The sequence below is a fragment of the Bos taurus genome, chromosome 14, assembly GCF_002263795.3.
Source record: "Bos taurus isolate L1 Dominette 01449 registration number 42190680 breed Hereford chromosome 14, ARS-UCD2.0, whole genome shotgun sequence".
NCBI classification, from domain to species: domain Eukaryota; kingdom Metazoa; phylum Chordata; class Mammalia; order Artiodactyla; family Bovidae; genus Bos; species Bos taurus.
Window position 1 is genome coordinate 1,617,376 of NC_037341.1, and position 63,592 is coordinate 1,680,967.

Genomic DNA, 63,592 nt, shown 5'->3' on the forward strand with positions numbered 1-63,592 from the left:
GGTTTTATTGCCCAGCACCCAGCTCTCCCTGCCATGGCCCTGCCTTCCTGGGGATGGTGGGGCTGGAGGCCAAGCCTGAACCAGCCATCTTCAAGCCGCCTGGGGCTGTCTCTGAAAATGGAGAGCTGCTGGAGTGTGACCAGCTTCTTCCCTAGGAACAAGTCCTCCCCTGACACAGACCCCATGGTGGGCCACCTCGGCTCCTGGGTCAGGCAGGACACAGGGTCTCAGGCCAAGGAGTGTGGAGCCAGGCACTGGAGGCAGTGGGGTCAGCCAGGAAGGTGGGTGGACAGGGTGCATGGGTGCAGACTCCACAGCCATGGGGCTTCTTTCTCTAGAGCAGCTAATGTGAGGCGCCAGTGAGGTGTGGTGATGTGGGCATGTCCTGAGTGGGGGTTGGGGGAGGCAGGGACTCGGCTGTTTCCATATGACAGTGCATGTCTCCGGGCTGAGGCTCTGCGCTCGCCTGTGTTCATGCTATGGGTGTGGTGTGGGTCTGTGAGACACATCCAGTGGGCACACGAGAGAAGCCCAGAGAGGAGAGGAGGAGCTTGCAGGATAGGGGAGGCTGTGAGGCGCCAGAAAGATGGATGGACCCAGGGCTCTGTCCTCACTCAGAGGAAGGAGAGGATGGCAGGTGTTGCTCTGATGGGATCTGAGAGCTGCCACATTCCGCTTTCTTTTTATTCCTCCTTTCAGATGCTGTCCTGAGGTGTCACGTTTGTGAGAAGGAGAACAGTTTTGAATGCCAAGGGCCAGAAAACTGTGACAATGGCTCTACATACTGTATCTCTGCCGCCGTGAGTAAGTGTCCTGGGTCCCAGTGGGGCTCCACACATAGGTCAGTAGAATGCTTTCAGGACTTAGGGCCTGTCGAGTTTTCCTCAATAAAGAATAACTAACATAAAAATGATCCTTTTTTAAAATTTGAAGAGCAAAGTCCTGTGAAGCCAGGAGTGCCAGCAGGCCATTGAGGAGACTCAGCTTACATAAGTAACCCCAGAGCCGATGCAGGGTGGCACGCAGCAACCGCTGGCCAGACTGAAATACTGAGGTGCAGGGAGAAAGTAAAGGAGAGTTGTTTTCATTCACTTCTAGGTGAGCAGTTGAGCCTTAATGACTTCAATGTCTGACCAAGAATAGCTTTTACAAAAGATGTACATAATCAGGGCTTAAAATATGTCCTGAAAAGAGGATGCATGCTTTAAAACATTTGGAGACTGCTGCTCTGCCATCTGTAACTCCCCCAAGCACTTCTGGCCTCATGAAGAACTCTCTCCTGAGGGTGACTTTGAAGGCCCTGGCATGACCCAACAGTGGCCTTGTCTGGCCTGGAGAATTCACTTTCCATTCATCAGCCACTTCTGGGGCTTCCATGTTCCAAGAAGCGTGTGGGCTACTGAGTCAGTCGAGGCATAAGCCCCACTGCAGCCTCACCTGGACTTGATAACTTAGTGTGGAAAGATGACTGTGCAGTGAAATATGGGAGGAGGTGAAGTCAGAAGACAGGTCATGCCCCCAGTGCTGGCCGTGCCGGCAGTAGGCTCACAGTCACAGCAGTTACACCCAGGCCGCAGGAGTGGCTCCTTGAGAGGCCAGCTCCAAGCCCTGGGCAGTGGCCAGGATGGCCAGGTGCCCCTTGCTCCCGTGTGTCTCGTCTGTGGTCACAAAGGCTTGAGCAACCATGTTTGAGAAGTTGAGGCCCAGGGAACCTATGCGTTCCCAAATGGAGACTGCCAGGCTCAAGTGCAGACAGGTATGTGCAGACAGGTCAGAGATGGTGGCATCTGATGCCACGCCACCCCCAAAAGCAGCTCTGAACAGAAAGGCCTGACCCTCTTCCTTTGCAGTGACGGCTCCCAAATCCCTTTCAGGTGCCCTCTTTGAGTGGGGCTCTGGTAAGGGGCAATAGAAGGGTCAGGGTTGGGCAGACTTCAGGCAGAAATGGTGTTGGCGTTGCTGCTTTCAATTCATGAGACCCCCATCTCTCTGTCCTATTTCCCACTAGGAGTATTTCCACGGTTCTTCCTTATTTCCAAGCAGTGTGCACTGAACTGTGGGATGAATGAGGCATTTTCACAGATGGCCAGGTCATTCGTGCTCGTAAAGCCCACACCCTTTCTGTACCTGGCGTGCTGTACATCCAGCCTGTGCAACATCCAGAAACCAATCATCAGAGAAAACACAGAAGATGCTTACTTGAAGTTCATCAAGGGGCAGGGCTGGGGCAGCAGCTCCGGGCTGATGCCTTTCCTGACACTGGCTTCTGCGCTCCTGGGCCTCAGGCTGCCGTGACGAGGTCAACTGGCTGCAGGTGGTTGGGACTTGCTGTATTAAATTTGTTTTCCATCGATTAGCTCAATGGTGGTCTGACTTTGCAGGGACCTTGACGTGGGGTGGGGAGAATGAGTCCATTTGGCCCTACCTCACAGGCTGAATTACCGCAAGGCCAAACCTTCCCCACAGCCATTTTGTCTACACGTTGTTTCTCCTTGAAATCAAACCTTGTAACTGTTTATTGCTGACAATCACTCTTGACTCCTCTTCACCTTGGGGGGCCTTGGTATTGATGGAGGGCAGGGCCTGAGGCCCACCCATGAAGAGTAGACCTCAGACACTTCTGACCTTTGGGGGGGCCCAGGGTCAGTGGGAGAGACAGAATGATTTGGGCATAAGGTGTCTCTGGAGTGAAAGAAATACTGCTCAGTGTGGGGTAGTAGGACCCCCTCCTGATTACAGCCCTCTTCTGACAGGGGAGGCCCCTTGGCTTCTCTCCTTCAGCTCTTGCTTCCAAACTCCAAGAGACAGAAGAGGAGAAATTCTGTTGAGTAAGCATGGATTTCCCCCACCAACCGGCATAGGTGTGTGGACTCACAGATTCTTGCACGTGCGTTTGTCCAGCATCTGAAGCTTGGGCAGGCACACAGCAGCGCTGCTGCTGGTGCTCCAGCCTTTGTCCAGTCTCTGTTTGAGATGTAGCCGTGCACAGACAGCCAGAGAGTTGAGCCACAGTTCTGCACAAAACAAATGCTCTCTCCCCTGTGGCCCCGACTGGGTGCTAGGGTGGGTGCAGCCCCATCTGCAGCTCTCCTGCTTCCCCCTCCCTCCCATACTCTGGCCCGCCTCACCTAGTCTGACTCAGGGAATGCTGTTTGGGGCATCCTGGAAACCTTCCAGAGAGTCTCAATGGCCCCAGAAGGGGGTACTGTGGGGCAGGCAGGGAGCAGGGCTGTCTCTGTCACATCTAGAGCCTCTGAACCAGAAGGGCCCCCGAGTGTTGGCCAGTGACTCCACAGCTGACAGTTTCCAGTTTCTGTTCGGCTCCTGCTCTGTGCATGTCCCTTTAGCGTAGGCATTGCACTCCCGCCTTCCTGCTCATGCCCTGTCCAGAAGCGGCATTCCTAGGACTCCCCACTCTCAGCCTAGGACAAGACTTTAAGTAGGATCCCTTTTGTTAAGGCAGGCAAGAGATGCAAGAGGTCAACTATTCAAAAGTTTCCATGGCAGCTGGACACTGGCATCTCTTCACAGGAGGATGGTTAGCGCAGTGTAAGATGACTGGGACATCAAGACCCATGGACAGGGAGAATTCCCTAGGTTTGGATCTGGTGGGTCTTTGGTGATCTGATGAAGAGTACTTTCAATGATTAAATGATGAGAGATATCAGATTATTGCAGGATGAGGAGTTCAAGTGAATTGGGGAAAATGCTGTCACCAGATAGATACACTTTCTAGAAGTCACTATGGAAGGAAGAAGTTTTAAGAGGACAGTGTTTAGAAAAAACAGATCACGGATCAACATCGATGCCACACCAAGAATGTAAAGACTTGGGAATCTTTATCTGTGAAGAGCAGGGAGCCAGTTGAGTGAAGGACAGGCAACGGGGGCCCAGCTGGTGCAGACAGAATGGAACAGGATCCAAAGCAGAGGCTGCAACCCCGGCAGGAGAGCAAACACTTCTGTGAGCGAGTAGAGGGACAAGTAGGAGTGCACAGAAAGCTCACATGTTGGAAGGAGCCAGGAAATGAAAGAATTCATTCCCAAACAGTCACATATTCTCTGTGAAGCTGAAGACAGGGGTGTCTGCTAAAGAGTGAGCGCACAGACGAGGTGGGCATGATGTCAGCTTGGAATAGGCCCTGAAGGCAAGAGAGAGAGAAGGTCATGGCTGAGACCATGCAGAGACCCAGAAAAGCTTGCTGGCAAGAGGACCCAGGAGCAGTCCCAGAATAGGAGCTGAAATGGCAGGGCCTCTAGTGGCTCAGTTGGGAGACCCGGGTTCAATCCCTGGGTCCAGAAGATGCCCTGGAGAAGGAAATGGCAACACACTCCACTATTCTTGCCTAGAAAATTTCAAGGACAGAGGAGACTGGTGGGCTACCCTCCATGGGGTCACAAGGAGTCAGGTACAACTGGGTGATGAACATTTTCTATGAGGTCTAGGTGTTCACCAATCCAAGGTCACAAGGGCAAGAGGGAACTACACTTGGGTTCAAGAGAGCAACTGAGGAACAAACGATCTGTCAAAACTTAGCTGGAGAGAGGCGGGCAAACCAAGGTGAGCAGGGCCAGGCCAGGCCTGGACGGCTACATGGAGGTAGACAGCAGAATGTTGGCCAGAGCTGACAGAAGGGCCTGAGAGGAAGAGGCTTACAGTGCCCTGGAGACGTCAAAGCTTCATTCAGAGAGAGGGAGAGCTCACGTGAGGGGGAGGAAACGTGTTACTCTAAGTGGCATTGCTAAGGTGGCCACTGTGCTCTTTAAGAGCAAGTGTGATGCAAGTGACAGAAAACTGCAAACAAGGGGGTCTCAGCAAGAGTAGCAAGTGTTTCTTTCTTGTTCGTGTAAACAAAGCGCAGTGCTCAGCAGCCCAGAGCTGTGTTGAGGGGGAGCAAGCTCCACCTGGTGAGCGCTGCAGCAGCGCAGAGCACATGCTCTAGCGGGGACGAGACTGGGGCAGCATTTTTTGTTCAAAGTGACAAGATACACATGCATGCCCAAACTATCACCTATATGTAGGCTTTAAAAACAAACAAAATGGAGAATTTGAGGGTCCACTTTAATTGAAAGCAGCTTTCTAGGGAGAAGGCAGCTTTCTAGCCTTTCAGAAGCTTTATGAGCTGCCAGTTCTTTGGACTACTGGACTTGATGGGCCCCAAGAAGACACGTGGAGGCGCTGGGGAGTACAGCCTTCAAACCTTGCCCCTCAAACCCAGCCAAGGACCTGTCTCCTGAGACACACGGAGCGACTCCCAAGTTCCACTCCAAAGCCTCCGTCTCTGAACGAGCACACCCACCTGTTGTCTGTCTCAAGCACATGGAGCACTCCTTCCAACTCTCCTTTTAGAGGCCAAGCACATAACTGAAACTACAGCAAAACAAAAACAGTACAAGAAAGGAACATTAGAGGCCAACATACTTGTGAACAAAACCCAAAAACTGCCTAACTGGCTGTATTAAAATAATAACAGGTTATGACCAAGTACAGTTTGCTCCAGAAATGTAAGAATGACTCAGTCTTAGAAAATGATGTCCAACAAGAAGGATGATAACCACAGCATCATTAACATTCACTAATTGATCTTTTAAAAATGCTGTGACCCCTAGGAACAGAAAAAGTCAATAATTTAATACAAGTTACCCACCAGAAAGCTCAAACACCATACTTTGTGGCGAAGCATTCAAATGCTCTCACATAATCCAAGGATGTGACGAGCCCACGCACCGTCCCAGCTAGTCAGACATGGTCAGCCTCGACAGTGGGGCCTCAGGCACATCATGAAGGAAGGACTGCAAAAACGCTTCTTCTCAGCAACAACCCTGTCAGCTAAAATCCCTCCTATTACAGACCAGTTAAAAATGTCGCATGAAAAAAAAAATCTGAATACTTTTTAACTGTACACCAACCTAATGTGAACATTTCAGAAGAGGAAGAAAGGAAAGAAGGGGGGAAGGAAAGGAAATAAAATAATCTTTACCATATACAGTGAGCAAGGAGTGAAGCTGGCAGCTGCTTCAGCATATTTGCTCTTTTTCTATCACCGTGAGCCTCAGGTTGGGCAGCGGACAAGGCACTGGGTTTCCATGAGAGAGGAAGTGAAAGCAAAAGACATAAATGAGGCACTTCAGAGGGGATGTGCTCTAAATTAAATACTAAACTAGGGGAAAAGACTCTCTCTGCACAAGGAAACTTGTCTATGTCAGCACTGGCTCCACATGGAGAAAAACGTATGAAGAGAAGTTTTTCCTCAGAATTAGATACGGTCATTATCACTTGGGGCTTGTATTTCCACTACTGGTTTATTCCAATAAACCTAAGCCACAAGATAAATGTTAAGTGGTAATGGATGAGTTTCACCCTGTGATACCTACAAAAGCAAAGGAAAATCCTTTCTGAAGGAATACTCACTCAGCTCAGAAGTCATAGAGTCCCAGAGGTATTATCTCAATAAATATCTGCTAAAAATCAAAATTCACAAAAGACACAAGAACACAAGAAACAACAAGTAAGCAGAAGTGGATCACCAAAAGTTTCAAACGTTGGAAATCACAGGTCTGTAATACAAAATAAATTTGCTTTTAGAAATAAAAGAGCATAGAAAAGATGAGGAAAAGAACGACAGACTGTCAAAAATATTAGGCAAAAAATCAGGAAACTGCTGGGAGTGAGTGATGTAACCTCTGTAACCTTATACAAACTCAAGGGAGAAATTAAACAGTAGATCGCACACAGATGACGAGATGACAACACACTGGAATTTGAGCTGAACAAACGATTCCACTGCAACCAAGAGGTTAAAAGAGATGGGAAATACAGAGACGAAACTAGAAGACATGAAGAATAAGAGAGAAGCTAATACAGAAAACAAGCAGGATTCCAGAAGAGGACAGAGAAAGCAGAGCACAGGCAGTGTTCAAACAAAGAGCAATGGGCGATTTTCCAAAAGCGATGCAACAGCATTCAGGTCAAGCAATCACAACAGGCCCGCTGCTCCGAGACACACTCAGAGCAAAACGTCCAGACTGCAAACCAAGAGAAAATTACAAAAGCCTCCAGAGAGAAAACACGCATCTGGAAGCGAACAGCAGTTATATCCTGCGCAGGCCACAGCTCTGGGAGGCAGAGGGCAAGGCAGTGGCAACTTCAAAGCGCTGAAAGAAAACAGCCAAAAAGTAACTTGGCCTTGAATACTAAAAGGCTGTTTATAATAAGTAAAAAATAAAATGGTTTACCACTGACTAGTAATTACTAAAGGAACTCCCCCAAAAGCATTAAGAGGAGTGAAAATAATCCCAGACAGCAAGACGGAATGCAAGAAAGAACCAATTTTTAAAAAACATGTTAATATGTGGTGCCATGGACTGTACTGTATCCCCACAAATTCCTGTGTTGAAGCCCTAATTCCTGGTGTGACTGTATGTGGAGGAAGGAAGTAAATAAGGCTAAGAGGTCATAATGGTTGGGCCTTGATACAAAAGAATGAATATCCTTAGAAGATGAGACTCCAGAGAGCTCTCTCTCTCTCTCTGCCACGTGAGGACATGGCAAGAAGGCCACCATCTGCAAGCCAGGACGAGGGCTCTTGCCAGAAAATGAATCATCTGGTACCTCGATCTTGAACGTGCAGCCTACACAACTCTGAGAAACAAGTGTCTGCTCTTTAATCCCCCTAGTTCACGATGTTTTGTTGTAGCAGCTGGAGCAGACTAAGACATGTAAAGTGAAAGTCGCTCAGTCCTGTCTGACTCTTTGCAACCCCAGGGACTATACAGTCCATGGAATTCTCCAGGCCAGAATACTGGGGTGGGTAGCCTTTCCCTTCTCCAGGGGATCTTCCCATCCCAGGGATTGAACCCAGGTCTCCAACCCAGGTCTCCTGCATTGCAGGCAGATTCTTTACCAGCTGAGCCACCAGGGAAGCCCAATTGTGGATAAAGCCAAATAACACTAACAAGATAGCCCCAAAATAATATTTTCTCATTTGGAAGGTTAAAGAAAATAAGGCCATACTGGATACAAATGGTGTGAAAAGGCATGATTAACAATGAAATGTTCTCTGGTTTCTATGTGGTTCACAGAGAAATCAGAGATGGCCATAGGCATAAAGGGTCAATGCCAAAGTGTCACAGAAATGGAGTTTGCTACCTTCTACCTAGCAATAGAAAAAAGAAACCAATACTTGAGAGAAAATGGATAGAAGAAATTTAAAGGTACTAAATAATAGGTGATAGAAATGCATCTGTATGCCTTAACAATCACAATAAATCAAATCACCAGCTCAGAGACAGACTATCAGATTGAAGTTTTTGTTTTAATCCAGAAAAATACTCAAAACAAAAGACCACAGAAAAATTCATCATAAAAGACAGAAGAAGATACAGTAGGCTTAAACTATCCATGTTAAACAAACAGACTTTAAGGCAAAAATCACTAACAGACATAAATAACAAAATGTTCAACTTACCAGAAAAAGGTTTTTAACAAATTAAAATTTATGTGTATCTAATGTAAGTGCTCCAAAATACATAAAGTAAAAAGTGTTAGAACAAGGAGAAACGGACAAAACCAGCAACAAAGTGGAATATTTAGACACACTTCTCCCAACAAGAGACAGACCTGAGGGCAGAAGTTGAGTAAAAACACTGAACAACGCAATTAACATGCCTTGAGCTCTGCACCCAGCAGTCAGTGCAGGCGCTCTGCTGAAAAACAAGACCCCGAATGAAAAATGTCAAGTCCTGCGAACTGGACAGTTAAAGTCTCCACAAAAAACAAAACGATACACAACAGAACACCGGGATAAAGCTATAGCATCTTCCAGGGGGAAAACTGACAAGCATTTTAAAACCTCAATTTTTATAATAGAAGAACATCAGAAAATCAAGGAATTACACATTCCATTTTGAAAGTTAAAAAATAGTAATGAGACAATAATGAAGTGGCAAAAATTAATGAAATAAGAATCTAGAGTATGACAGAAAGGACCAAGAGCTGAATTAGCAGCATTTGAAATAAAAGCAAAGATAGGGATTTCAGTAATGGAGAAGAGCAGTAGGTAGAAAACATCAGACTGAACACTGTACCACTTTTAAAGAATGGAAAGAGCTTGATAACTGGGCCATGGTGAAGGGTCCAACATGCTTGAATGCAGATGTAAATGTGGACTCCATTTTTTAACCAATACTTTGCCATGTAACTTTGCAGCCCCATCAACCAAAGGCTGGATTTATTTCCTTTGACTTGACTTGGGGCTCAAACTTCTAATTTGTTAAGGTCTGCTTTCTTATTTATGCCTCTATCACCATCATGAGTGGGGCTTCCCAGGTGGCACGGGTGGTAAAGAACCCGCCTGCCAGTGCAGAAGACACAAGAGATGCGGGTTCAATCCCTGGGTTGGGAAGATTCCTTGGAGGAGGGCATGGCAACCCCACTCCAGTATTCTTGCCTGGAGAATCCCATGGACAGAGGAGCCTGGCCAGCTACAGTCCATGGGGTCACAAAAAGTCGGACACGACTGAGCAACTTAGCATGTATGCACAAATGTACCATCATGAGGAGAAACTGCTCATTATAACCCTCGTAGTGGAAGGATGAGAGACACATATGGCTGAATCATCTCAGCTGAGCCCAGTTCTGAATGAGAAGCACAGCTACCCTCTGGGCCCAGCCTACCCTAAGATGCACAGATGAGACTGTCAGTGCTTTAACTCTGAGAACTTTGGAGCCTCTGGTGACACAGCAGCAGCTGAGACAATGTGGATCCATTAAGTGGAAAAGAAAGAGAACGGGTCAGACACAACATTTCAAGATTCAGGAGCTAAAACTTTCCCAAAACTGATTACATATCACCCCATAGATTTAAGAAACTCTTTACAAAATTGAAGTAGGATCAAGAAAAATCATATCTATGCACATCGTAGTGAAACTAATGAACACCAAGAATAAAAGGAAAATCTGAAGAGCAGCCAGACAAAATAGCTACAAAATAAGAGTTCCAAAACAGAAAGTAAGCAATGAAAGGGGACAATGCAATGACACCGTCAAAACACTGGCAAAAAATAGCTACCAATCTAGAAGCAAAAATACTGCTCAAAATTCAAAGGTGAGAAATGAAATATTTCCTGCCATATCAGTAACCAATGACGCCCCAGCCACCAGGGACTGCAGCCATCGTGCATGGTGAGCTGGTGAGCTCTGAGGAAGCTCAAGGTGTGGACACAGGGCACTGGCCTCAGGCAGCTGAGATGCATATGAAAGTAATGATTCCGGTGAGCCCAGGCTCCTGCATCTTCCCATACATAATAAAACACTAAACTCCTTAATTTGGGATATTTAAAAAATTATTTTAATTAATAATAATCTTTTGATGTTCAGACTAACTGCCCTTTGCTGCAAAACTTCTAATAACCTGACTCCTCCCTGCATCCCCTCGCAGCGGTCTCTCAGGGTTACTTGAGATGCTCTCTCCTGCAAAGTCCTAAAACTTCCCACAGAATAAAATATAACTCTCAACTTTTAGGTTGTGAATATTTTTTGGTAAGTCCGCAAAGGTTAACAGCAAATTCAATGAAACAAAAATCTCAAAGAACTTATCCCCAGCGGACCACACTAAATACACACACACACACACACACACACACACACACACACACACACACACACACACACACACACACACACACACACACACACACACGAAAGAGCTAGAAAAATGATCTCAAACGTAAGCCCAGAAATGCAGAGAAAAAAGAAAAGCAGCAAATGTGAGTCAATCTAAATGAATATTGAAACAGTAATAATGAGGTCTTGGGGTGTCACTACATATAAAGAACTACATACATCGTTAACCCAATGATATCAATAGTGTAGAGAGTTGCCTATGGCAGGAGCGGCACAGGGGTCAGCGAGAAACCAATACACGGGGCCAGTGCTCCGAGAGGCGGTAAACACAACAGACGAGCCTCGCTGCGTTCCAAAGACACCTTTACTTTTGGTCAATGAAATCTGCATTTTATAGATTTCCACAAAAGATGCCCCGCCTCCCCGACCCCCGCGCCCCCACCGTTTACGTGTAGGAAAGACATTCTCAGCTCCCAGGTGCTGTAACACCAAGCGGCCGGCCCGGCCTCAGGAAACCGCTAACATGCAGAAGCGCCAAGGAACGGGCCAGCTCACGGAGCTGACGAGACCCCCCTCCACGGGGAGAGTGGAGCCCGAGGCTTCCGGGCCAGCACAACCGCGGCCTCGTTAAGCAACTGCGGACGGAAACGCTCAAACCTGCGCAAAGGCCTCAGGCCCCGAACTCGGCAGACCCCGGAACAGGCCAAACACAACCGGAATTACCGCGGAAGGAGTGTGTGCTCCCCCGGCACCAGCCCCACCGCTCCCTCTGGCGCCCCTAGCGGCCCAGCCCCGCTTGGCTGCACCAGGACGCTCCAGTGTAATCTCCAGACTTGGCGGTTGGGGGTAGGGGTGGAGGGTGGGCAGCGTCCTGGGCTGGTGCAGATGTTGGATCAGAAGCTAGTCACGGGCATACGCTGCAAACAGTAAACAAAGGAAGGGTGGTAGAGCATCTAATGTCAGACAAAGGTGATTCCAACACAACATGCATTACTATAGTGGAGAGCTTTTCGTAATTACCAAAGGGTAAATCCGAGAGGCTGAAATGATTCTAAATGGATAAGCATCTATTAACATAGCCACAAAATTTAAAGCAAACATCAACAGAAGCAAAAGACAAGTTGGTAGATTTCAGTACATTTTTCTCTGTGTAAGATAGAACAATTTCAGTTCAGTTCATTCATTCAGTCGTGCCCGACTCTGTGATCCCATGGACTGCAGCACGCCAGGCATCCCTGTCCTTCACTATCTCCCGGAGCTTGTCAAACTCATGTCCACGGAGTCCGTGATTCCATCCAACCATCTCATCCTCTGTCATCCCCTTCTCCTCCTGCCGTCAATTTTCCCAGCATCAGAGTCTTTTCCAGTGAGTCAGTTCTTCGCATCAGGAGGCCAAAGTATTGGAGCTTCAGCTTCAGCATCAGTCCTTCCAATGAATATTCAGGGTTGACTTCCTTTCGGGTTGACTGGTTTGCTCTCCTTGTTGTCCAAAGGACTCTCAAGAGTCTCCTCCAACATCACAGTTCAAAAGCATCAATAGAACAAGGCAGGACATTAATAAAGCTATAGAATATTTGCACATCATGACTAACAGTCTTGACCTAGTAACTGTCAACTTCAATAATATAACAGCCAGATAGTTTACTGGCAAAAGCAAGTTTACTCAGGAACAGCAACAGAAATTTCGACTTCAGACAAGCAATCTGGTGCCGACTGTAAGCAAACCCACAGGACAAGGACGGAGAACTTGCTTTTATAGGAAAAAGGAGGAGATGGGCGGGGCCGCGATGATCACGGAAGAGTCCATTGGAGGAACTAAGGGTATGGTTGATGGAGGCTTCCCATTGGTTCCGCTGTTGCAGACTGGCTGAGTTGCATGCTGCGGAGAGGTGTCTTTTCTGCTGGAGAGTAAGCAGAGGTTAGTTCCTGTGGGGATGTAGGCCCCTTGTCTGTTCCCCTTGAAGTAAGTGATTATGCATGTAGGGGGAGAGCTCCCCACTTCAGGTCTGTCCCAGCAACAACTTTAGCTGCTGCTGCTGCTGCTGCTGCTAAGTCGCTTCAGTTGTGTCCGACTCTGTGCGACCCCATAGACGGCAGCCCACCAGGTCCCCTGTCCCTGGGATTCTCCAGGCAAGAACACTGGAGTGTGTTGCCATTTCCTTCTCCAATGCATGAAAGTGAAAAGTGAAAGTCAAGTCGCTCAGACATGTCCGACTCTTAGCGACCCCATGGACTGCAGCCCACCAGCCTCCTCCATGCATGGGATTTTCCAGGCAAGAGTACTGGAGTGGGTTGCCATTGCCTTCTCCTGAGATTTCTTTAATTCCACATAGCATATGTGAATTATTACATCCAACAAATAAACAATGTTGTCAAGGGACACGGAATAGTCACCAAACATTTGTCCATATGCTTGGGTGTAAAGCAATTCTCAACAATTTCAATGGATTGAAATCTGGAGTATGTATGTGTTTTACCATAGTGACATTAAATAAGAAACTAAGAACAAAAATTAAAATACTCCCAAATATTTGGAAATTGAGCAATACATTCTTGAATAGCCTAAGACTAAAAAAAAATAATAGAAATTAGAAAATATTTATATTAAATTGCAATGTGTCTGACACATTATTATCTGTGGTATAGTGCTAAAGCCATGCTTATAAAGAGAAATTTGTGATCTGAAATCATATATTAATGGGGAAAATCTGAAAGTCAGAGATCTGGGTATATATTTCAAGAATTAGAAAAAGAATAGCAATCCCCAAAGAAGTAGAAACAGACTAGTAAAATAGAAATGCACAAAAGAATAAAAATCAAAAGTTATTTCTTTGAAAAAATAATAAAACTGATAAACCCCTAGAAAGAATGATTATGACTAAGAGAAGACACAAATTATCAATGTAGGGAATAAAAATGATGACATTTCTACAGGTCCTATAAACATTAAAAAGATATGGAAAAAGGTACCATCTAGGACTAGGCAATGGAGAAGGCAATGGCACCCCACTCCAGTACTCTTGCCTGGAAAATCCCATGGATGGAGGAGCCTGGTAGGCTGCAGTCCATGGGGTCGCTAAGAGTTGGATATGACTGAGTGACGTCACTTTCACTTTTCAGTCTCATGCATTGGAGAGGGAAATGGCAACCCACTCCAGTGTTGTTGCCTGGAGAATCCCAGGGACGGGGGAGCTTGGTGGGCTGCCGTCTATGGGGTCGCACAGAGTCGGACATGACTGAAGTGACTTAGCAGTAGCAGGACTAGGCAAAGAGTTCTTAGAGTTGATACCAAAAGCAGTCCATAAAAGAAATGATTGATAAGGTGGGCTTCATTAAAATTAAAAACATGTTCTGCTAAAGTCTGTGTTAAGAAGATGAAAAGAGAAACTACAGATGGAGAAAATATTTGCAAGCCATATATCCAACAAAATATCATCCAAAATTCTAAGGAACTCTCAAAACTCAACAATTAAAAAAATATCCAATTTGAAAATGGGCTAGAACACATGAACTGACATGTCACCAATAAGCAGATGTAGGTGGGAAATAAGCACATGAAAAGATGTTCAACATCACTATCCTTTATGAAAATGCAAGTTAAAGTCACAATGCCATAGCACCATACACATTTCAAAGGGGCTAAGGTAAAAAATAGTGACCGCACCAAATGCTGATAAGGATGCATAGAAACAGGATCATCCATACACTGCTGGCGAGAAGGTAACATGGCATCGCCATAGCGGGAAATGGGGAGACAGTCTGACAGCTTTTTCTAGGACTCAACACGCAACCACAAGACGACCTACACTGTACTCTAGAGCACTGAAGACATGTTCACAAGAAGACCCTGTGGATACATGTTTATTGCAGCTCCATTCAAAACAGCCCCAGACTGGGAACAACCCAGATGTCCTTCGAGGGGCAAGTGGTTAAACCGACTGTGGCCCATCCATGTCACGGAATACCTCTCAGCAATAAAAAGGAGCAGACCAGTGATACGGGCAACAGCATGCATGAACCTGAAGGGAACGATGCTGGGTGAAAAAGCAACCCATCTCCCCCTCAGCCAATCTCATTATGGAGATTCGTCTGCATAATGATACAGACTTTCTCAAACCATCCAGAAGCCCAGGACTTCTTATAGGGAAATCTCACAGTAGAGTCCCCATGATCAGAAGGCAGCTGAGTCTTTGCAGCTGGTGATCAATGAATGAGTGAGTTGTATGTGGCGGGCTCTTGTCCTGAGCTCACCACTCACAGATCCACCAGTGAGAAGGGCACTCCCACCTTCTCCAGCCTACACATATTGAACACATATTGCAAGCTTGCCACAAGGGTAAAGCCCCAGAGCAAGCCAAGTCAGAAACCTTATTCCTCTCCAGGACACTTTACAGGAAAAAGAAGTGGTTAGACCAGCACTGATCCTCGGGCTCTGGTGGCTCGCTCTGGGCTCTGCTTACCTTGTCAGATCTTTGAGAAACATACTCAGGGCTTCAGAAGGTGTGACAGAAAGCCCAAGGGCTGGGCTGGAAAGTTCTATGGCAGGGCTGCCTCCTCATGCACTGCCAGCTCGTCTGGACAGCTCTTTGTCCCCTTATGGCAAACGGAGGAAGACAGGATCATGGTCACCCCCCACAGGACCACTGGGACAGGTGGAACTTAAGAGACAAGGTTGGTTTGCAAGCAGAAGAACTGTGCACCTAACGGGAGTGCTGGTTTGTGTGTGGCTGGGGGGTGGGGGCAGGAGGAGAGCGGGGGTGAGCAGGGCTGGGGCTCTCCGACGGTCAGCACCGCGCTGAACCTGGGCCACTTCCACTCCACCCGCCCGCAGGTGCCTAGGGCAGGAAGGGTTGCTGCTGTGATGGAGGAACTGATTTTACGTTATTTAATTTGCATTAATTTGAGTTTAAATACCAGGAGATGTCAGGACTTGATCCTAACAGATCTTAAGTGTCTGTGTCTTGCTGTTTGTTGCAGATTTTAAACTGAAACAAGCAAATACATTCATTGTGTCCTAATAGTTTAAACAGCAAGTTAAGTGCACAGCTTTCCCTGCTCATGGGGTCTCAGCAGCTCAGGAACGGTCTGAGGGACGTGCTCGGCTCAGCTCCCGCTCGGGGAGGCTCTGCGAACTCAGCAGCCCAGGGCAGATCCAGCCACGGTTTCCTGAGTCCTCGGCTGCGGGCAGTCAAACAGACCTCTGGTCTGCTGTCCGGGTCCCCGGGGCCTCCCTGGTGGCTCCGTAATTCCTGGAATAATGATGAGCCTCAGGGCTGTGGTTGCAGGCTGCCGGTCAGCTCTGGGCCAGGTGCCGAAGGCCCCCCAGAAGCAGACCAGAGAGGAGGGCTGAGGGCTGATGGTTTCTTCTGGAGGGGATGGCACGTCTCCAGGGCAGGCAGGGAGGGAGGGCGCCATCCAGCTGTGCTGCCGCCCACACAGGCAGGCCACACACTCTGTCCCGGGAGCCCGAGATCCTCAGAATCGTCCCAGCTGGGCAAGGGGGTGGGGATGCAGGCTCCCAACCCCAGGGGCCGTAGTTGGGGCCTCAGAGACTGAGGAGGGGAGATGCGGTCCAGGCCAGGAAGTGCCGACCAGGCCTGGGAACCTCAGGCACAGCTGTGGGTGCTGCTGTGGGTGCAGCTCTTCCAGGGCTGGCCAGGTGGGACTCCTTGGTGAGAACGAGAGCGAAGCAGGAAGCCTGCTTAAGGCCCCACTGCTGAGGGCCCGCAGCTGCAGTCAGGCCTCTGGGCTGCTGCCCCTGCCACATGCAGACCCCTCTCTAGATCTTCTCCGCTCCCTGGGATTGTGCGGAGTGTGTTCAGAGACACAGGGGCCAAGGCTGGGCACAGTGCCCAGCGTGTAGGAGGCACATAAACAGATATTTGTGGGATGAGTGAATAAATGCATGACTACAGTGTGCAGCGGCCCTCACTGTCTCCAGCTTACCTGTCCTCCCTGACCTGTCTCCCAGCTGTAGACTGAGAAGAGCTGCCAGGGTCCTGGTGGCCGGGGGGTGCCAAGGCCCTGCGTGCCCAGCATCTAGACCTCTGCAGCAGAACCAGCAAGGTGGTGCCACCCTTGGGGGGGCCAGCGGGCTTCTCCAGGCCCAGGTGCGGTCCTGCAGGAGCCGCCTGCCCCACAGTGACGTGGGCCATCCAGGTAGCAGGCCCCAAGATGGGCACAGCAGGCAGAGGAAGGCAGAGGGGGTCCAGTGGTGGTGTGAACTGCATGGGGTGGAGCTAGGAGCAGGACCCTCGCCAGCCGAGAGGGCATCTGAACGCTGGGGAGGAAGAACCTCAGGGCAGCGTTAAAGACACAAGGTTCTCCTCCTGGCATCCTCCAAGCTGGGGACAGACAGGTGGCAACCCTGTGCCCACTCTGCCATGTCGGTGCCCATTCAAGACCCTCCCCCACCTGGGAAGGGGCACGAGCTGAAGGTCTGGACCTGGCAGAGACAGCCCACTCCCTGGACAAGCGTGGCCTCAGCTATCCCCTGCATCCTCATGTGGATGGGGAGTGTGGCCCTGGAGCCATCCTGCTCCTGCCCCTAGGTGGCCTCACCCTCTGGAGTCCCAGAAGCCTGACAAGAAGTATGCTCCAGGCCAGCCCCAAGACGCCCTCAGAGGGGTCTTCTGAGACGGGAGAGAGATCAAAGGCCCCAATGAAAGTAACAACCTTTTGCTTTCTCTTCCCTTATCTTGTTTTAAACAGCTGCTGCTCATCAATCACCACTTTCGCTTCTGTGATCTTGCTTGCTTGTTGCAGGGGAGGGATCTGAGCTTTTTGAGCTAGAAGTTTCTGGTGTATAAAAGACACCCAGAACAAAGCCAGGACACTCAGCCTTTGGAAGTAACTCTGCCGAGCGGGCACCGGTACTGAATAAACCCTGCTGTTCTGTGCCGGGGTCCAGCCCCGGCTGATCCAGGGTATTCAAAGCGGGGACGGCGTCGACAACCTATTTATTTAAATATTTTATCAAAGATATAAAGAGTAATAGGATGAGGATAGCTCAGTGAGGAAATTTAGTGGAGAAAAGAGGCTGAATAAAATTCCAAAGCAGGGAATTTACGTCACCTACGAAGGCCGCAGGCGTCCTCCCGTTCTCCCAAAGGAGAGGAGACACTAAGGCCTCCCCGGTCGGATCTTAGAAGCCCAGGCAAAATTAGTAGGCTTGACGAGCTTCCCCGCCTCAGAGGAAAAATTCAGCTAGAAGGTGAAAGAAAGAACGACATGGGGAGACCAAGTTTCGGTGAACAAGGCCCGCACTTTATTTTCCAAAATAGTTTTTTATACCTTAAGTTGTGCATAGAGGATAATGGGGGAAGGGGTGGAGTCATGCAAGGACAGCAGTTCCTGGTCCTAATCAAAGCCAGGCTTTCAAACTTATCATATGCAAAAGTTCAGGTGATTTACATCATCTTCTGGCCAGGAGGCCTGTTAACATTTTAAGGAACTTATTTTTCTCTAAAGGTGATTATTCCAAAGTCAGGCACCAGCCTCCAAAAAAGCATTGGACAAAGCTGCATTCCTATAGGGCAAAGGTGAGGTGGGCTCAATCAAGAAAAGAATTAACTCAAGGGTCCAAGGTTACAAACATTGAGGCTACTACTTACATTTCCATACACCCATTATATCAATCAATACACCGCCAAGGACACAGTAGGTAAGGGGTATGGAGACTTAGCAGCAAACATTGGCTCAATAAGTGAAAAACCCCTCACCAATACAATTTCTAATCAATCTTTTAACTACTCAAAGGAATCTGTTTTTAGACAGTTTAGAACATCTCATGCCTCTCACAGTTGGGAGGCTCTGAACAATCACATGTGGCCGGAAAAACCTATTCAGGCAGGCTAGAGGATTTCCAAAGGAGTTTGTAGGTTGAAACACTGTCAGACCCAGGAATTATTAACTGGAGCTGTAAGCTAACTCTTTTTTCAGAGAGAGGTAGTCGGGGACAGCCCCCCGTAAAGTCAGAGGTGTAGGTGAAAGCACAAAGCAGAAAGTAGGCAGACTCTGGTTTTGGGGGTAGATGCTCGAGAATTTTCAGGGGGACTCCTGAGGCTCGATCCCACCTTTGCGTATGCCGAGCCTCCTTCCTCATGACCTTTGCCATGGGCGGAGCTCGCTCCCCACAGTTCTGCATCTTTGAGTGCCGCTTGTCTCTTTCCGACGCCACGGTTTCTATAACACTCCCAGTCCTGAACTGGAGCGTCAGTCCACTCCACTCCCCGAGGTTTGATGGAACCCTGAGGGCCGTGTGGTCTCTGCCAGGGGAAGGGGTTGCTAACAATAAAGCAGCCATTATTTACCAGCCAAATGGGTTTATTCGGGAACAGCAAAGGATCGCAATTTGGGATTGGCAAAGAACGCAGCTCTGGTGAGCTATACGCACTGCACGTCTAGAAAACCAAAGACGAACCGCTTTTGCAGAGGAGAAGGGGAGAGGGGAGGGGCCGTTATGAACCAAACGTCCACTGGAGGAAACTGGGAGTTCACACCGAGGTGGCTTTTCATTGGCTGTGCTGCTGCCGGGCGGGGAGAAAATCTTCCTTCCTCCTGCTGGTCTGAGTCACCGCCCGCCAGAGAGGCGAGGTAGATGTCTTCCTGTCAGGACCTGCACTGACCTTGAAGACGACGTGCCGGGCGCAAGTGCTCCTACAGGAGCTGCCTGCCCCACCGCGACCCAGGCCGTCCAATTCAGTGACTTTCCCTTTGCTACTCTCACTGCTGGTGGTGAACCAGGCTCAGCTCCACACCCCACTGGTGCACAGCTTCTGGCAGCGACACTGCCTGCCACACTCCCACTTTGCCAGCAGGGGGTGCTGGAAGGAGCTGGACGCTGGAAGGTAGGAGCTTGCCTCTGACTTGGCTGTTCCTTCGCATTACATTTAACAGGATAACGGAGAGTGAAATTCCCCGGCCAGGCTCTGCCCAGGGTGTGCCAAAGTTTCCATGACGTGCTGCTGCAACAGAACCCAAGGGCACAGTCTCAGACAGGGAGCCTCTCTCATGCACCACTTCCTGGAGGCCTTGGCCCCTGCTCTGGTTGATGAGCTTCCTGGCCCACCTCCAGGGCCCCCATTCCGTGACTCAGCCCCAACCTGCAGGGAGGGAGTGCCAGGCTGTCCTGGGTGTGCCGCACAGGATGCTAGCTGCTGGGACACCCCTGTTTATCCAGTTTATCACCCTCCCGCTCCTGGAAAATACCAGCTGCCCACGCTCAGGGGCCCAGGCGTCCTAGCACCCTGGCTCCTTGCTGCCCAGACCAGCTGGAACTGGAGCACCTGCCCACCCAGAATGGGGGGACCCAGAGGGAATGATCTCATCCTGCAGCTCGCTCTGTCTCACCTTGGAAGGAGGCATCTGGGACAGTCCTGTCCACGTGGACACTCAGAGAACCCCGCCCCAAGACAGGGGTCCTTAGGGATAGGTATGGAGAAGCTGAAATTGTCCTTGCTGCGGGAAAACAGAAGGCTGCAGTGCTGGGAGCAGGGGCCAGGCTCTGTGAGAAGGAAGGGAGGGAGGAGGCGAGACTGGTCAGGGCGGGTGCCAGAGTCACTCAGGACACATGGCTTTCTGCTCAGGACACTCCAGGACCCACCAGCCTGAACTCTCCACTGACTGCTTAAGCCCTTTGTGAGGTACCTGGTGCCCCTGAGCAAGCCAGCCTTCCTCTCCTTTCCCAGCACTCTGCTCATGAGCCCTAAGACGAGAAGAGTTTCCATTCTTTGTGGCCAGGACTAAGGCTCAGCGTGTGACCAGGGTCAGGGCTCAGACTGGGACCAGGGTCAGGGCCCAGAGTGGGACCAGGGTCAGGGCTCAGAGTGGGACCAGGGTCAGGGCTCAGAGCGTGTGACCAGGGTCAGGGCTCAGAGCGTGTGACCAGGGTCAGGGCTCAGACTGGGACCAGGGTCAGGGCCCAGAGTGGGACCAGGGTCAGGGCTCAGGAGACTCCTTGCTGGAATAGACATAGGAACACCCTCTTCCCAACCTCTGAACTCTGGGGGGTCCGAATCCCACCTGGGACCTCACTGCCCCTTGCCCAGCACGGGGTGGGAGGTTGGGTAGGAAGCAGGGAAGGGGCAGGAGCAGGCCTCAGCCCCCTGTTTATGGGGAGGCCCTGGGCTTTGTCCCTGGGCCAAGGTCTTTTCCCAGATGTGGGATCAAGCTCCTCTGGGCAGTGTCCAGCCTCGGGCCTCACTGTCACCTTAGCCTCCTCGCCTGCCCCACAGGTGTGCGGGGCAGGATGCTCCAAGGCTCCTCTCAGCCGCTCTGGGGAGAGGAGGGCAGTGCCAGCCTGAGGAGGCCTTATGTTAACTGGCCTGTGCTGAGAGTCTAAGCCTTAACGGGAGAGCACCCAGCTTGTAGAAGAGTGAGTTTTAGATGCCTTCTGGGTAGACTCTCCCCCTACCCCAGCCCCTGGGTGAACAGGTGCTTGGACACACTTCTCTGCCCACACCCGGGCCAGGCAGCCTCTGCCCTCCTGCTCTCTTTGTGGGGAGGAGAGGACCCCCTCCCTGGAAGAGGTCTCTACAGGTAGCTGACCCTCTCAGACCCCCACCCCACAGGACTGCAGAGGCTTTGCTGCAGAAGAGAGCCTGTGCTTTTCCATGCCGACCTACTAGGGGAAAGGAGCTCTCACAGGTCCCCAGGAATATCAACCTCAGCTTGAGGAGCGCTGTGCCCGCTGGCTGAGACCCCTCTGACCTTGCCTGTCGGAGGGTTTTGGGAGTCCGCCTCCCTTGCCTATTGCTCTGCCCTGGCTCCTCCTCCTCAGAGCACCCCCTCCCCACCCTACTTCAAAATGCAGCCCACCCTGGAATCTGTTCCAGGCTATGCACACGGCTGCCCTGTGTGTGCCCCGAATGACTGATCTCTGATTGTGGCTCTCCCAGTTCCCCACCCCCAGCCCCTCGTCCTTGCACCCCCGGACCCAAGCCTGGCACTGAGCAGTAGTCAGCAACACCTGAACAAGTGGCTGTTAGCCACCTGCAGCAGTGGGGCTGGGGCTCCAGGTGCTGTCTGCCTCCCACAGCTTCTCTGCTGCGTGCACAGACCCAAGGCCGTGTCTGGCCTCCGCCTTCTGGACCCTAAGCTGGGTCTTTGGCTGGCTCACTGCTCCAAATAGAACTCTCCAGTCTGGGCCCCATCTTGCACTTCCCAACCACATGCTCCTCCAAGAAGATCAAAGAACTTGCTCAGGCTTGGGCTGAGTGCTCAGGCAGAATCTGGAAAGGCACCCAGGCTTCAGAGTCCAGTCTGTCTGTCAGGACAGCTCCAGGCAAGACTGGGCTTCAGGTCAGGGAAGCCATGGGCTGCAGCGCAAGGCCTGGCCATTGCCATGGCTCATGGCCACAGGAGGTCACCAAGCTAGGAGGGAAAATGGAGTGGGAGGAGTGGATGGAGTGGACGCCAGGATTGCTCAGCCAGTGTCTCCCACAGTCTTAGGGGAAGTGAGGAGAGCTCTGGTTCCTTACCCACCCTCATCTTTTGGGGCCTGGGACAAATGGGAGCCCACACACCATAGAGCCAAAAACATGAATGTTTTAAAAGAAGCATTAGAAAAGCTAAAATATCATTGACAAATGTACCATCAAAACAAACTGGACAGGGACTTCCCCGGTGGTCCAGTGGTTAAGACTCTGCGCTTCCAACACAGTGGGCACAGGTTCGATCCTTGGTCAGGGTACTAAGATCCCATGGGTTACGTGTGCAAAGAAAGAAAAGAAACAACAGTCTAGTGTGAATTTAGGTTCCAGGTTCCTTGGCTGCACAGAGAGAGCTTGGCCCCAGCTGGAGACCTGACCCATCCTGCCCTGCAGGGGCCCAACATGCATGCGTGTGGCCCCCAGCCCAGACATCTCCACCTCCCACCCCACCGACAGCTGCCCTGTGCTCAGCAGCTCAGCCCATTCTCTGCAGGAGGATGGAGACTGGGAAAGGCCACAGGCTCCAGGTGGGCACCTTGAGGGCACAGGCAGGGCAGCGGGGTCTGAGGGCGCTCTAGACAACACACTTCTCCCGGGGAGGGGAAGCTGGGGAGAGGGCCATGGGCACTGGCAGGTCTGGGTGAGGGAGGGCCAGGAGGTGAGTGGGGGTCCACCCTGGGGGCTGACGCGGGGGCAGAGTTACTCAAAGCAGACGGCGCTGACTGGGCAGACAGACCCAGTCGGAGCTGCATCCAGAAGGGTGGCTGTGGTCACTGGGGAGGGGACTGCAGGGGAGAGAGGCTGGTGGCCCCCGGAGCGGGTGGAGTGAGACATCAGGAGATGTGAGCGCCCTCCACCAGATACCAAGCGCGGGCCGCCCACTGTGAGCAGGCTGCACCCCCCAGGGCACCCTGGTCACCCACTTTCCCACAAGCCTGGCCTGGAAGCCTGATGGGCAGTGTCACACCTCCCAACAGGGTGTCAGGTGCCCCCTGGCTCTGCTCGCCTCTGGTTAGTTGGCCCCCAGACCAGCAGCACTAGCTCCTCAAGGATCTTGCTAGGAATGCGGGCTCGGGTTCCGCCCAGGTCTCCTAATCACAGCAGCATTTAGCAGAGCTCCAGGTGGTCCAAAGCCAGCTTGAAGCCTGTGATGCCTCAGTTTCTCCATTAAAATGAGTCTGGAGCCTCCCTGCTTGCCCTGGCTCAGGGGAGAAGCATGGGAGAGATGGCTATGCCTACTTGGAAGAGCTCTGGGGGACTGTGTCCCCCAAACCCCAGAAAGGACCCTGTCCCTAAGACTCCCAGAGCAGGTTGTCACCACAGACACCAGCCTGCACCTCCTGCTTTCTTCCCAGCTCAACCTGGGCCTTGTGATGATGGCAGAGACAGGGAGATGGATGGTTCCGAACAGAAAGAGGGGAACGGAGGCACAGGGGACCTTCTGAGAGCCCCTGGGGACCGTGGGGGCAGGGCAAAGAGAAGCCCAGGCGGCGTGAGTCAGGCTGGCCTGGCTGGCCCAAGCTCATCTCCAGCTAAATTACTAGGTCTGCTCTGGCCGGGAAGCCAGCCATATAAAGGCGCCCGCTGCTGGCTCTTCCTCAGTCCCAGCTGGCAGATACCCCACAATGAGGCCACTCCTGGTGCTTCTGCTTCTGGCCACGCTGTGCACTGACCTGGGTAAGGGATGCTGACCTGGGTGGGCGGCGCCGGGCAGGGCTGGCTCCAGTCTGAGGGTCTGTGGCGTCAGCCTGGTGTGAGGCTTTAGAGAGTGGGGGGAGAGGCCATTGAGGCTGCTCCCTGACCAGCCAGACACAGAGACCTTGGTACCCTTTGGGGCATGGTTTCTGGAACATCTGCCTCCTGTGGATACAAAAGACTGCAGCGAGCAGTCTGAGGCTGCAGAGCTCTGGGCCAGGCAAGGGGACCCGGGTTCCAGCCAGGGGGACCAAGTGTTCTGTTTCCCTGGGATTTCTGGGAGGTGGGACTCCAGTGCTAAACCAGGAAAAGAAACTGGTCACCCCTCTTCAGCCCCGGCTCTGCCCCTACCTGATGACCTGGCTTTATGACACTGAACATCAGTGCCTGCAGCTTTTGAGGTCACCGGAAATGGGGCCTGGGGAGGGGTGATACAGCCTGTGATTATTAAGTGAATAATTATCACCCAGGGGTAATTAGCCCCAACACTTCCCCTCACCCCCAGCTTGGCTGGGGGGCGGGTGTGGAGGTGGTGCTGTCTGGGGAAGGCCAAGGGGTGAGCGGGTGTGTAGGGTGGCAGCAAGGGGGTGCTGCAGTTGGAAGGGGGCTCCTTGGGGATCAGCCCCAGGTTGGGAGGCCTGGAAAGACAGATGGACATTTGTGCAAGGACGTGAGGCTGGTTCGGTGGCCCAGGCAGTGTGCAAGTTCACTTCTCAAAAGAGAGCCTGGTGCAGAGGTGGAAGTGGGAGTGGAGAGCCGGTGCTGGGAGGCCCAGTTCAGCGGTGGGAATCAAGGAGGGGAGGGTGACCTCTGGTCTTGGGTTTCCTGGGAGCATTAACCCATTAAGGCTCAGCACAGCTCAAGCTTATGGGGACTACCTGGACCCTGTGGGGGAAACCGAGGCACCTCAGAGTGTCCCCTGCCCACCAGCACCCAGGACTTGGTTGCACATGGGGAACTAGGAATGGCTGGGGCTCACCCTCAGGCAGAGAGGCCTCTTCTTGGGGAGTTCCAGAACACTGACCTGGGAAGGATGGCCTCGAGCCTCAGGCTCTGAGGGTCTGAGCTTGGCCTTCCTGCTTGCCCACGGCACAGCCGCCAGCACCCCGACTCTCCATGTAGAGGGGAGAGTTTTGACATCAGTCGATCCGTGTGTGCAAGGACACCCCCATAGGGCACCCCTCCCAGAAAACCCCCAGGGACCCCCACAGATCCCCCTGCCCAAAGCCCTGGCAGAGAGGTGCCCTCTCCTGCAGCACAGCCCCCACACTGCAGTAAGGGGCTTCTGGAGGTCCCACCTGCCCCTTGTCCTGTCACAGCTCCGGGGCCTCCCAGCCTGCTCCCCGTCGGCCTGGCTTCTGCCATGCTGTGCCTTCTGCCTGAGAGCTCTTTCCCTGGATGACAAATAAAAATCCGTTCATCTGTCCGGCCCAGCTCCGGGGCCACCCAGTCCAGAAAGCCTTCCCAGACGGCCCCTCCCTCTATGAAGACCACAGTCCTTCTCGGCCAGGTGCCCACAGCGTGTCCAGTGCATGCCCCACTCCAGCCCACTCCGGGTTACATGCTGTCCCTTTGTCGGCCACACTTGCATGGCCTGTGGGGTCTCCAGGCTGGGAGCCTTGTCCCCATCTCCATGTCTGTGGGACTTGAAGCCAGGCGCTCAGCACTCTGGGGCTGGCTGGGACAGGACTTTTGCTGCAGACGCCCCGTCCACCCGCCTGTTAGTCAGCAACCCGTAGCACTGCTGTGTGCAGAATCTCAGAGCCTCGGTCCTCCGGTCCAGGCAGCAGTCCTGGGCCAGGCGAGGACACTGTGGCCGAGAGGAACAGGGGCCAAGAAGGAGCACTCTGATCGCTTCTGTCCTGGGGGCTGCCTGCAGGCCCTGCCCACCATCTCCACCCACACTCCTGCTGCCAGACTGGCACTTGCAGGGGGCCTGTGGGGCACAACTGTCCCGAAGCAGAGCCCGAACTCACAGCTCATCTCAGGGGACCAGGGACGCCTCCAGAGCAGGAGGAGGAGAAGGAGGTGCCCAGCCCAGGCCCAGGCCCCCAGGGTCCCTGCCTGCCATGGCTGCCCAAGGCCTGGCCCAGACTGACCGGGAACACCCCCAGAGCAGGAGGAGGGAGAGGAGGCACCAGCCCAGCCCCAGGCCCCCAGGGAGCCCCCCCCGCCGTGGCTGCCCGAGCCCCCAGCCCAGACTGACCACGGGCCTGTGCTTCCTTCCCTCCCAGCCCGGGCCCTGCAGTGCGAGCCTCTGGTGGAGTGTGCCCCGCCCGACAAGTACTGTGTGATTACTCGGGCCGGTGAGTACCCACACCGGCCCCACCTCCTGCACGTGGGCCTCTCGGCCCAGCCCGGACCCCGGGGACACCATGTCCTCCTGCAGGAACCCAGCAGTGAGGCCCACCCAGGGCTGTAGGGGAAGGGACGGACCCATCCTTCTTTGTAGACTTCATGTGTCCATGCAAGGGCTGGTTAAGAGAAACTCCTTCAGCAACCCAACAACATTGTCACCCTGAGATCCCAGTGCCGGCTTCCTGGTTTGAGTGAGTCCCTGCATGGCGGGAGATCGGAGTTTGATCCCTGGTTTGGGAAGATCCCCTGGAGAAGGAAATGGCAACCCAATCCAGTATTCTTGCCTGGAGAATCCCATGGACAGAGGAGCCTGGCGGGCTAAGGTCCATGGGGTCACCAAGAGCTGGACACGACTGAATGACTAAGAACAAACCAATGTAAAGTATTTGGGAGGGAGGGAGCAGGCAGCCCATGGATTCACCAAGACAGGGACAGGGGGCTGGAGGGGACGTCTGCACAGCCTGGCCTTGGTCGGCAGCTCAGCCAGTGTGCCTTTCCCGGGCTGCCTGCCTTGCACCGTGGGCTGCAGGACCCGTGACCCCTGACCTGGGCACCCTGCACTGTGCTCGGGCCCCCCGCCTGCCTGCCCAGCCACACCGGGACCCTGCCTTCCCCAGGGCAGGCCCACGCCTTCCTCTTACCTCCTGGGATTCCTCCTCAGGTCTGAGCTGCCACGGGCCGGGTGGTGCCAATGACAGGCAGGGTCAGGGTGCAGGTGGGGCCCCAGGAGGTCACATGGCAGGAGTCTGCTCAGTGGGAATGCCTGGCCTGGATGGGTGGCAGAGATTGGGTAAAGATCTGAAATGAAGGGGGCCCCTCAGAGAGAAGAGATGTGAGGGGCAGGGGCAGACGTGGGCACTGCGTGAGGGCCCAGAGATGCGGGCTGGGCATCTGGGTCCGATTCTGGGAGGGAAGGAGGCACCCTCTCCCCTTGCAAGTGTGTGCTTAGTCGCTCAGTCATATCCAACTCTGTGACCCCATGGACTGCAGCCAGCCAGGCTCGTCTGTCCATGGGATTCTCCTGGCAGGAATATTGGAGTAGTCTGCCATTTCCTCCTTGCAGGTAGCTGCTGCCACTGAGGTCATGTCTGCAGAGGCCCCGCAGAGTCCCCCAGGCTCCCCACATGAAGCAGGGCATCCAGGCAGCCTCACAGGGGTCACCCTCTGGGCCATCGCCCCTTGTCAGTCCCAATGACACAGAGGCCCTTGCAGCCAGGACACATGACAGGGTCATAGGGTCTGGCCCAGAGCCCCAGTGAGTGCACAGCAGGGCTGGGACCCATGCTGGGGTCTATCTCCCCCAACCCAGCTGGCCATCAGCCATGTTCAGCCCAGAGACACCGTGCAGGAGCAGGGCACCCCTCTGATGCCTCTTGGAGCCTCCCCTTCTGTCAGGCAGAGAAAGACCTCACCCAGAGGCATGAGCATGTCCCTGTCTCGGGACTAGGGGACGAGCCCTGCTCCCGGCAGAGCCCCGGCTGCCAGGGCCGCAGCTGCGAGCTACTCCCCCTCCAAATCACCTGGCCGGTGGCCCTGAGTACCCACTAGGTGCCCCTGCCTCTGGCCCTGGTGTGAGGCAGGGACCACAAGATTGCTGGCTTCAAGGGGCTTACTAGGGAGAGGTGGCCAGGACATAGTGAGCCTTGAAGTAAGAAGGAATAAGGGGGGTGGACGCTGCTTCTTCCCAGCAGGCCCAGGATGCCCCCTGGCGCTCCCTTCGCCCCAAGAACCTCAGCTCTCTCACCCTGGATAGGACTAGACACCCTGAAGGTGCACAGTTCCATCCCGGGGTCGGGGGCTTCCCTTAGACACCCCAGGTCTGCTGTCTCTGCCTTCACCCCACTTCCCACCTGCCCCTCACCATCCCTCTGTCTGTCCATCCCCCTGTCTGGCCAGGCCACACTCCCTGAGTATCCCTTCCGGAGCCAGCAGTCAGACTCAGCCCAACCTGAGTCAGGGGTTCCCCGGACTGAGAAGTAGGGACGGAGCAGTGAGACCCCACCCGAGGGGGTGGTGCAGGGGAGCCTGGAGCAGCAAGTGGGGGGACAAGGACCCTATGGCCGGGTCAGGCCTGGGCGGGGGTGGGATGGTCACTGCTCTGTGCTCCCTGTGTCACCCAGCGTGCCTCCAGGAGGTTGTGAGTCCTCCCCAAGCCTCAGTCTTCTCATCTGACCATGAGGACGGCAGCTGGGCAACCCTGGGAGTTGCGGTGGTTTCTGGGCCTCCACTGCTGTGGATCTGCTGAGGAGGGGCCTGAGACCGTGGCCCCGCAGAGGTCCTCGCTGCAAAGAGCCAGCCCCTACTGGGCGCCAGGCCAGAGTATTAGTCATCTTCTCAGTCAGTCCGCTGACAGCCCCGCCTAATACACCATTCCTCAAGCTAGGAAGCTAGAGCTCAGAGCCTTCAGGGGAGGACGTGGCCACACTGGGAGGTGTCTTCTCAGTTGTAACTCAGAAATGGGTTAGCCAGTTACCAAACAGTACTCAGGTCCGCTCAACCGACACGCAGCAAAGCCAGTCTGCTCACACCAGGTGGTGATGAAGGGAAGTTAGCATTTATTACAGGATCTAGCAAGGAGAATGGACAGCTCGTGCTCAAAAGCCCCAAACTTCCCGAAGGCCAATTTTAAAGGCAACATTAGGGACGAGGGTGGAAGGTGCGTGGTCATGGGTTGGTGGAGAAGTTTTAACTGCGGGATTTTCTGGAATTTTGACCATCTGGTTTCAAGCCATCTGGAGTCCAGTGCTTCTGGTCAGTGTAGTCATCATCCCCCACTGGCTGTGGACAAGCATCAGAGTGTCATCCATGGCCCTTCCAGAGGAGTCAGCCACCCTGGCTCTGTCGTCCTGATCATTAGCTGCTCGAGTTTGCTCTTTGGAGTTTGAGGAGGGCCAAACAAGAAGCAAGGACACCAATGGGCTTGTATCCAGGAGACCCCCAAGTTCCTACTGGTTTCACCAAGACCACTCCTGTTATGTTCTGCCCACAGAAACACAGCTCCTTACCCAAATAACTCAGCAGAGCTGCAATTAATCGTTGAATTAACTGAATCCACTGCTGGGGTACAGATAAAGAAACACCCCATCCAGTGTGCAGCCCTGGGCGCCCCCCGCATCCAGGGGCTTCCTGGGGAGGGACAGCTGCCCATCTGGGCAAGCTGGTCTTTGCTCGATGCCCCTCAGAGGGTCACACTGGCCTATGACCCTCCTGGTCAGGGCACAACTTTGACCCTCCGGGAGCAGGCGTTTCTGTCCTCCTTGGCCAAGGCCTTGGCCTTAGAGAGCGAGAGCCTTCCTGGCACCGGTGGCTCTGATGACAGCACCCTAAACATGGCACCCAGCCATGCCGGCCGAAAGCCGATGCTTATTCAGCTTGCTCTCAGTGCTCCTCACAGATGAACCCATCTAGCCCTGAACAATTGCACAGTTGGTTCTCTGATTATCCACACTCTCCAGACGAGGAAATCTCCAGCCTCTGGGCCGACTGTGAACGGGAGTCCCCTTCGGGCGGGCTCACAGTTTCCAGTGCGTTGTGCATTAAGAGAAGTGACTCACGCTGACCTAGCACCACTGGGCTCTGAGCTGCCAGCACCATCATCTCAGGAGCCCCGCTCAGCATCCCCCCCAGGACAGGTGCAGAAACTGAGCCAGTGTCCATGGAGGAAGGCATCTTGCCAAAATGCCTTGCTCACTCCCCGGGGCCCCAGCTCACCCTGTCTCCCTGCACGAGGGATGTGAAGCTCTGAAGGCAAATGTGCAGGCTGCCCCTTGTCCTCTAGCCCCCACCCACCTTTTCTAGGGCTTGCCAGACCCACAAACAGACCGGTGAACACAGGGCCTGGCCTTCCCTCTGGAGCCTGAAACCCAGAGCAGAGAAGCGCCCCGACGTCTGTCAGAGGGGCTGGGAAGACAGGCAGGGCGTGGGAGCCACTGTCAGTCCCTGGCCCTGGGCATCCTGGAGGAGCCGGTGTGAGCGGGAGACACACACACTCACACTGGAGAGCCCGGAGCCCGGAGCCAGCTGTGCCTGCGGTGCCTGGGGCCCCAGCGGCAGGCCCTCCCCGACGGCCAGCTGGGTGGTGGAGCAGGCACCCACGGGCCCTTGCCCCTCTCTCCACAGCCAGCCCCAGTGGCGTCCTGGTCATGAAGTCCTGCGCCCCGACCTGCCCCAACAGCACCGTGACCTCGGACGGCCTGGCCCTCTCTGTCTCCTGCTGCCGGGACAGCCAGTGCGTTAGCAGCGCAGCCACAGGCCTGCCAGGCGGCCCAGGCGCCCTGTGGGTCACCACTGTGGCCAGCCTGCTGTGGGCTCTGCTCCGGGCGGCCTGCTGAGCCGTCTCACCCGAGCCCTCGCAGCCTGTGTGGGGTCCGTCTACAGCACTTGTCTCCCCGTCTCTCCTCCCTGCCTCCCCCAGGCCCCACCAGCCCCCTCCCAAGAGCAGTTCTCCCCGCCACAGGGAACCATCAGCTTGGACACACCTTCAACTCAGCCTTCTCCTGGGTTCCGGGGGTCCCCTGACCATCCAGCAGTGGGAAGGGCGCCTGGATTCTCCCCAGCCCCCTCCAGCCCACTTGAGGGGCTCCCCCTGGGGACCCCCTCTCCCTCAGGCCCTGCCTCTCAGGGCCCCCTGTGCTCCACGGCGACCCCCGCTCTGGTCGTTCCTGTGCAGGCGAAGGCAGACTTGAGAGCAGGGCTTTGCACGCGCCCCTCCGGCCACTCATGCCCCATGCGGACGCTCGCTCACCCGTCCACCTGTTCGTTGCTCAGCTGGAGCACCCATGCCTCACAGACCCAGGGGACATCTTCAGGGCCAGTGGGCCTGCCTCCTCGGGCTCTCACGCTGGAGCTCGGGGTGCTGAAGTCCAGGGGTGGGATGGGGTTTCTGGAAAGTCATCAGCACCCCTGCCAGCCCCTGCCAGGTTGGCTGACCACTGCGGGATGGACCTATCTCCCCAGGGGCTTTCCCCCAGGATGTCAAGAGAGAAGGAATAAAGCTGCAAGGCTGCTCTCAGCTCAGTCTGAGATGTTGAGTCTGGGGCGGGGGGTGGTTCCCGTCCTTCGTCTTGGGGAACCCCGTGCCTTGAAGGCAGGTGGTGGACACGCTGTAAGTGTGGGGGAACTTCAGCACACATGCTCAGGTGGGGAAGAAGCACTTCTGCTCCTCAAAGAGCAGGGTGTCCCCAAGCCCTCTGGCCAGGGTGGCAGAAACACACTCTCAACAAACCCCGAGTTGGGGGGCTGACATGGCAGCCCGTGGGGTGCCCGTCTGAGCCTCAGCCTCCCCCAGCGCAGGTGGTCAGCTCTGCGCCCCTCTCCCCTGCCCACCCTACCTCCCTGATTGGGGAACATCAGGCGCCCAGAGCTCTGGGGCTCCTTCCAGGCCCCAAGGTCTCCAGTTCTCCCGATGGTCTGCTCCCCAGCCCCTCTGCCCAGGGCCTCTGGGAGCCCCCTTCCTGCCCCAAAGGGAGGAAGGCCCTTCTCTGGCCCCAGGGCCTTTGTCCCCAGCCACTGCAGGGCCGCTGTGCCTGTCACAGGGCAGTGGTGGCCATTCTGTCACAGCAGTCCCAGGACGTGCGGGACAGCAGAGGTTCAGGCCAGTGGCGGGGTGTAGGGGGCCTGCCCTCTCATGGGGCTTCCTCCTGCCGTTGCATCTTGGGCTGTGTGGAGGACAAGACAGGCTGTGGGCGCCCTGCCTTGAACCAAGGTGGTCAGGGTTCCCTCGGGGCCCGTCCCAGCCTCCGGCGCAAGCTGCCTGCACAGGCCAGGCTGGAGACCCAGGAGGAGGTGGCCCTGCAGGGTGGCCATCCCCGCAGCAAAGTTGGAGCTCAGGGCTGGGCCACTCCGCCCAGCCTGAGAAGCTTGGGGTTTCTCTTCTTAAGGAAAGTGGAAATTTCCTTCCTTGATTCTCCTGTCAGACCAACCTTCCCTCTGGGGCAGGCCCCACCCCTACAAGTCCCAGCGGAAAACCACGATGGACGCCACCCCACGACTCATGTCCGCCTCCTCTGTGTTCGGCAGAGGGGGTGGGGCGAGGAGACTGTTTCCGGATGAAGTCGTTCACTTGTCCTCAGATCTCAGAGCTTTCTGGACCGCCCCCAACCGCCCATCCCACCCTACGCCTGCTCCTGGGGCCAAGTGGTGCACCGAAGCCTGAGTCCTCTCTGAGTTCTCCCCAACCCTGTCCACAGCTGCCCGCCCCCGCCCCCCACCCTGTCTCAAGTCCGCAGACCCCCGGAGAGTGCCTCCCGCATGGCAGGACCCCACACTGACACACACGGGAGCCACGGCCCACAGACCGACAGGCCGAGCTGAGCCCGCGGTTTCCCACCGGGGCTGGAGGGCTCAGAGGCGAGGCTGTGGTGGCCATCCTGACTGCGGGAAGGCAGCAGGGTGGCAGGTGCAAAAACCTGGAGGGGGGCAGGACTGACCCCCGGCAGGAGGCCGAAGGGCGGGCAGCAGACGCCCCCACAGGACAGGCTCTGGACAGCGGGGTGGGGGGCCGGTTCTCACCCTCGAGCCCCTGCTCCTGCTGCTGGCTTAGGGAGCGGCATTTTGGGTGGCGTGGGGGTGGGGCTGCGGCCTGTTATTCCTGATGTCCCTAAGGGAGAGCCACGGTGGGAGGGCAGGCACCAGCTCAGAGAGACCACTGGCCAGCGGGGGTCCTGGAGCCCTGAGCCCTGCATGTGTCCTGGGGTTTACTTTCAGAGCTGCCTCCTCTGGCCTGGGCACAGCCCTGGGGCTCCAGGGCCCCCCACAAGTCACGTTCTCCCCCACTCCCCAGGGGGCTGCCCCTGCTCCCCTCTTACGTAACATCACCAAGTTAAGATGACACAAACCCCTTGATCCGCTAAGCTCTTGTGACTGAACTCCTGACAGGCCCAGGTGGGGACCCACCTCCCTGCCCAAGGGCCTGTCCCCACACCCAGAGCAGGCTGCAACAACACGCACACCCCTGGACTAGGCTGGTGCCAGCACCGGGCCCCCAAGGCCCCAAGCAAAGCAGAGAGCAGCTGGGTTGGGCGGGTCCAGGTTTCTCGCTCAGCAGCAGACACCAGGTCTCCTCCACTCGGGTCACGTGAGGACAGCGTGCCATTAGTTCCCAGGCCGCGCGGCTGCCGCAGGGGCCACGCTGCTGTTCCCCATCATCCCGGACCCAGGAACCTTGTCGGTAAAATGCAGGATCTGAAGAGAGGCTGTCCACGTGTGAAATCTGGGTCTCAATGACAGGCGGAAGCCCTCTCACCGCAACACACGCTTGGGAAAACAGTAGTCCCCATTCCACAGTTTCATCAGCTATTTCCACAGAACCTGTAAGAAAATTCTAGGTCGTCCTGGCTGTGTTTCACTGGGGTTTAAAGAGTCGTATCTCCAAATAAGGGGCCATTTCTTGTTCCCAAGGGGCAAGGGACAGAGAGACGAGGGTGGAGGGTTGTCCTGGAAAGGAATTTATATAACGCTCTGGATAAAAGGTATGAGTGCCAAAGATGGACAGACCAGCAGGGCCCATGATTTTCATTAATATTTATTACAGTCTTAAGGGTTATAGTCAACGATGTCCTCCCAAAGCCTCCTCCTCCCCTGTTTCACGTATCAGTCCTGTTCAGTTGCTCAATTGTGTCCGACTTGGCGACCCCATGGACTGCAGCAATCTTAAGTAAAAAGGGAGTATCTGCATTTCAGGTGTTGCAAATCCCAGAGCTGCCCACCAACTACCCACAGACCTAAGGCTCTTAGAGCCCCATCAGGTCTCACTCCATGGCCTTTGAGAATGACTAGACGTGTACATAATTAAGAAAGGGAAGAGGACTGAGGACATAGAGAGACATCATTGTAACTATCTCCTAGAGCACACGTGAGTGGTATGAGTGGCTGGGTGGATGGATGGACAGATGGACAGATGGACGCATGGATGAATAAATGGGTACATGGAGTGGTGGATGAGAGAGTGTGTGTGTTAGTCACTCAGTAGTGTCCAACTCTTTGCAACCCCATGGACTGTAGGCCACCAGGTGCCTCTGTTCATGGAATTCTCCAGGCAAGAATACTGGAGTGGGTGGCCATTCCCTTTTCCAGGGGACCTTCCAAACCTAGGGCTCGAACCCAGGTCTTTGGCACTGCACGCACATTCTTTACCATCTAAGTCACCAGGGAAGTCCTGGATGAGTAGATGGATGGACAGACAGACAGAGTAATGGATGGATGGAAGAAAGATGAATGCATAGTTAGACGGGGAGATGGAAACATGGACGGATGGATTGACAGATGGATGGATAGATGGACGGAAGATGGAAGAATGCCTGGATAAAAGGATAGGCGGCTACACGGATGGAGAGGCAGATGAGTGAATAGATGGTGGGGAGGATGGATGGATGGGTAATGGATGGGTGGGTGGATCCATGGATAGATGGATGGATGAATGCATGATGGGTGCATGGGCAGGTGGGTAGGTGTTAGGAGCAAGTGATGGCAGTGAGCGAGGGAGGAAGGGGAGAAGGGCTCCATGTTCACTACCTTAGAACCTCTACCCAGGCCTTCAAGAAGGACACGGCTCACACCTGAGGGCTTCACCCTCATCACCCAGATCCCCAGGCTCCGGTGTCCTCTCAGGGATGCAGCCCAGAGGAGCTGACAGTCAGGGCCCATGCAGGGCTCCACGGAGAGGTGCCCAGGGCTTGTCCTAGGTGCTGGTGTGGGCAGGGGTCCTGCAAGGGCTCTCCCAGGAGAGTTTGTCTCTCTTGGCCCTCAGAAAGCTAAGGCTCCTGTCTGGCCATTCCTGGCAACAGGCTGCGCCCCAAGGCAGGGAAGGGCTTCCCATATGGCTACTCCTTGGATTTCCCATCTAGCAGAGCAGGAAAGAAGGGCCCTGCAGGTAGGTGAGGCCAGCACAGTGGGGCAGAGCCAGCCTGGAGCCCCATCCCCCAGCCTGGCCCGAGGACAGTAAGGGCATCTGGGAGCCTCACTCAGAGTCGGAGGAGTGCCCCTGGAGAAGGGCAGCTGGTGGCCCCGGGATCGGGCTAGGACGGGGGGTGGGGGCCCACCTCAGGCCCTGGGAAGTAGCTGGCCCATGGCCTTGGGTGACAAGGTGATTCTCCTTGACTAGGAGGGAGGAGCAGGGGGGCCTGGGCGGGGGAAGAGCCCCGGCCAGGGGGCCAGGCCCGCTCTGCTCCCACGCCTCTGTGCGTCACTGAGGGGCCCGAAAGCGTGGGCAGGTGTGGGACTTACAGGAACAGAGCAGGTCAGAGACGCCGTGTCATCGGAGGCCTGACTCACAGGGAAGTCATGGCTCTCCAGCTGTGAAGGAAGGAAGACAGAAACGGAGCCTGATCCCCAGGCCGCGCACGGCCTCTGAGCCAGGCCCTGGCTCCCTTGCCGGCGTGTCCTTGCCCCACTCCACCCTGGGGGAGCTCCCCAGGCCCCTGGCCTCTGCGGCATCACGCCCACGTGCGGCACACACAGAGATCGCAGGTGCACCCCCACACCTCCCCAGCGAGTCGGGGGCCCCAGAGGCCTGTCTCTCCTGTTTTGGTCTCTACTTCACCCTCTGTGCCTGGCCTGTGCCGAGTCCTAAAGCTCGGTTGAAGGAATGAAGGAGAGGGTGAACTGGGCACCTTGAGGAGGAGGGAAATCTAGGGGTACAGCTGGGCGATGCTGCCCCTGTAGTGGTCTGCAGCTGAAGAAGCCTGTCCCGGCACCGGGTTTTAGGGGGTCCAGACTGGGCCTGACTCGCCCGCCCCGGTGCCCACCCTCAGCCCAGGATGGGCCTGGGGGCCTTCCCAGGGCTACACTTCCAGGAGGCCTGGGTTGGCCACTGTGCTGCGCTGAGCCGGGCCCTTCCCTCTCTGGGCCACCCTCCTGCTCTGTGGTCCTGATCGCCAGGAGGTCTGGGCCCAGTCCTGTCCCGTGCCCAGGCTGAGACTGGGGAGGAGGGCAAGGAGGCAGGGAGCAGGCAGGGGCAGGGCTTGTCTTGGCTTCCTGGCCTGCTGAGTCCAGGGAACAAGCAGAGCAGGGGGGCGGGGGAGGGGTGATTCCCCTTCAAGGCCTCTCCTGGCTATCATGCCTGCTGGTACCATCAGGCCAGGGACCCAGGCTGACGGGAGGGCTGGGCCCCAGAAAGCAGCAGGAGGAAGGGAAGGAAGGGCTACTGATGGTAGAGAGAAGTGCCAAGTTCTGCCCACTCCCAGGTGACCTGGTGCCAGCCCCGTCCTCTCTGGCCCCTCATTTCTTTACCAGTGAAAGAGGATGAAAGACCAACTTCAGGGCTCCTCTCTCCCCTGAATCCTGCCTCCAAGACTGTAGTGGCCAGGTCACTGCCTACAGGAAGCCCTCCCTGACTGCACTGTCCCGGTAACTCCCAGTCCTCTGAGAGCTCTTGTCATCGGGATCACCCACTTTCTCCCACAAGTAAAGGGTATCTGGCCTTGATGTTTCTGCTAGGAAGCCCCCAGGAGAGGCGAGAGCCCTGTCCAGGGCAAAGGCCTCCTCCCCACAGAGCAGGGTCCAACGCCACCTCTGCTCCAGTGAGCAGCCCTGCCACCAGGGCACACAGCCACCGCCCCGGAGGTGGGCACGGGGTACAGGGACCCCAGCCCCACGTGCGGGGATCCCACTGCCCAGCGGCCAGCCACGACTGTGCGGCAGCACGGGGCTGACAGGAAATCCAATCCCCTAAACTTGTTTTTCCAGCAGTGTCCGTGCCCCCGGGCCCACGTGAGTCACCGGCCCCTCCTGCGTTCCCCAGCCCTGCCAGTCTCCGCCCTGTCACTGCGCCCACTTCCCAGGCCTCCTGGGCCCCCTCCCTCCCGCTCCTGCCTCCTGCCTGTGGGGAGGCCCCAGAGCACGGGGTGACTTTCTCTCTCTGGATCAGGGCATGAGAGCCCCACGTTGCCCCCCTTCTCAGTCCGGACCCCCAAACAAGCCCTGGGATCAGCCCTCAGGACAAGCAGCCTTCTCGGGCTCAGCAGGCTGAGTGGGGCTGCCTCATGGGCTCTGGTGCCCCCCTCCTGTGCCCCGGGGTCCCGAAAGGCACCGGAACACTCCCTCCACCTTCAGGCGGGCTCTGCAGGCCCCGTGCAGGCAGGCAGTGCCTGCTTGGGCCCCCAGCTCTGTGCAGTCCGCTGCAGTCTGACTCGGCCCCACCATGGCAGGGAAGAGCAGAGGCCAGCTCAGCCGTCTGCTCGCTGGGGGCCTCGGGGAGGAGAGGCCTGAGCCGGTGCCTCAGGGAGCCTTGGGCAGGCCCTGCCCCAAGACCTTCAGGGGCGTGTCCATCGGCAGGCCCATCGGCAGGCTTGCTGCTGGCGAGGGCCCAGGGCTGACCTTCGTCAGTGCTCCAGCCCCACCCGTGGTCCTCACGGCCTGCCTCTGTGCGTCTCACCCACACCACCCAGCAGGCTCTCCAGGAACAACAAAGAAGTGGTGGGGTCCCAAGACCAGCAAGGGATTCCCTGGTGGCTCAGACGGTAAAGAGTCTGCCTGCAATGCGGGAGACCTGAATTCGATCCCTGGTTTGGGAAGATCCCCTGGAGGAGGGCACGGCAACCCACTCCAGTATTCTTGCCTGGAGAAGCCCATGGACAGAGGAACCTGGCAGGCTACAGTCCATGGGGTTGCAAAAGAGTCAGACGTGATGGAGCGACTTCACTTGTACTTTCAAGGCCAGCAAGTGGACAGAGAAACCTGCGAGCAGAGGGGCAGGGGGGCAGGAACCTCTCGCGAGAGGCCCGAGTCCCTCCTGTGAACACTGCAAGAGTGGGATGGTGGTGGGGATCTGCTCGGCACCCCCAGGCAAACCCTGCACCAGATGGGCCCCTGGGCCTGGCCGGGAAGAGCACATTGCCTCTCAGGACCAAAGCAGACACAGACAGCACCCGTCACAATGAGGGCCTGACTCTTCCCTCCACACCGCCCCCTCCCCAGCAGCCCGGCCCTTGCCCCTCCTCTGCCACTCCAGGTCCCACTGGATCACATGCCCCCCCCCCAACTGTGGTGCCCACCTCTCTGCAAGCACATCCAGCATCCACAGCCCTGCCCCGAGGGCTTCTCCGTCCCCCTTTCACCCAGGTCCAGACAACTTAGTGAACGCTTTGCTTCCAGGTTGAGAAACAAGGACATCACAGTCAAGAGCCATTCCAGCCATCCAGGGCAACCAGGAAGGAGAAGGATACCTGCCATCCGGCAGCCACCGGGCTGCAGCCACTCCCCGCAGTGAGCACTGAAGACACTGTGATAGCACTGAAGATACCCAGGTCGCTGAGGTGCATATGGAAGGAATGACCTCAGCAAGCCCAGACTGTTACATCTTCCCATACAGAGGAAAACCTGAAAATGCTTAACTCGAGATAACCGGTTTTCTTTAACTCACAAGAAATACTTCGGATGTTCAGACTACACGCCTTGTGTTACAAACTCCTATATAAGCTGACTCCTCTCTGCCCTGCTCCTTGGAGCAGTTCTCTCAGGGTCAGTTGAGGTGCTGCCCTCCAGGCCTGAAGTCCTAAACATTCCCACCAAATAAAACGTGTGTGTGTGTGTGTGTTAGTTGCTTAGTCATGTCCGACTCTTTGCAACCCCATAGACTATAGCCCACCAGGCTCTCAACTATCAGGTTGTGACTGTTTTTTAAGTCGACGCTGGGGTCTTTTTCTCAGGAGACCTGGTGGTTTACCTAGCAACCCTGAGCCCCTGGAGCCCAAGAATCTAGGGCCTCCTCCCACCCCGGCCCGAACATGGCACTGGGCACCCCCAGGGCACCTGCACAGACCTGGGATTCTGTGACCCTATCTGAGGGTGGGGGTCGGAGACAGCGACCAGAGCTGGGCAGAGGGTGAGAGCAGAGTGAGCTGAAGACCCAGCTGACACCTCTGTCTACAGCCTGACGAGGGGGGAGAGGGTGGGAGGTGGAGAGGGACAGAGAGCCCTGCAGCTGGCAGGCAGGGATGTGCTGGGCTGGAGGGTGTGGGCCAGGCAGGGTGGGGCAGGTCCCCGCCCCTCCCACCAGCACCTGTCCCAACTATAAGGCCTCCAGAGAAGGGGGGCCGCCAGTGCTCCCAGAGGCGCCCCAAGATGAAGACAGTCTTGCTGTTCCTCGTCGCCTTGGCTGCAGCCGCTGGGCCAGGTGAAGGGCTGGGTGGGGGCTGGGGGAGTGGGAAGCCAGACCCTGGAAGCCCGGAGTGGCTTCCCTCTAGGCACGGAGAACCCTGGGCTTGCGGGGGCTAGAACAAAGTAAACCCCGCACCTTAACTTCATGGGATCACAGACTTACAATATTTCAGAATCAGAGAATCTTAGAGTCAACCTAGAGAATCAGATACGCGGAGAGGGAGCAATGCTGGGGGTTGTCTTGATATGCTTCTCCCCGAGAAAGACAGAGGCCAGAGGCCAGCCCCAATGCCCTCCCAGGCCCCAGAGCCCTCCCAGGGTCGCCCATCCCCCTGCAGGCTCAGCATGGCCAAACTGACAGTCCCCAGGGTGCCAACTCCGCCTCAGGTCCTCACCGTGGGCTGCCCGCTGTGAGACAGTCCCCGGGGAGGGGACAGCAGCCAGGTCCTGTGAGCTGCTGTTAGCACACCCCAGAGCCTCTGATGCCCCTGGGGAAGGGTCTTCAGTGCAGCCATATTGGCCGCCTCGCCAGTCCTCTAGACACGCCCAGTGCTGGACAGCTCCTGGGGAGGGGCAGGCGCCAGGGCCCCAGCCCATGGGGACGTTACCTCCTGCCTCCCGGGGCTGTGTGCAAGATGTGAGCCCCGGTGGGGCCCGGGGACCTCAGAGCGATTGGCCCAGGGCAGGGGCAGCAGAGAGCTCTGTCTAGCAGGGGTCTCCCCAGCCTCTCTGGGAGGGCTCCCTGGAGCCTGCTGAAGCCCTGGCTCTCTCCCCAGCCCAGGCACTCCGCTGCCACGTGTGCACCAGCTCCAGCAACTGCAAGAAACCGCAGGTCTGCTCAGCCAGCTCCAGCTTCTGCAAGACTGTGATCAGGGGTGAGCCATCTGGGGGAGGGAAGGAGGCCCTGTGGGGCACCCTGGGGCTTGAGGATCATCCCTGGGGAGGCTGGTGGAAGAGATCTCAGTGACAGTCTGGTCCTGGTGGCGATGGAAGCTGGGACTTGGGAGGCCCTGGGGGATGGGGTGCCACCTGGCCTGACCTCGCCCACCCATCCCCAGTGGAGCCTCTGTCTGGGAACCTGGTGGAGAAGAACTGCTCAGTGTGGTGCACGCCCACGAACAACCAGCAGGGCCAAGTCAGCAAGGGCCAGGAGACCACCCTGTGCTGCAATAGCGACCTGTGCAATGAGGCTCTGCAGAGCTGGCAGAGCGCCGCGCCCGCCCGCACCAGTGCCCACCTCGGCCTGGCGCTGGCCTGCGGCCTCCTCGCCCTCCTCTGGGCCCCTGGCCTGTGACCCCCAGAACCAGGGCCCCACCCCCTCCTCTCCCTGGCCAGGATGGAGGCTCATGGAGGCTCAGACACCCGGGGCTGGGGTCTCTGCAGAAGGTCTGGGGCCAGGCGGGCGGCCCAGGGGCAGGAAGAGCTGAAGGCTTGGAGCCGCCCTGGCACAAGAGGAGGCGCCTCCCTCCCAGAGCAGCGGGGTGGGGGAGGGGACAGGAGGCCTTCCGCTCCCTCCTGATTTCATCTTCATCTGTTTGGTTTCTGTTTGTTTTTCTATTCAAAGCCCAGCGTTGGAATAAATGACTGAAAACCAGTGTGGTCGTGTGAGTGCTATTCCGGAGTGGAGGGGGTGGGGGGCGGCGGTCATCCGCACACACAGGCCCCCAAGTCCCAGGGCTTGTCACCCAGAACCAGTTTTGGCAGCATGCACAAGGCCTGAAGTGCCGCCGTCACCCTGCCTTGCTGGAGGGGACATGGCCCTCCCCAGGCCCCTCCTCTGCAGCCCCAGACAAGGAAGGCCCTCCTGAGGGAGACCTGAGAAGCAGGGCGCAGGAGCTCGTGGGTGCAGCCGTGATGGGCAGGCCAAGCTCTCCACCTGACTGCCTGAGACCACCCGGGGGAACACCCCGCCCACCCTGCCAGCCCTTACCCAGCGCCCACATCCAAGCCCTGCAGGCCCAGGGTCTCTAGGATCCCGCTTTGTCCTACCAGGTCGTCTTGAGCAAGACCCTTCTGCTCCCGGAGCCTGGGAGCCCTACGCGTACCAGCTGCGCGCGCCCGGGGAATCCAGCGCGTCGCAGTGTCGGAGGTCCGAGGTCCCGGCGCCTGGCCGAAGCTGGCTTCTCCCTCTCCGCCCTCGCAGGGCCAGCGATCCGGCCGCCGCTCCTTCTGTGTCGGGAATATTCCGAGGACCAGTGCGCCACCCGGTGGCCACACGCGGGAGCCGGGCCTTGGGAGGAGCTGCTAAGGGAGGCTGCCCCGCCCCTAACTCGGAGCCCACTAGGGGCCCTGGGCGCCCCGGAACCCGCAGCAGGGAGTGGAAAGAGCGGGTCAGACACGCGGGCCACAGAGGTCGGGCAGAGGGACTGCGTCGCGCCGGGCGAGGACTGTGCCTTGCCCTCAGGGGACCCCACGGCAGTCTGCCCTTGTGGCTGGGCTTTGGGTCAAGAGGTGGGGAGCAGGGACAGGGACGTTCACCTGGAGGGAAGGGACGGTGATTCCACAGGGGACCCCCACCCCCCACCTGGAAGCCCGGGGCAGCCGGCGAAGTTCCGAACAGAGGAGGTTGTCGCCATGTGGGACCAGGAAAGGCTCCACAGAGGGGACATCCCTCAAGGGACAACCCAGGCCACATGGCCCAGGAGGAGCTGAGAGGTGGGAGGTGCCTTCCAATTCCTGGGAGCGCCAATCGCCCCCAAGCAGGAGCAGCGTCTGTGAGTGAGGGCAGCAGTGAAGGGCAGGGTAGCCTTCCGGAGCTGCTGGACAGCAGCCGCCTGCCCGGTGTCTGTGTCTCCAGCAGCTAAAGTAGTGACCTCTGTTTGGACCATTCAGTGTGAATGCAGGTGGCATGGGTTTAAGGCTTTCATCCTGCCTTCCCTGTTCTCTGTCCATCTGTTCTTTTTTCCTTTCCTCTCTTTTCTGTCTTCTCTTCTGTGAAGAGATTAATCTTTTGTGATTCCATTTTATCTCCTTTGTTACTTTATTAAGCAGAGCTCTTTGATTTTTCTTTTCTTCCTCTGTCTTTTCTTTTCTTTTTTAATTTTAGAAAGGAATTCTTTCTGCTTTTGCATGTCTGAAAACTGTATTTCCCCTTCACTTTTCAGAGATGTTTTCACTGGGCACGTAACTCCAAGTTGTTCGTCTTGCTTTTGTGCTTTGGTATTTCAAACATTGCTTCACTGCATTGGCTTCACTGTTTCTGACAAGAAATCTGCTGGCATCCCTATCTTCAATCCTCTGTGCATCATATAATCTCTGCTTCTAGTGTTTTCTCCTTACCACTGGTTTTAAGCAGTTCATCACACAAGGTGCTTTGGTATCAGTTCAGTTCAGTCGCTCAGTCGTGTCCAATTCTTTGCTACCCCATGAATCGCAGCACCCCAGGCCTCCCTGTCCATCACCAACTCCTGGAGTTCACTCAAACTCACGTCCATCGAGTCTGTGATGCCATCCAGCCATCTCATCTTCTGTTGTCCCCTTCTCCTCCTGCCCCCAATGCCTCCCAGCATCAGAGTCTTTTCCAATGAGTTAACTCTTGCATGAGATGGCCAAAGTACTGGAGTTTCAGCTTTAGTATCATTCCTTCCAAAGAACACCCAGAACCAATCTCATTTAGAATGGACTGGTTGGATCTCCTTGCAGTCCAAGGGACTCTCAAGAGTCTTCTCCAGCACCACAGTTCAAATGCATCAATTCTTCGGTGCTCAGCTTTCTTCACAGTCCAACTCTCACATCCATACATGACCACTGGAAAAACCATAGCCTTGACTAGACGGACCTTTGGTGGCAAAGTAATGTCTCTGCTTTTGAATATGCTATCTAGGTTGGTCATAACTTTCCTTTCAAGGAGTCAGTGTGTTTTAATTTCATGGCTGCAGTCACCATTTTTAGTGATTTTGGAGCCCCCCAAAATAAAGTCTGACACTGTTTCCACTGTTTCCCATGAAGTGATGGGACCAGACGCCATGATCTTAGTTTTCTGAACATTGAGCTTTAAGTCAACTTTTTCACTCTCCTCTTTCACTTTCATCAAGAGGCTTTTTAGTTCCTCTTCACTTTCTGCTTTGGTATAGTTTTCTTCAATTTCTTGTGCTTGAAGTTTACTGAACTTCTGGGTTCCATGGGTTTGATGATTTCCCTGAGGGGAATTCAGGGTGGAGGAAAACAGGATACTGGCCCTAGATAGCTAAAGTGGAGATGTTAGTCACTCAGTTGTGCCCAACTCTTTGGTATCCCATAGCCTACCAGGCTCCTCTGTCCATGGAATTCTCCAGGCAAGAATACTGGAATGGGTTGCCATTCCCTTTCCCAGGGGAATCTTCCTGACCCAGGGATTGAACCTGGGTCTCCTGCATTGCAGGCGGATTCTTTACCCTTTGAGCCACCAGGGAAGCCCCAGTAGTCCTCAGCAGGGTCCCCAAATAAAACATTAACTCATGGCTTTTAGGTTGTGCCGGGCTCTGTTTTGCTTTTCAGTCGACACGAGGTTTGTCCTCCAACCTTGTGTGAGCTCTGGGAACTCTTCCTAATGTTTTACCTCTCTTTAATTTTCATCAGTTTGATTACTGTGTACACTTGTGTTCCTCCTTGGGTTCATCCTGCCTGGGACTCTCTGCACTTCCTGGACCTGGTTGACTGTTTTCTTTCCCACGTTAGGGACCTTTTCAGCTATTATCTCTTCAGATATTTTCTCGGGTCCTTTCTCTTTCTTTGTCTTCTCCTGCTGCTGCTGCTGTTGCTAAGTTGATTCAGTCGTGTCCGACTCTGTGCGACCCCATAGACGGCAGCCCATCAGGCTCCCCCGTCCCTGGGATTCTTCAGGCAAGAACACTGGAGTGGGTTGCCATTTCCTTCTCCAATGCATGAAAGTGAAAAGTGAAAGTGAAGTCGCTCAGTCGTGTCTGACTCTTAGTGACCTCATGGACTGCACCCTACCAGGCTCCTCCGTCCATGGGATTTTCCAGGCAAGAGTACTGGAGTAGGGTACCATTGCCTTCTAGGACCCCTATAATGTGAAATGTTGGCACATTTAATGTTGTCCCAGAGGTCTCTTATGGTGTTCTCATTTCTTTTTATTCTTCTTTCCATATTCTGTTTTGCTTTAGTGATTTTCACCATTCTATCTTCCAGGTCACTTATCCATTCTTCTACCCTTGTTATTCTGCTATTGATTCTTTCTAGGGTATTGTTCATCTCTGTTGTTTCTTCTTTAGTTCTTCCAGGTCTTTGGTAAACATTTCTTGCATCTTTTGCATTCTTTTTCCGAGCTCCTGAATCATCTTCACTGTCGTTATTCTGAATTCTTTTTCTGGAAGTGAAAGGTTGTTGCTGAACCACAAAAGACGCCGGGATTCTTGGCCTCTGGAGGAAAAGAATTCAATCCGGGGCCAGTGACGAGGCCTGATTGCTCAGAACTTTTGTGTCATAAAGTTTTATTAAAGTATAAAAGAGAGAAAGCTTCTGACATAGACATCAGAAGGGAGCAGAAAGAGTGCCCCCCTGCTAGTCTTTAGCTGGATGTTAGCAGTCTGCTAATGAGAGAAAGGAAATGTCTCAAAACTCAGTGAATGGTGCCAGGCTCCTCACCCACAACATGCATTGAGATAACATTGGCACCAAGTGAGTCATCCAGGGCGTATAAAACGATTGACATGAATCCTGAAGAAAAGCAGATTTCCATACAAATATATAGTTTCATTAACATAGATTAGGAGAACATAGATGAGTATAACAAACTAGTTTATCAAGTAGGTTCTGAGCCCTTAGGCGGAACTGACTTGAAGACAGAGTCTAGGGTAAATGCAAAGCACAATAACATAGCTTAAGACAAATATTTCCGTAAGGAAAATGCATTGGTTAGCTCAAGATTTAAGACAAGTTAAGTTCAGGTGGGACCAGGTGTCATTATGGCAACACAGAATTTTAAGAGAAACCTCTTTCTAAATTTGTATAGAGAAGGGAAAAAATATATATATAACACTGGTTTGTTTCCTCCTGCTGCTTAAGAGAGAGATAAAAAATGTCTGACACTTGCAGCCTCTTTTCTCCGTTTGGAGACCCCTGGCCTTCCTGCCTGTTACCCTCTCAGAAGATTGCTTATCTCCACTTCATTTAGCTTTTTCTCTGGGGATTTATCTTGTTCTTTCATCTGGAAGACAGTCCTGTGCTCTTTCATTCTGAGTAGCTTTCTGTGACTGCGGGTTTCCATTCTGGAGGCTGCGGGATTGTAGTTCTTCTTGCTTGCTTGCTTCTTGTAGTTTGTCTGCCCTCTGGTGGATAAGGCGAAAAGGCAAGCTTCCTGATGGGAGGAACTGGTGTCGGAGAAAATTGGGTCTCCCTCTGGTGGCAGACCATGCTCAGTAAAACTTAAAACCAATTGTCCGCTGATGGGCTGGGCTCCTTCCATGTTAGTTGTTGGCCTGAGGGGACTCAGCCCTGGAGACTACAGGCTCTACAGTAGGGCTAACGGCGATCTCCAAGAGGGCTCACACCAAGGGTCACCTCCCAGGACTGCTGCTGCCGGTGTCCCTGTTCCCGTGGCAAGCCACTGCCTACCCTCACCTCCGCAGGAGGCCCTCCAACACTCACAGGTAGGTTTGGCTCAGTCTCCTGTGGGATCACGGCTCCTTTCCCCTGGTTCCTGGTGCACACAAGGTTTCGCCTGTGCCCTGCAAGAGTGGAGTCTCTGTTTTCCCCAGTCCTGTGGAAATCCTGCAATCCAATCCCACTGGACTTCAAGCTCAGATTCCCTGGGGATTGCTAGTCCTTTTGCCGGATCCCCGGGATGGAAAGTCCGATGTAGGGCTCAGAACCTTCATTAGTGTTCGAGAACTTCTTTGGTGCTGTTCTCCCATTTGTAGGGTGCCCATCTGGTGGGTGTGGGATTTAATTTAATCATGATTGTGCCCCTCCTACCATTTCATTACGGCTTTCCTGGTGGCTCAGATGGTAAAGCGTCTGGCTGCAGTGTGGGAGATCCAGGTTCGATCGCTGGGTGGGGAAGATCCTCTGGAGAAAGAAATGGCAACCCACTCCAGTACCCTTGCCTGGAAAATCCCATGGAAAAAGCAGCCTGGTATATTACAGTCCATGGGGTCGCAAAGAGTCAGACACGACTGAGCGACTTCACTGACTCACTCACTCACTACCATCTCATTATGGCTTGCTCTCTGAGCTTGGATGTGGGTATCTTTTTCTGATGGGTTCCAGCATCCTCTGATCAATGGTTGTTTAACAGCTATTTGCGACTTTGGTTCTTTCAAGAGATTATCGAACGTCCTTCTGCTCCACCATCTTGAGCCAATCTCTTTTATTGTTACTCTGGCTGCAAGAATAACTATTTTTTCACAGTGACTGATGATCCAATCTGACTGAATGTTCTAAACTCTCTAATATTTTTTGATGGAACTTCCTAAAAGCAAATTCTGATGAACTTCTTTTGATCTCTGACTAACTTTGGGGTGCTTCAGAGGACTTTTGAGGCATCCCAAAGAAAGATATTAAACTAATTAGGTTAATTTGGTATGTTAAAGGTGCATGGGAAATACTGTCAAATAAGTAATAAATCTTCTCAGGTTATATTGTGTGGTAAATGTTACTAATGGAGATAATCTAGAAATTATATAGAATTCATAAAGATTTAATATGTATTGGTAAAATATTATCAGTCATAATTCTAGTTACTGTCTATCACATGTCACAGTAGTAACCAAGTTACCTTGTCAGTTTCATTGTAATCAGATTTTATACCTGCCTTCTTGAGCCTTTTTTCATTATAGAAAGATATAGTTTCACTCTGATGCCTTTACAAAAATACTACCTCTTCAAGATTTATTGAAGGGTCTTTCTAAGATTAAACTAAAATTAACTAGATGAACAAATTTTGTTATCAACAATGAACTGATACCAGACGGGAATCTGGCTTTCTCTGTTAAGAGAATAAAGTTTTCTTGGAATGCAGCTTTTAACAACAGGCTATACAGATTTCTTTGCCTTCAAGTGATTTATATTTGTTTTTAAAATCTTCTGTTACTTTGATAAAGTAAATGAGTATTATTTCACAATGATTTATGAAGATTATGGCACGCATAGATAAAGCTCATTCTGTGTCTACAAAAAATTAACCCCTTGTTGTCAGACTTTTGCTATCCTGATATCCTTAAAACATGACAACAGTCTACTCCTAAATCAGGGAATTTAAAATGAATAAACAATAACTGTAAACTAAAAAAAAAATCAAGCGTATGGGAAATCCAAGACGGCTGCTTGGCTTTTTCCCAGCTCCCTGACAAACCGCATTTCCTGTCTGAAGGGTTAAAGCCTTCCCTGGTTTCAGGGCTGATGTCCTCACAATGAAAAAGAAAAGGTTAGAAAATATGTTTCCCATCTGGAATATAATTTCTACAATCTCTAGTGATCAAGACACCCACTTAACTGGACAAATCATAGTAACCTTAAGAAAAAATTCACAAACTTCTTGAAATTATCCCTGTCACTATGATCTTCAATCACTAGGCAGGGTCAATGCCACTAACGGAAAAACTGGACTCAAACAGAACAAAGATTAATTATATGGGATTCAATGAACAGCTAAATATGATTATAATTTTTATGACTTGTCTGACATACTAATGCCTTCTAATCTGTTTTTCAGATATAGAAAAGCCCTTTTCCTCAAACGACTTTTGATTTATAAAAATCTGGTAATAAACACCTGTGGATAAAATTAAAATATTTTTCTTTTCTCTCTGCCTGATTTCTTCAAAAATTGGAGGCCCTTGAGGTCTAAGCAACTTTATCAAGTGACTGGAAAAAACTGTCTCTTGACATATACAAGAATCTAGATGTTCAGTTCAGTTCAATTCAGTCACTCAGTCGTGTCCGACTCTTTTCGACCCCATGAACCACAGCACACCCGGCCTCCCTGTCCATCACCAACTCCCAGAATCCACCCAAACCCATGTCCATCGCGTCGGTGATGCCATCCAGCCATCTCATCCTCTGTCGTCCCCTTCTCCTCCTGCCCCCAATCCCTCACAGCATCGGGGTCTTTTCGAATGAGTCAGAACCAAAGGAAGAGATGTGTTTGTTATTTGCTCAGTCATGTCCAACTCTTTACAACCCCGTGGACTATAGCCTTTCAGGCTCCTCTGTCCATGAAATTCTCCAGGCAAGAATACTGGAGTGGGTAGCCATTCCCTTCTCCAGGAGATCTTCCCGACCCAGGGATCAAACCCAATTCTCCTGCAATGCAGGCAGATTCTTTATCATCTGAGCCACCAGAGAAGCACAGGTAAAATCTGAAGGCTTAAAAGAGCCTATATGAGCAATTACATTTATATGAATAAGCAGGCCATGTTTATTGAAACCAGACTTATTTGGAACAAATCAGCCTTGATTTGGCTGGATTTAATAAAAATGAGGATAATCTAGAGAGAAAAACTTTATTTCAATAGTATACCTTTGTGGATATTGAAGTTTTATATTTACTGAGGCTTTGCTATGTCCAAGATGACTCTTTGTTGTTCTGTTAAGCTATTATAAGATTTAATTGAATTAGTAGAAGAATATTCGGAGCTTGTTTCTGAAGCTAATCACAATAATCTACCTTTGCATGAAGATCAGATGCCCTGTGATTTACAACTAAGAGATTACGGATGCTAGAAAAGGCGTCTTTTAAAGGACTGTCTCCAAACTAAATAAAACGACCCATATCAGGCACTCTTAACTAGTACCTGTGGGACAATACTGAAGGGAACTGACTCTTGAAAATTCATATTTCCCACTTGAGAAAGGCCTGTGCATTGGCCTGTCTATAGAAAAGACTATTGACCCCAAATAACACCCATATTAAGATGAGAAGAAGACAACAGTAGAAGACAGCTGATTTTAAAATCTGGACCAAGCCTGTAAGAACCATCCAACTAATCCAACTGCACTGTCTACCAAATGGTTGTCTTCCTATCAAAATGGAAAGTTATCGTTTTACTTTTAACCATGCTTTTGACCCCAATGTTCAGGATTAAAAAAGAAAATTCTCTAGTGAAGCTGTCACAGACGTGTATCACTGCATCTTTTAAGTGCACTGCTTAAAGCACATGTACAGTGCTTGTGTGACAATTGGGGATAAATGATGAACAGCATAGCCTACAAAGCACTTCCCCATTCGCGTATCTCTGAGCCGATTCACGATATCTGATTAGTTTCCCCCCAACATGGACAAGTAGGCAAACATGTAAACAAAGAGGTCTGTAGCACCGAGGGAAGTAGACGGACCAGAGCAGGTAACTGTGTCACTCTGGCAACACGGGAAAAATATATTGATGGCCAATGCCATTTATGGAAAGATTTGCAATCAAAGGGGGAAAATGATGGAAGAAATTTTTGCATGTTCAAGTATGGGAAATCATTCTGGCTTATACATGATTGTTTTGAACTTTAGGCTAACCAAAACAGCCTGTTTGTGGCCTATTAAACATGCATTGTACATCTGCTTTACCCATTAAAAATTACATGGAAAAATCAGAATGGAATAACTGTGGTTCAGACATCCAAAGTGGAACTAGATTGTCAGTGTGGATATGGGTTCAGACATATTTCTGGATTACTGAAAACTTGAGTTCTCTAAACTTCATCAGACTTGAGGACACCATCAGCCATTTTTAAAACAGTACCTACTAGCGGCTGCCAACTGCAACCTTATGGTCTTGAGGTCTTCTTGTAACTATGAAATCTTTATCCTACTTTAAAAACAATAGTTTTTGAACTGTGGTGCTGGAGAAGACTCCTGAGAGTCCCTCGGACTGCAAAGAGATCAAACCAGTCAACCCTAAAGGAAATCAACCCTGAATATTCATTGGAAGGACTGATGCTGAAGCTGAAGCTCCAATACTTTGGTGACCTGATGCAGAGAGGTGACTCATTGGAAAAGACCCTGATGCTGGAAAAGAATGAGGGCAGGAGGAGAAGAGGGCGACAGAGGATGAGATAGTTGAATGGCATCACTGACTCAGTGGACATGAGTTTGAGTAAACTCAGGGAGATAGGTGAAGGACAGACAAGCCTGACGTGCCACAGTCCATGGAGTTGCAAAGAGTTGGACATGACTAAGTAACTGAACAACAAAAACAGTAGCAAATGAGACAACTCAACCTACAGCCTCCCAGCAAAAGACTACTTGGTTACTGAATATATGTAAAGAGCAAACACTCCAAAACTTATTTTTCCTGGTTGCCATCAAAAGACAGGAAGACTTCTTTGAAAAAGACTACAAAGGTGTGTTTTAACCATTATCTTCATTGCAGTTATGTCTAATAATTTTCAAATGGTTGTCCAGGTTGCTAGAGCAAAGCAATCAAAGAGATACAACATTTTCTTAATACAAAATATTGACGTCAATCTTGAACTCAAGATTATTTCCAACTCTGTGTCCATTCCCCAAATTAGGCAGGACTACAAGAATCCCAGGGACGGGGGAGCCTGGTGAGCTGCCGTCTCTGGGGTCGCACAGAGTCGGACTCGACTGAAGCGACTTAGCAGCAGCAGCAGCACTCCCCACTTCAGCAGGACATAACCAGAGCAGTTGTTATGTCATTTCCCTGAGGAAAATTGAAATAGAAACAGAACAGAAACTAAGTTCCTCTGCCAAGTTTACAATTAACCTCTCAATCTAGAACTTCGTCCCTTTCTTGTTCTGCATCTGTTCCTCCTCAAGATTGAGGAATACCAAAGAAAAGGTGGAACTTGAAACCATCTACAAGACCCTGTATCCTTGTCTTTGGAAGTAAAATTCTGACTCGGGAGTTAAAAATTGGAAATGTGAAAATGTAGAAACGAAGAATAGCTGTTGGGTTGGGGAACTGGTAATGATGTAGACTGTAATTCTGCCCCATAGCAGAATTACCAAACTCCCAGATCCCCGAAAGATCTTCACGAAGGCCTGACACACATTCCTAACTTGTTTTACAGGAAGCAGACCACCCCATCCCCGCCTAGATGAAAACTGCTGACCACAAGGACACAGACCCTAGACTGGCTGAAACCAGAAGGTTGATGATGCTTGAAACTCCACCCTGACACCAGCCAATCCAAGACTTGTCCAGGAGTTGATCATGCTCCTTGAACACTATAAACTCCTCACCACCCGCTCCAGGGTGGGCCAGGCTGTCTTGAGGGCACTAGCCCACTGTGGCCCCCTTTGTCTGGCAAAGCAATAAAAGCTCCTCTTTTCTGCTTCACCCCAAACTCTGTCTCTGCATTTCTATTTGGCAGCAGTGAACAGAGGCTGAGTTTGGCAACGCCCTTAATTCATCATGATCTGAGGATGAAGGCCACAACACACACAGGTTTCCACACCCTTGCATTTATTTTATGCCTCATTAGATTGTCAGCTTTATGATGTCAAGAATATTTGGGAATGTTTGTCAGTTTTATCCCCAACACCTGTCACCTGTGGCATCTCAGTGACTATTTGGCAAACAGGGTGACCAACCATCCCAGTCCCTCCAGAGAGAGTGCCCACCTCACTTTGGAGGCTCAGTGCCTAGGGACCCCAAAATGGCTCAGCTCTTTGAAAGAAAAATAAAATTTAGGGTCAAAGGAAATGTATTCTTTTCTCACATTAGAAAAAAAAATTAGAGCCCATGAAAGTCTTAAATTTTGCCTTAAACATTATTATTAATGTTTAAGGGAGTTATGAAACAGTGGACTCCTTTCAAGACTTGCTTTAACCCTGTGTTGGGTGGGACCAGGTGTGGGGAGGAGGCCCAGAAATGCTGGGTGGCTTGCGGAGGTCACACTGCAGGTAAAGGAGGGCCAGGTTGGGGACGCAGAAGCTCGGTCCAGAAGTCGGCTCCACTCCACCTCCACCCCTCCCTGTTAAACTGAGTGGAAGGAAGGAGGGGACGCACGGGCTGCTGGGGTGCGGGGCTGACTACAGAGAGAGCGAGGCAGGGCCAGACGTGTCCCGCGGTGCGCGTGCGTCCGAGTGTCGCGTGGGTGTTCCCGCGGGGCCTAAACGCCTGGGCACCATGGACTGTTGCCAGGGGTCCCAGCCCCGCAAGAGGGACGAGCCCGCGGGCCGGCCGGGCGGGGCGGGGCGGGGCCTGCAGTGAGGTCACCGGCGACGGGCGGCTCTGCCGCGGGGGCGACAACGCGGCGTGGTCTCTGCGGGGCGCACGGAGGGACGGCCGCGCTGTCAGACCCGAGTTGCAGGGGCTGGAGAGCGGCCACGGGTGAGTCCCAGGCGCAACGGGGCCTCGGTGTGGTGAATGAAGGTCATGGTTGAGGTCATCCCCCAACTTGGGACCGCAGTCTCGGGGGCGGGGCTCCCCTGGAGAGGGCGGGGAAGAGCTGGCGCTGCGGGCCCGGCCTTACTCAGACCTTCTGTACCCCGAGGGGGACGCCCTGAAAATGGGTCATGGAAAACGGGTTTGTTGTTCTCTGGAAGGGGAGAGTCTGATTTAGCCCCCCTTGGCGCAGAGGCGGGGCTGGACTGTCTCCGCGCAGGGAGGGAAGTTGTCGGTTTCGCCCAGAGCCTGTCTGGAGAGGGGGCATCTCCGCTCCAGACAGCGGATCCGGCTGGGAAGTTCTTGTCCTGGCAAGGGCCCCCCTGCAGTCCTTTCAGAGTGCGTCCCCTGCAGACTGGACAGAGCTGCAGCCCACCAATGCCGCGAGCCCGGCGGTGGCGGAGGGCTCCAGAGGCCTCCCAGGAGAGGGGCCCCTGCTGAGCCCTCAAAGTCCGTGCAAGGACACACCAGAGGCACAGGGGAGGAGAGCAGTGAGGCTAGACCTGCTCCCGGGCCCAAGGGCGCCCTTGTACTCAGGGTCCTGGGTTGGGGAGGGCTGGGTGCCAGCTCCCTAGGGCCCCTGCCCCAACCATCCCTAGGGAGGGTGTGGGTTCTGGCCTAGCATTCAAGCTTTCTCCTCCAGCCTTCACCTGGCACCCCACCCTAGCTGTGGCACTGCCTCATCTGGTGTGCACGGGTCTTGGCCTTTTGCAGGCACTGGTGTCTCTCATTGAAGCATCCCACCCTGCTTCCTTCTCATCTCATTCGTGTCTCCCTCTCCAGGAAGCCTTCCAGGCTGAACTGGGTGGCCCCTCTGCCCAAGCCCCCTGTGGGTGCCTCAGGCCCTGCTATGACCTCCCGTCCTTGCTCCCTTCTCTGCAGGAATACAGCGCCTCCAGTTGACCAGGAGCTCCAGGGGGGCAGGGGATTGTCCCACCCTCTCTGTGCCCTGCCCCAGCCCTGGCCTGAGTTGAATCAAGGACCAACCGCTCTCCACATCCCTGCTCTCACTCTGCCCTCTAGCCCCTGGCCATGACGCCCCTGCTCGCCCTGTTCCTCGTGGCCCTGGTGGGCCTCCCTGTGGGTAAGATGGATGGAGAACATAGGGATGGACAGACCCACCTTTGGGGTCAGCCAGGCTGAGCTGGGGGGATGGTGGCAGAAATCCCAGTGACCACCTCTCCTTCCAGTTCTTCCTGGGGAAGGTGATGGGACCCGGGGGCTGATCTCCCTGTTCTCTGACCCCCTCTCCCTGCGGCCCCTCCCCGGCCGCAGCTCAGGCTCTGGACTGCCATGTGTGCGCCTACAATGGGGAGAACTGCTTCAACCCCATGCGCTGCCCGGCCATGGTCTCCTACTGCATGACGACGCGCACTTGTGAGTTCCTGGGATGCTGCCCCAGCTCTCTCTGGGGAGCACCGGGGCGGGGCAGAGGGTAGAATGGGGGAGGCTGAAGAGGGAGGCTCCCACCTGCTCCAGGATCCTTTCTGGGAGCCCCAGGCAGAGGGGATCCTGGCCTAATGGCCCTGCATGCTTGGGTTGGCCCCTCTCAGGGTCCTGGCCTGCCATCCCCCCCCTCTGCAGACTACACCCCGACCAGGATGAAGGTGAGCAAGTCCTGTGTGCCCAGCTGCTTTGAGACTGTGTACGACGGCTACTCCAAGCACGCATCCACTACTTCCTGCTGCCAGTATGACCTCTGTAATGGCGCTGGCCTTGCCACCCCCGCGACCCTGGCTCTGGCCCTTATACTCCTGGCCACCCTCTGGGGTCTGTTCTAAAGCCAGGGAGGGCAAAGCCCTGAGCAGCATAGCCCCACCCTCTCCCCCTGCACCCCTCACCTACCCTCTGCCCTCCCCGGACCCCCCAGCCACACCCAGGACTGTCTGCAAGAGGACTGGACCTCCCCCAGCCACCCTGAGGTCTGCTTCCCGTTTGTGATCTGGTTTCCTAAAGGCTGATGTGGGACTACACCTCCCAAGGCTTCTGGCTTTGACGAGGCAGATAAGCCTCTCCTCATCCAAGGATTGGAACATGGGCACAGTGTGCTGTTGGCCCAGGAACACTGATTTGAAGGGGCCCTTTGGCCCCTCTGCCTTGTAGGTGTGCTGGAGGGGGAGGGACGATCGGGGCCCCGGGGGTGGGGGCCGGTTCCAGGAAGTAGGCTCTCCGGGGCTCCAGGAGGGCTGCCTGGGGCGGAGGGGGCTGGAGGGCAGAGGGAGGCAGGCCTGGGCCCCTGGGCTGTGGCAGGGGAGGGACTAGCTCAGCCTGAAGACGCCCCTGAGGGCCCTCCGGATCCTGCGCTGGGCCCCTGCGCAGGACTTGGGTCTGGATAGATCAGGCTATATTTGGTGGAGCTTGACAGCTGATCCCGGGGCTATTTTTGGGCCGGCCAGGAGGGAAGGGTGCCTTCCGAAGCCTGGCCTCCTGCCTTAAGCAGGCCTGGCGGAGGGCGCCCTTTTACGGAGTGAACTCTTGCCGGGTGCCCGAAAGGATTCACCCAACCCCGTCGGACACGGACACGCGGGGGCGGGAGCGACGCCCTCTCCGGACGGTCTGGCCGCACTGGGCGGGCTGGGCCGGCCGGAGAGGAGGGGAAGGCGGACTTCGGGAGGCCGGAGAGGCAGAGGACGGGAGGAGGGATCACAGCAGAAGGATCGGGCCTTGCTCCCTCCGCGCGCAGTGGGCGTTCCCTCGCCCCTGGCCGCGGGCGATCGCAACAGGGTCCCGACTGAAGGGGAGCGTGGTGCGCCGGCCTCGGGCCCGAAGGCCACACCAGCTGTCCCGGGGGTTTCGCGGCCCCTCGACTCTGACCCTGCCCGCGGGGAGGCGAGAGCTCTGCACCGGCTGGAGCGCTTCTGCCTCATCCCTAGGAGCAGCTCTCAGCTGCCCCCAAATCACGCTGGGCCTCGAGACCCCCAGGGGCCCAGGAAGAGTCGCGTCCGACTCTTTACGACCCCACAGACTGTAGCCCCCCAGGCTCCTCTGTCCTTGGGATTCTCCAGACCAAGAATACTGGAGTGGGTTGCCATGTCCTTCTCCAGGAGATCCTCCTGACCCAGGGATGGAACCTGGGTCTCCCGCATTGCAGGCAGACTCTTTACCTTTTGAGCTACCAGGAAAGCCCAGGGACCCAAGAAAGCTTATCATTTAAAGGGTACCCACCCACCCAGGTGAGCCCCACCCCTCCAGGTTGCGGAAGCCCAGGTCTGTCTGCTGAGGGGCCAAGGGGCAGGAGCGCCTTCCAGCCGGCACAGCCCACACCCCACAACTCGTGGGGGTTGTCCCTGGAACTCAGAAGCTTTGGCCGCTAAGCGTGGCCCCTGTCAGGGGGACCTGTGCTGGAAATTCTTTCCTGAAAGCTTCCCTCTGAGACCCCCAGACGTCAGGGACCTGGACGCTCTGGGGAAGCCGAGGCAGGAAGTCCTTAGCTGGGGCTGGGTTGGACTTCGCAGAGGGCCACGAAGCAGAAGGACCGCACCCGAAGGAGTGCTCAGCCCAGGGAGCGACCGGGTGTCCCGCCCAATCTTTGTGAGCCCCTCCCTGGAGGAGGCTCGGAGGAAGCCTGACCACCCCACCCCCAGCTCCTCTTCCCACAGCCCCCAGGAGTGGGCCACTTCAGGGAGGAGACCAAACCCCCCGCTGCACGTGCAGGCTAATAGCGGGGGCAGCCGCGGGCAGACCACTCTGCTGACTCAGCATGAGAGGCCTGGGAAGCTGGGTCACTGACAGCTTGTGCAAGCGCTTTGTCCCGGGTCTAGTGGCTCCTCGGCCAGACCGGTCATCCCTCCCCCGGCCCAGTCCCAGCGAGGATGTGGTGGAGCCCTGCCTCCAGTGGCAGCTGAGAGTGCTGTGTTGGGGGCCGGAGGGAGCATCTTACTCCTGCCTCCTGCATCCATCTGTCCACGCTGACCCGGGCCCCTGCCAACGCCCATGGCACTGCCGCAGTGCCAGGGACCAGTCTGCCCACACCACCCGCACAGATGGTTCTGCCTGGCTGGGGGAGAAACCCAGCACAGAGCTGTGGGAAGATGTTCCCCTCCTGCCCAGGCCCGGCCCCTGGTGGGAAGTGTGTGGCTTTGCACAGGCAGGAGCACCAGCAGAGCCTTGGACACCAAACAGGTGAACTTGCCGGGACTGACTGTCCAGAAGGTTAGTAACTAACAGCTGCCAGTTTCCCTGCAGTTGTGGCTCTAAGCACTCCAGCACAGCCCTACGTGTAGGAGCCGTCACCTGCCCCTTTCACAGATAGGGAGACTGAGACAGAGAGATGAAGTGGCTGCCCAAGGCGGGCTGGACTTCTTGCCCTGCTCCACCACACCCCCAACCCAACCCCACCGCACCCCGCCCCACCCCCACCCCCACGCACCCCGCCCCACCGTGCAGTTGCTTCTCCCATCAGCTGGGAGAGAAAGGGGAAGCTGGGAAGGTGGGTTAATAAGTTTAAGAGGATTTTAGCATGTAAAGTAATTATAACAGCTTCAGGTCAGGAAAGCTTAGAAGAAAAACATTGGAGCTAGGTGTGAGAAGCCATAAATGCCACAGTCAAGGGGTTCAGCCCGGTGTGTGGGCGCTGGACCAGGGTGGAAAGCAAAGAGGAGGGCAGAGGGGCGCCCAGCACCGCAGGCTTGTCTGGGCCAGACCCCTTCCCCACCTGTGTCAGGGCCGTGGGGCCCCAACAGAAACGAGAGCCTCGCAGGGCGGGCTGTGGGCAAGCTCATCCTTGCAGCTCTTGGCGGCATCTCAAGTCCGGAAGCAGCCTGTGCGTCCCAGTAGCGGCTGCCTGAGCAGGTGAGGCCCTCTGTGGACCGCCCTCCCTGGGCTCCTGCGCCATCCGTCTGTCTGGAGTCCAGCTGAGAAGCCAGTGCCAGAGCTCTGACCCAGAAACCGGACTGGTTCTGGCGCCATCATGTAAGGAGGGCATGGGTGCCCCGTGGCTGGTGCCCGGGTGTGGACGACGCTCCAGAGGGGAGGTCGGATGGCTGCTTCTCCTTTTCCCTTTGTAGCGTGTGATTTGTGGCAATGAAATGTGTCTCTTCATGATTCTAACCCTCTGAGAAAGGTGGAAAGAAACTGAAAGGCCTCTTTCCTTTCTATCCCAGCCCCCCCACCCCCCGCCAAGTTTGTTGGGTCCTGCCGCTCAGGCTGACCTGGAGCTGCTTCTTCACATCTCCGAGCCTCAGTTGTTCTGTGGTTAAAATGAGGACGATAGCGCCCACCAAACTGGGGCCTGGTGCGAGTGAGGGAGGCTGTGGCTTAAGTGCCCACCCCGGGCCCGGCACACCGGAGGCCCCAGGGGAATGAATGGACGGACGGATGAACAGATGGTGCCCTTCCCCTTCAGTCCACTTGCTGAGGTCCAGGCACTTCCCAGGCCCATGCCCCAAGCCTTGCCACTATGGGGCATGGAATAGCCTTCAGGCTATGGCCCCCCTCTGTGTACACCAGAGATGTCATTTGTACCTCCTCAAGCCAGTGAATAAATGAGTGAATACATGTACCTGCTTTCTTTCGGTCCTCACCAGCCACCCAGTTGCACTCAACCCCGGTGGTCTGGTCTGGCTGGTCCTGCTGGCTCTGTCCCTCCTAGACTCCCACCTACCCTGGTTCTCCCAGGCTTGGCCCTGGAGCCAGCCCTGGACCAGGGCAGATGATAACCCAGGGGAGGGGAGCCAAGCAGGAAAGGCAGGAGAAGCCCCGGGGCTCACTGGGACCAGCCCTGGTTCTGGTTCCCAGGAAGTGAGACCGACCTACCAGCTCACCCAGCTGGCCCCTGGGAAAGGCTGATGGGGCTGGAGAGGAGGCAGGACCCCAGGAATCCACCCAGCACCCAGCTTTCTACTCCTGACACTAGCTAGTTCTTCCTCTGCTGGGGGGCGGGGTCTGAGACCGACCATCCCAGAGGGGCCCACCAGGTAGAGGGAAGGACAAAAGCCACTCTCGGGCTGCCAGAGTGGACACACAAGGGCCCCTGGGCCGGCAGGACTGGCCCCTGCAGACGGTCACCTCTGCTGCCCCCACAGCACATCGCCCGTTTTAGCAGAATGGCTTGCCTGGCACGTCACTCCCAGGAGGTCTGGCTCCTGCTCTCAGGATCACTCTTCCGGGCTGGCACCCATCACGGGGCCTCTCTTAAGAGCAACGGCGTTTCTGCTCCTCGCCACCCCACCCCTCCCCAGCACTGGGCAAACACCCACAGGCCCGAGCAAACGGTCAAGATCATGACCATCATCACTCCCCAGGGGGCAGGCCTCTCAAGCCACCGCTTCTGGAGGGAGGCCCACTTGACCGATGGGAAAACAGGACTGTTGCTCTGGCTTTCTGGAGGACAACTGGTCCACCTACTCACTGCAGGCTGGCGTGCTGGTGAAGCTTCCGCTTTTGAGGCTTTGAGATTCATTTGCAAGCTTAGGGACAGGAGTGGGCTCGCAGGCCTTGGTGTAGGAGATACGTGGGCTCCCGGTTAGACATTCACAACTGGCCTCCTGTTTGCATCTCCTGAGGCAAAAGACAGGTAGTTTCCAGTTAAGGCGTTTACAGTCAGCCTCTCTTTTGCCTTCCAACAGGAAAGTAACAACAGAAACAGAGTCAATAGTCAGTGTTTTTCTCTCTCTTTTTTTTTTTTCCCAGTGTTTTTCTCTTGTGAATGCCTTAAGGCAATAGTCATGGCAAGGACAGAGCAGTGCAAAATCCTGTTTGAGTAAAGGATGAAGGGATCTCCACTTCCCCCTTTTGGAATAAGGGAGACACTACATACGCACAGAAAGGCTCTTTTGTGGGTCAAAAATCAAGGGGTAACTTCAGACCATAATGAGTCTTGCCCCTCTCAGAAGCCTTCACTTACAGATCCATCTTGGCTGAGGGGTGTGTGCACATCCCAGGGGAGGGTCCCAGGGTAAGTCAGGTGTGGAGAAAGAAACCAGATAACCAGCCCGAAGGAAGAGAAAGACCCAGAAGAACTGACCAATAGAAATGACTTAACGGCCTCTTTACAGGGCTCCTCCTCAGCAGGGGGGTTGCCCACACCCTTCCTCTCTGGGTGTGCATCTCTGCCTTGCTTCTATCTCAGCTAAACCATTTCTCTATGGTCCTCCCACTTGCTGCTGCATAATGTCTCTAATAATAAACTTTGTACCTGCGTTTACAGTTTCTGCCCACGTGATAAATGCATTTTTCACAAGGGGCAAAGATCCAGGAGAAAACAGCTTCTAGCCTCTAACCCTTGCTGGTTTGGTGGCTAGAATCCCTGGTTTTCATTCAGGCTCCTTCGGTTCAATTCCTGGGCAGGGCATTAAGATCTTGCCTCATGCCACTGCTCACTGCTGCCTCGCTGAGATCAAATGGTGCCTAATCCCCGGGGGTGGCAGGGAGGGGGCTGCAACCTGGGAATTAGGTAAACTGCAGGTCTCGCCCACGCTGCTGGCTGGAGACTTCTGACTTTTGCTCTCTGTCTCTCCTCCATGGGAACTGGCTTGCGCTCACATTCCCTCTGCATTGTTCCCTTCCCAAGACCTACAAGGCTTCATCAGCTCGGTGAAGGAGCCCAGGCTCTCTTCTCTTTCCTATCTCCCGCTTTCTCTCACTTTGCCTACACTACGACCCCATGCCCAAGGACTGTGTCTTCATCAACGTTGTGAGTAAAACGCTGGGAGCTGGAGCTCGGCACCTGCCCCTGCCTCCAACAACTGCACCCTGCTACCTGACGCGCTTTATTTCCTAGGGTACAAAAATTACCTCCCCCTTCTAGGGGGAGGATTCCAGAAACACTTCCTCCCTGCCTTCCAGCATCTTTTCCCCCGATGTTGCTCACCGGCCTGCTCCCAGCTCTTTACTTTTTCTCTTACCTACTCTAACTTGGGAAACAAGATTTACCTTAGACTCCACACAAGTGGAGTGATACACTTGGGGTTCTTCTTCTGCTTAATCTCCCATCTTACTCTGTGTCCAGAAATCCTCTGTGGAAATGCTTCCACCTCTCAACCCTCAGATCCTGACCCCGGTGGCGTTTCCCACTGTGGCCACCTCTGTCCCTCTAGGAGTTCCCCTTCACTCCAGGACTTGACAGCCCGCGCACTGTAACAGCCAGCCTGTCAGCCTGGCCACTTTAGTGCAGACTGTGATGCTACAACAGACCTCACTCAAGGAGAGCCCTGGCAACACGCTGGCAATGGTCTAAAAGCCCTTCTCTGGCCATGCTGGGTTGGACGCCCTGTGCAGGGTATCGAAGCGGGGCCAGAGACATCTGGCCATGATTCAATGGATTCATGACTCAAAACCTCATCAGACAATAAGATCGAATGGAATTCAGGGGATGCTCCGGTCCTCCTAAATGGATTGTATACTGGTATACTGGATTACTTTGCTACAAGCTCTATGTTCTTGGTTGCAGGCTATTCAATGTGGGTGGATCCCTTTCTAAGCCAGAAGAAACACAGATGTGCTAAGAAAGGAAAAAAATTAAGTCTTACTGCAGCAGTGCCTGGCCTTTAAGTTGGGGATTAAAAAATGACCTGAAAATGGGTCTCTTATCTTTATTGCCACAGGATGGGAAAATGGACTGAGGGTCCCTTATGTCTAGGACTTTCTCCTATAATCAAAAGCCTAAGAAATCAGAAAAATTCTCCTAACATTCTAAAAAATTCCCTTTTAATTTCTCCTATCTCGCAGGCAGGGTTAGGGTTAGGGTTAGGGTTACCCTAATTTCCCTTACTCCTTCAGATTCTTCTGACAGGACAAAGGCCTCACCTCCCCAGAGAGACAGTCTCTGCTGGGACAAGATTTTATCAGTCAACCTGCCCCTGTTGTCAGAGTCAATTTGAGCACTCTCTGATTTAAATTTAATTAGGAGACCATGATCACAGAAAGAAAAAAAGAGTGTGGCCACAATATTCTTTAGACTCTGGAGAAAATGGGCTGAAACAAAATTTCTTTTTTTTGAAATTGCAAAATCAGTTCTTTTTGCATATGCAGTTAAAAACTGGCTTGTTAAAAGCTTGGGTTTCCCTGATAGTTCAGTTGGTAAAGAATCCATCTGCAATGCAGGAGACCCTGGTTCGATTCCTGGGTCAGGAAGATCTCCTGGAGAAGGGATAGGCTACCCACTCCAGTATTCTTGAGCTTCCCTGGTGGCTCAGCTGGTAAAGAATCTGCCTGCAATGCAGGAGACCTGGGTTCAATCCCTGGGTTGGGAAGATCCCCTAGAGAAGGGAAAGGCTACCCACTCTAGTACTCTGGCCTGGAAAATTCCATGGACTATACAGTCCATGGGGTCACAGAGAGTCACACACAATTGAGCAACATTCACAAAGCTTGTTAAAAAAATATATACCTAGAGAAAACTTGAAGTTAACTCTTATCATGTCCTTGAGATACACAGCCCACCTTGCCTGAAACTTTAGCTTTGAGGTAATTTTTAATAGAATTTCAAGCCAAGGGGAAAAAAGAGGGGCTAAGAGACATTTTAAATCTCAATCAGAAACTATGACATCTCTGTCTGTTCAGGTATATATGTGTGTCTCGATATGTGTCTTTGTCTTTAGATAATATTGCTGAGTTTAATTGTAAATGAACTCTATTCAATTGGTTTAAAGAAAAGTAAGCACTTATAACCAGTCCATTCTGAAGGAGATCAGCCCTGGGATTTCTTTGGAAAGAATGATGCTAAAGCTGAAACTCCAGTACTTTGGCCACCTCATGCGAAGAGTTGACTCATTGGAAAAGACTCTGATGCTGGGAGGGATTGGGGGCAGGAGGATAAGGGGATGAGATGGCTGGATGGCATCACTGACTCGATGGACGTGAGTCTGAGTGAACTCCGGGAGTTGGTGATGGACAGGGAGGCCTGGCGTGCTGTGATTCATGGGGTCGCGAAGAGTCGGACACGACTGAGCGACCGAACTGAACTGAAATGAACTGAAGCACTTACAAATGAAACTTGTAATTCTAAGTACAAATGCACTTAATTCTAAGAAAAATTAAGCTAAATAAATTTCAGGTTCATGTAAACTGTGAAGTATTTAGTATTAAATTAACAGCTGGTATTAATGCTTATTGATCTCATATAGACAGGTCTAAGAGTCATTAACATTAAGCATAATATTTTCATTGTGACTACATTTAATATAAGTTAAATAAAATTTTGTTATATCTGTTACAAGTTTTGTCAGCAAGGAAAGTAACTCCAGTGAAGAAATTTTTAAGGAAAGAATGCAAATTAGACTGGAGCTTTTAGATAAACTCTGTTAAGAATAATTATTCTTTCAGTTCAGTTCAGTCACTCAGTCGTGTCCGACTCTTTGCGACCCCATGAATCACAGCACGCCAGGCCTCCCTGTCCATCACCAACTCCCGGAGTTCACTCAGACTCACGTCCATCGAGTCAGTGATGCCATCCAGCCATCTCATCCTCTGTCGTCCCCTTCTCCTCTTGCCCCCAATCCCTCCCAGCATCAGAGTCTTTTCCAATGAGTCAACTCTTCGCATAAGGTGGCCAAAGTACTGGAGTTTCAGCTTTAGCATCATTCCCTCCAAAGAAATCCCAGGGCTGATCTCCTTCAGAATGGACTGGTTGGATCTCCTTGCAGTCCAAAGGACTCTCAAGAGTCCTCCAACACCACAGTTCAAAAGCATCAATTCTTCAGTGCTCAGCCTTCTTCACAGTCCAACTCTCACATCCATACATGACCATGGGAAAAACCATAGCCTTGACTAGACGGACCTTTGTCTAAAACAGTCTGTCCAGATTTTGGTAACCTGAATTTCTAGGGTTATGCTAAACTAAGTGATGAAAAAGTTTATTGACTAGCTATGTCATTTCTAAATAAAATAAGATTCTGAAACACTGATAACTGGAAACTAATTTCCTCTTACAGAAAAACTAAAGGCATTTTGGACTATTAATGAAGAATGGTTGGTGTCATCCTGAGATGTTTTCTATAAGAAAGCAAAGGCTTTTAGAAATTATCACTGGTATTTATGCTGTCCCATCTATGAATGCTAAGATAAAGATCAGTTCTTGGTTCCTTAAAGAGAGGAAGATGTGTGTTTTTGGTAAACACGGTATGAGGAATGAAATTGCATTTTCTTAAGGGAAAAGGAAGTAGG

The 63,592-nt window shown here is 53.7% G+C and overlaps 5 protein-coding genes and 1 long non-coding RNA gene across 8 annotated transcripts in view; 4 read left to right on the top strand and 2 right to left on the bottom strand.

The window, feature by feature from the left end:
* LY6K (lymphocyte antigen 6 family member K) overlaps nucleotides 1-2,356 on the top strand; it is a 7,073-nt gene extending 4,717 nt beyond the window's left edge. Inside the window, exons 4-5 of the mRNA XM_059874389.1 lie at nucleotides 700-804; nucleotides 2,009-2,356. Coding sequence (XP_059730372.1) covers nucleotides 700-804; nucleotides 2,009-2,295 — 392 coding nt within the window. The 3' untranslated portion in view covers nucleotides 2,296-2,356. The remainder of the gene's footprint in view (nucleotides 1-699; nucleotides 805-2,008) is intronic.
* The window catches only part of LOC112449590 (uncharacterized), a 15,622-nt gene extending 3,041 nt beyond the window's left edge, over nucleotides 1-12,581 (bottom strand). Inside the window, exons 1-2 of the long non-coding RNA XR_003038176.2 lie at nucleotides 5,981-12,581; nucleotides 1-5,370 (exon numbers count right to left, since the gene is read on the bottom strand). The exon at nucleotides 1-5,370 is cut by the window's left edge and continues 3,041 nt beyond it. This is a non-coding gene — a long non-coding RNA (uncharacterized lncRNA). The remainder of the gene's footprint in view (nucleotides 5,371-5,980) is intronic.
* Nucleotides 12,582-17,867: 5,286 nt separating this feature from the next.
* On the bottom strand, nucleotides 17,868-41,779 carry LOC100848939 (uncharacterized). Its single transcript, XM_015474368.3, has 5 exons — nucleotides 41,728-41,779; nucleotides 41,474-41,640; nucleotides 41,193-41,372; nucleotides 19,975-20,128; nucleotides 17,868-19,589 (listed from the first exon to the last, which is right to left on the bottom strand). Exons 1-5 carry the CDS (start codon nucleotides 41,777-41,779, stop codon nucleotides 19,348-19,350), a joined length of 795 nt encoding a protein of 264 aa, XP_015329854.1. The 3' UTR covers nucleotides 17,868-19,347.
* LOC104973965 (lymphocyte antigen 6E) lies at nucleotides 23,457-31,119 on the top strand. The gene is made up of 3 exons (XM_025001992.2): nucleotides 23,457-23,732; nucleotides 25,985-26,056; nucleotides 30,228-31,119. The coding sequence occupies exons 1-3, from the start codon at nucleotides 23,681-23,683 to the stop codon at nucleotides 30,437-30,439; spliced, it is 336 nt and encodes a 111-aa protein (XP_024857760.1). The 5' UTR covers nucleotides 23,457-23,680; the 3' UTR covers nucleotides 30,440-31,119.
* Nucleotides 39,159-40,797, top strand: LY6D (lymphocyte antigen 6 family member D). The gene is made up of 3 exons (NM_001076517.1): nucleotides 39,159-39,219; nucleotides 39,980-40,078; nucleotides 40,262-40,797. Exons 1-3 carry the CDS (start codon nucleotides 39,168-39,170, stop codon nucleotides 40,495-40,497), a joined length of 387 nt encoding a protein of 128 aa, NP_001069985.1. The 5' UTR covers nucleotides 39,159-39,167; the 3' UTR covers nucleotides 40,498-40,797.
* A 10,585-nt stretch (nucleotides 41,780-52,364) lies between the features above and the next one.
* Nucleotides 52,365-57,985, top strand: LYNX1 (Ly6/neurotoxin 1). 3 transcript variants are annotated; one of them, NM_001046221.2, is made up of 4 exons: nucleotides 52,365-52,435; nucleotides 53,372-53,573; nucleotides 53,765-53,866; nucleotides 54,074-54,462. In NM_001046221.2, exons 2-4 carry the CDS (start codon nucleotides 53,522-53,524, stop codon nucleotides 54,268-54,270), a joined length of 351 nt encoding a protein of 116 aa, NP_001039686.1. In that variant the 5' UTR covers nucleotides 52,365-52,435; nucleotides 53,372-53,521; the 3' UTR covers nucleotides 54,271-54,462. The 3 variants fall into 3 exon arrangements, with proteins under 3 accessions (NP_001039686.1, XP_005215253.1, XP_059749210.1); XM_005215196.5 differs by having other exon boundaries at nucleotides 52,401-52,631; nucleotides 54,074-57,985; XM_059893227.1 differs by lacking the exon at nucleotides 52,365-52,435 and adding an exon at nucleotides 52,576-52,828 and having other exon boundaries at nucleotides 54,074-57,985.
* Nucleotides 57,986-63,592: the final 5,607 nt, after the last annotated feature.

What these genes read in the sequence shown, in the direction of transcription:
- LOC104973965 (XM_025001992.2), top strand. Translation starts at nt 23,681, where the DNA reads ATGAGGCCACTCCTGGTGCTTCTGCTTCTGGCCACGCTGTGCACTGAC. An exon ending in CACGCTGTGCACTGACCTGG is followed by an intron (nt 23,733 to 25,984) that starts GTAAGGGATGCT and finishes CTTCCCTCCCAG; the next exon opens with CCCGGGCCCTGCAGTGCGAG. An exon ending in CTGTGTGATTACTCGGGCCG is followed by an intron (nt 26,057 to 30,227) that starts GTGAGTACCCAC and finishes CTCTCTCCACAG; the next exon opens with CCAGCCCCAGTGGCGTCCTG.
- LOC100848939 (XM_015474368.3), bottom strand. Translation starts at nt 41,779, where the DNA reads ATGGCGACAACCTCCTCTGTTCGGAACTTCGCCGGCTGCCCCGGGCTT. An exon ending in GTCTTGCTCAAGACGACCTG is followed by an intron (nt 20,129 to 41,192) that starts GTAGGACAAAGC and finishes TCCTTCTCACAG; the next exon opens with AGCCTGGCCCCTGCTCCCAG. An exon ending in CCCAGATGCCTCCTTCCAAG is followed by an intron (nt 19,590 to 19,974) that starts GTGAGACAGAGC and finishes GTTCTGTTGCAG; the next exon opens with CAGCACGTCATGGAAACTTT.
- LY6D (NM_001076517.1), top strand. Translation starts at nt 39,168, where the DNA reads ATGAAGACAGTCTTGCTGTTCCTCGTCGCCTTGGCTGCAGCCGCTGGG. An exon ending in GGCTGCAGCCGCTGGGCCAG is followed by an intron (nt 39,220 to 39,979) that starts GTGAAGGGCTGG and finishes CTCTCTCCCCAG; the next exon opens with CCCAGGCACTCCGCTGCCAC. An exon ending in CTGCAAGACTGTGATCAGGG is followed by an intron (nt 40,079 to 40,261) that starts GTGAGCCATCTG and finishes ACCCATCCCCAG; the next exon opens with TGGAGCCTCTGTCTGGGAAC.
- LYNX1 (NM_001046221.2), top strand. Translation starts at nt 53,522, where the DNA reads ATGACGCCCCTGCTCGCCCTGTTCCTCGTGGCCCTGGTGGGCCTCCCT. An exon ending in CCTGGTGGGCCTCCCTGTGG is followed by an intron (nt 53,574 to 53,764) that starts GTAAGATGGATG and finishes CCCCGGCCGCAG; the next exon opens with CTCAGGCTCTGGACTGCCAT. An exon ending in CTGCATGACGACGCGCACTT is followed by an intron (nt 53,867 to 54,073) that starts GTGAGTTCCTGG and finishes CCCCCTCTGCAG; the next exon opens with ACTACACCCCGACCAGGATG.